The sequence below is a fragment of the Sardina pilchardus genome, chromosome 24 (genome assembly GCF_963854185.1).
Source record: "Sardina pilchardus chromosome 24, fSarPil1.1, whole genome shotgun sequence".
In the NCBI taxonomy this organism is placed as follows: Eukaryota; Metazoa; Chordata; class Actinopteri; order Clupeiformes; family Clupeidae; genus Sardina; species Sardina pilchardus.
The window spans coordinates 8167893-8231321 of record NC_085017.1 but is presented as its reverse complement, the minus strand read 5'-3'; the positions used below and the strand labels follow the sequence as shown (position 1 = coordinate 8231321).

At 41.5% G+C, this 63429-nt stretch overlaps 3 protein-coding genes across 5 annotated transcripts; 2 read left to right on the top strand and 1 right to left on the bottom strand.

Moving 5' to 3' along the window:
• The first annotated feature begins 6995 nt into the window (after positions 1–6995).
• Positions 6996–18847, top strand: trit1 (tRNA isopentenyltransferase 1). Its single transcript, XM_062529974.1, has 11 exons — positions 6996–7151; positions 7941–8081; positions 9516–9614; positions 11033–11184; positions 12088–12230; positions 13647–13758; positions 14210–14322; positions 16107–16184; positions 17599–17708; positions 17816–17933; positions 18238–18847. Exons 1-11 carry the CDS (start codon positions 7014–7016, stop codon positions 18408–18410), a joined length of 1377 nt encoding a protein of 458 aa, XP_062385958.1. The 5' UTR covers positions 6996–7013; the 3' UTR covers positions 18411–18847.
• Positions 18848–25163: 6316 nt separating this feature from the next.
• On the bottom strand, positions 25164–57309 carry fam49al (family with sequence similarity 49 member A, like). 3 transcript variants are annotated; one of them, XM_062529722.1, is made up of 12 exons: positions 56873–57309; positions 49198–49292; positions 40251–40331; positions 36979–37100; positions 36026–36131; positions 33951–34087; positions 33165–33242; positions 32826–32942; positions 31945–32024; positions 29579–29705; positions 28823–28893; positions 25164–26908 (listed from the first exon to the last, which is right to left on the bottom strand). In XM_062529722.1, exons 3-12 carry the CDS (start codon positions 40318–40320, stop codon positions 26845–26847), a joined length of 972 nt encoding a protein of 323 aa, XP_062385706.1. In that variant the 5' UTR covers positions 40321–40331; positions 49198–49292; positions 56873–57309; the 3' UTR covers positions 25164–26844. The 3 variants fall into 3 exon arrangements, with proteins under 3 accessions (XP_062385706.1, XP_062385704.1, XP_062385705.1); XM_062529720.1 differs by lacking the exons at positions 49198–49292; positions 56873–57309 and adding exons at positions 39124–39203; positions 46421–46613; XM_062529721.1 differs by lacking the exons at positions 40251–40331; positions 49198–49292; positions 56873–57309 and adding exons at positions 39124–39203; positions 46421–46613.
• LOC134073131 (uncharacterized protein K02A2.6-like) lies at positions 42605–45481 on the top strand. The gene has a single exon (XM_062530115.1). It carries the CDS (start codon positions 42605–42607, stop codon positions 45479–45481), a length of 2877 nt encoding a protein of 958 aa, XP_062386099.1.
• Positions 57310–63429: the final 6120 nt, after the last annotated feature.

The window sequence follows — 63429 nt, the reverse complement described above, 5'->3', positions numbered from 1 at the left end:
GGCTATGTGTGTTAAGATTTGAAATCACAGTTCTATTATATTGTTACATATCAGTTGACTTACAGATATGCAATGCAAATATGAAGTTGTTCATACAGTATATTGTTGTTGTTTTTTGGCTGCATTATGCTTGTCACTAAATATGTTATTGCACCTCAATTGTGCATCAACATTTGATACCCGAATGCGGTATCATGTGTAATTTTCTTAATAGATTTAGTTTGATTCACTCATTTTTATTCTCACAACATGCAGAGGCAATAAGAGCAAAATCATGTCAGACTCTGTTAGGCCTACTGCAGCATCAAGAAAATCCACATATCCTCATTTTCAGATTCACTCATAATACAGTAACTAATATTTTTTCCCCTGGCCAGTAGCGGAAATGTGGGCAGGGGAGGTTGAGCACTGCTCTCCCATACCCACATCCATGGCTGAAGTGCCCTTGGCCTTGAACAAGGCACCTAACCCCTCACTGCTCCCAGAGTGCCCCTGTAGCAGGCGGCTCACTGCCAAGGGTTAGTGTGCTTCACCACCGTCTGTTCACTGTGTGCTCTGAGTATTTCAGACCAAATTTCCCTCACAGGATCAAAAGTGTATATTTACTTTTGAGTGACTTCGGTCTATCTGGTACTCTCCCCTGAACCCTCTGATCCATAGACGTCAGAATAGCTGAGGACTTTTTGTCATCATTCATATTGTCCCCATTTAAGACTGAAATAAAATGTCACTACAATGAATAGAAAATCTGTTCAACTTGTTTATCATAACTTGACGAGTTTAACATCGCCTACCGAAATTAAGTGCGTCACGTTAGTGTGTGGGTGTTAGGCTACAATGGAGCAATTCCCTGATGACCAGTCAGATCCATGTTAGACATTCATCTAGAATTCTTTCCTATCAATTTTCTGAAACTGCATCATGCCTATAGCCTGGGTATACCCATGCTGTCTTGTGCACGATTCCATTGGCACTAGGCAGCCTAAAATCTATGGACCCCATTTTAACCTCAGCAAAGCTTATATTTTGGTAGGCCTATAGGCTAAACAATTTAGGATAAAGGTCCAAAATTGAGGACACACTGAGGAGTCGGGGTAACATTATAGGCCTACTATTTTAAAAACAAAACAAACGAACAAAAAATTGTGCTGTCTCACATTGGTCAAGAATGACCATTCACTAGGGGGAATGTTTCCTAAATGAAATGCTTATTTCCCTGCACATGAACGCACCACTTTCCTCATACGACGCACGGAACTTGGAAAGCCCTCGCATACTATGGAAAGCCAAAGCTGCCAGAAAACGGGGATATTTCCCCACGTTAGCTCAAGTATATCCGTGAAATACGCCCGAATTCTCAGTCTTTACGCCGCTTTTATCGCCGCTCTAAGAGGCACCGCCGTTAAAAGCGCCGTAATGCGCCGAAAATGCGCCGTTTTTAACGCCGTAGTGATGTTCTAAAGACCCGCGCGTATTTTACGCGCGTCGTGCGCATCATAAACACCGCGCGTAAAATACGGGCGATTTTAATTATGATAATGATATCCATCCTTCTTTTCTGGCAGCCAATGATTTTGAAGTGTTTGCGCCCAATGGCTGATCAAGACAGGTAGACCAAAACAGTTCAGTACAGATCACCAATGTGGCAAAGATGGCTCTAACTTAACTGCATTTGGCTGATATTTTAGGGGGAGAGAGGACAAGCACCCATAAATTAACCTCATTGTTATTTTGAATCCCTATTTCATGCTTCGTTCATCTAAATACTTGGATTTTTTTTTTTTTTTTAACGTTTTTAATTTCCCTTACGGTCTTATAACAGTTGGTCTATATTGCATCTGTGGATCAGATGGTGTAGTGGTTAGAGATCACGCCTAGTATACAGTGTTGCCTTTTGTGAAATGCAGGTTCGAATCCAGCGAAAGTTAGCGACTTTTCTTCTCTTTCCCACATCCACCACGTTGCTACGTTGGTGTGCATTTGTTTGGATAGAAAGCAACTGACTTTGTGTTAACAAACAGAAGTTCGGTTTTGCTGTTGCTGTCATCGTTTTGATGTAATTAATAAATCTTACACTGGCTATCAATGTATGTGTGTACTGGTTGTGTTGTGTGGCACTGGCGCTCTCTACAGCCCGGTAATTTCAAAGCGTAATTGCAGATGGGTGAAGAAACAAATTGCGCTAGCTAACTGCATTGCAGCTTCACATTGGCTGATATTTTAGGGGGAGAGAGGACAAGCACCCATAAATTAACCTCATTGTTATTTTGAATCCTTATTTCATGCTTCGTTCATCTAAATACTTGGATTTTTTTTTTTTTTTTAACGTTTTTAATTTCCCTTACGTTCTTATAACAGTTGGTCTATTTTGTACCTGTGGATCAGATAGTGCTGTGGTTAGAGATCACGCCTAGTATGCAGTGTTGCCTTTTGTGAAATGCAGGTTCGAATCCAGCGAAAGTTAACGACTTTTCTTCTCTTTCCCACATCCACCACGTTGCTACGTTGGTGTGCATTTGTTTGGATAGAAAGCAACTGACTTTGTGTTAACAAACAGAAGTTCGGTTTTGCTGTTGCTGTCATCGTTTTGAGGGAGAGAGGACAAACACCCATGCACCTCACTGTTATATGAATCCCTATTTCATGCTTTGTGCTCTAAATACTATTTTTTTTATATACATATATATATGTGCAAAGACTGATAAGCAGCTTTATTTCCAAAATACAAATGTTTCAGACATGTTAAATTAAGTCATACAAAAGAATAAATCATTCCATGTCACGAGTCAGAAATCATCCAATGTCACAAGTCAAATCATGGATCCGGAGTTTAGAAGGGATTCTGGTTAACCACCCCCTCAGGTGTTCTAACGGTTAGTCTTCATTATTCACAGATCAGCTGGCATAGTTGAGAGTAGGCCTACTTGCCTAAATTAACTTAATTATCATTTTGAATCCCTATTTCATGATTCATGAGGGCATAATCAATCCTGATAGCGACGTGCCCCTCTGGGCTCTCCATTCCGAGGCTAAACAGAGATTTAGTAGACTTTGTGAATAAATGGGCTAATGACGGAAGGTCACAGGAGCCCATTGCAGATTTTTGTTCAGGGGTGTCTCCAGCAACAGGGAAGAAATTCATCTGCCATGCAGGACATTTTCCGAGCTGCTGCTGCTGCTGCTGGCCCTCCACCCCCTCAAACTGCTGCTGCTACTGCTGGCCCTCCACCCCCTCAAACTGCTGCTGCTACTGCTGGCCCTCCACCCCCTCAAACTGCTGCTGCTGCTGCTGCTGGCCCTCCACCCCCTCAAGCTGCTGCTGCTGCTGCTGGCCCTCCACCCCCTCAAGCTGCTGCTGCTGCTGCTGGCCCTCCACCCCCTCAAACTGCTGCTGCTGCTGCTGCTGGCCCTCCACCCCCTCAAGCTGCTGCTGCTGCTGCTGGCCCTCCACCCCCTCAAACTGCTGCTGCTGCTGCTGCTGGCCCTCCACCCCCTCAAGCTGCTACTGCTGGCCCTCCACCCCCTCAAACTGCTGCTGCTGCTGCTGCTGGCCCTCCACCCCCTCAAGCTGCTGCTGCTGGCCCTCCACCCCCTCAAGCTGCTGCTGCTGGCCCTCCACCCCCTCAAGCTGCTGCTGCTGCTGCTGGCCCTCCACCCCCTCAAACTGCTGCTGCTGCTGGCCCTCCACCCCTCAAACTACTGCTGCTGCTGCTGGCCCTCCACCCCTCAAACTACTGCTGCTGCTGCTCTAGATCCTGGTGCTCCTTCTGGCCCTACAGCTCAGGCAGAGGCTGCATTGCTAGTAGACTGGCCAGAGAGGGTAACTGTGCCTCCGGTAGACTTTCCTTTGGAAGGGGCTGTGTTGGAGCACATTCGGGCACAGTTTCATCCTCTCAGTGGCCCCAGGGGAGAACATGGAATACGAGTCATCCGTGACCCTTTCTGGACTCCTTGCCATAGGACAAAAACAATGTGTAAAATACATCTGCTACTCTTCCAAAGAACACCCAACACACTATACCCCACCTGCCGCACACCTGACAGACCCCACTATGGCTTTCGCACTCCCCCACGGACCCCCCATTGACACACCCTGTCTTGACGAATCCAACAGATTATGTCCCATCCCAACACGGACCCCCCGCTGGCCGGTTCTGAAGCAAGTGGGCGTGTGGCAACAGGAAGCCTCCTCAATGCAAGATGTTTAGAGACCACATACAATCGGAGAACTCTACCCAGTCTTGCACAGTCCAGGCGCACTCAGCTGTAGGATAACTTTGCACTGTACCTCACACACCCAACTGTAGGCCTAAGCTTTGTCCTGAATATTTATAACCTGTATATTGTCAAAAAAAATATTGGATTGCATTACCTTTGAGAAACATTGAGAAATTGTCTGTTGCCATTGTTTTGAATCTTGATTTAAAAAAAAGGTAAGGCACAGTCTGACATTCAGTGCATATAAATACCATTTTCACAGCCCTACATATTCTTTAGCCATGAAGGGAAAGAGCAAAAGCACAATGTCAGTGGATTACTATTTAAACAGATAAACAATCAGATACACAAAAACAAAGTAGCAATGTAGTGAATGGGAGAAAGAGAGAAGGAAATGTATTGCATTTTGTGGGATTCGAACTGTATTTCACAAAAGATAAAATAGAGTCTTATCTGGGAGCCCTAACCATCATACTATCAGACACACAATCACTATGAGGAATAACTGTTATAAGAAAATAAGGAAAATTACGTGAAAAAAGAGGTCAATTCAAGTATTTAGATGAACAAAGCATAGCAAATGTGAAGCTACAATGCAGTTAGCTAGCGGAATTTGTTTCTTTCTCAGTAGCTCTGACTAGAGGAGGAGGAGGAGGAGGAGGAGGAGGAGGAGGAGGAGGAGGAGGACCAGTAGCTCTACACAAACTATTTAAACAGATAAACAAAAACAGAGTAGCAACGTAGTGAATGGGAGAAAGAGAGCGGAAAAGTTGTTGAGATTCGCGGGATTCGAACCTGCATTTCACAAAAGACACTAGGCAAGAGCCTTAAACACTACACTATCTGGACCTAGAAAAAAATGAGACTAATTGTTTTAAAAACATAAGGGAAATTACGTTACGTAAAAAAAATAAATTAAAAAAAATCCAGGTATTTAGATGGACGAAGCATGAAATAGGGATTCAAAATAACAATGAGGTTCATTTATGGGTGCTTGTCCTCTCTCCCCCTAAAATGTCAGCCAATGTGAAGCTGCAATGCAGTTAGCTAGCGCAATTTGTTTCTTCACCCATCTGCAATTACGCTTTGAAATTACCGGGCTGTAGAGAGCGCCAGTGCCACACAACACAACCAGTACACACATACATTGATAGCCAGTGTAAGATTTATTAATTACATCAAAACGATGACAGCAACAGCAAAACCGAACTTCTGTTTGTTAACACAAAGTCAGTTGCTTTCTATCCAAACAAATGCACACCAACGTAGCAACGTGGTGGATGTGGGAAAGAGAAGAAAAGTCGTTAACTTTCGCTGGATTCGAACCTGCATTTCACAAAAGGCAACACTGCATACTAGGCGTGATCTCTAACCACAGCACTATCTGATCCACAGGTGCAAAATAGACCAACTGTTATAAGACCGTAAGGGAAATTAAAAACGTTAAAAAAAAAAAAAAAATCCAAGTATTTAGATGAACGAAGCATGAAATAGGGATTCAAAATAACAATGAGGTTAATTTATGGGTGCTTGTCCTCTCTCCCCCTAAAATATCAGCCAAATGCAGTTAAAGGGATATTCCGCCATTTGTGGAATTACGCTCATTTTCCACCTTCCCTCGAGCAAAACAATCGATATTTACCTTGTTCCCGTTCATCCAGCCATTCTGTGAGTCTGGCGATACAACTTTTAGCTTCAGCCTAGCATAGATCATTGAATCGGATTAGACCATTAGCTTCTCGCCTGCTAGCTTCATGTTTAAAAGTGACTAATATTTCTGGTAATTTTCCCATTTAAAACGTGTGTCCTCTCAAGTTAGAAAGTGCAATAAGACCAACTGAAAATGAACCCTGCCGTTTTTCTAGGCTGATTTGACATGGAACTACATTCTCATCTGGCGTAATAATCAAGGCAACTTGCAGCTACTGGCACTACTACTGCTTGATGTCTATGGGGACTATTTTCAGATGCTGCGTACGATATCACTGCGCCTATGGTATGTTTGCAAGTTGCCTTGATTATTACGCCAGATGAGAGTGTAGTTCCATGTCAAATCAGCCTAGAAAAACGCCAGGTTTCATTTTCAGTTGGTCTTATTGCACTTTCTAACTTGAGAGGAGACACGTTTTAAATGGGAAAATTATCAGAAATCTTAGTCACTTTTAAACATGAAGCTAGCAGGCGAGAAGCTAATGGTCTAATCCGATTCAGTGATCTATGCTAGGCTGAAGCTAAAAGTTGTATCGCCAGACTCACAGAATGGCTGGATGAACGGGAACAAGGTAAATATCGATTGTTTTGCTCGAGGGGAGGTGGAAAATGAGCGTATTTCCAAAAATGGCGGAATATCCCTTTAAGTTAGAGCCATCTTTGCCACATTGGTGATCTGTACTGAACTGTTTTGGTCTACCTGTCTTGATCAGCCATTGGGCGCAAACACTTCAAAATCATTGGCTGCCAGAAAAGAAGGATGGATATCATTATCATAATTAAAATCGCCCGTATTTTACGCGCGGTGTTTATGATGCGCACGACGCGCGTAAAATACGCGCGGGTCTTTAGAACATCACTACGGCGTTAAAAACGGCGCATTTTCGGCGCATTACGGCGCTTTTAACGGCGGTGCCTCTTAGAGCGGCGATAAAAGCGGCGTAAAGACTGAGAATTCGGGCGTATTTCACGGATATACTTGAGCTAACGTGGGGAAATATCCCCGTTTTCTGGCAGCTTTGGCTTTCCATAGCTTTCCCCCCATACGCATGCGCTGAACTGTCATGGCGGCCTCCACTCTCGGCATGCAGAACGCTTTCAAGAAAACCTTGATTCCACCCCTTGTTGTGATTCTTGGAGCAACGGGCACTGGAAAATCAAAACTAGCAATTGAAATCGGTAAACGGCTGCATGGCGAGATAATAAGTGCCGATTCTATGCAGGTAAGAAGTGACAAAGGGTGAAAAGATGTAACGTTAATTTGGTGTCGTCAGCACTGCATGATACACTGCATCTGTGTGGTAGCTAATTAGTCTACCTTTTCTACATTTACCTACTTTTCAACTAGGATATCCGACCGCTGCAGTCATGTTAAGTGGTGGTATTAAGTTAAGGTAAATAAAGTAAATAAAATGCTAAGGTATTGCTGTCAAAATACACCACCGGCCCCTGTGTAACATGTATGTAGCCTATGTGTACTGTAGGCTATGATCTCTGAACTTGTCAATGCACATTTACACAACAATGTTGTACCAATGTTGTTGGCTTCATTGCCATGATATTCCTACATCATTGCAGACTCATCAAACGCTGTGCTGTAGACTTGCTACCTTAGTGGATGTGAATGACTTTCAGGGATGGTTAGCTTAGGCTACTACGTTTGTGGGCTGGTAGAAATTGTGGGTGGGCACAAAAATTCCACAAAAAATTATTTTCTCTATCAAGTTAAAACACATAGCCTTATCTAGGCTTTTGTCCTTCTGATCTGTAAAAAAATGTCAGATGCAGCCATGCTTAAATTCTGCTCTCTCCACATGGTATTCATCATTAATGATCCTATTTTTAAAGCAGGCCTACTAATTGGGCTATTGGTTTTCTGTCTTCGCATGTCTGAACGGGCATTGCACTTGTAAACATAAACAATGGTATGATTGACTGACCATATCTGAGCCAATGCTTCCTCTCAGCAAGAAGTGATCCCTGTTTTTCTCCTTCTCTTTTCTACACTCTAGGTCTATAAAGGGCTGGACATTATAACCAATAAAGTTACTGCTGAGGAGCATGCTCAGTGTCCCCATCACATGATCAGCTTCTTGGACCCACTGGTTAACAGCTATACTGTGGTGGACTTCAGAAACCATGCTCTCAAACTCATATCCTTCAAGCACCAGCAGCGGTGTATAAGTATAAGTATATATACTCTTTTGATCCTGTGAGCAGCGCTCAAGCACTTTTTCCTACTGGTCAGGGATCGAACTGGCAACCCTTTGGCTATAAGCTCGAAGTCCTAACCAGTAGGCCACATAATTTTGTTTGAAAACAATGGCTACATACTGTATGTTAATCAACAACCTTTGCTTTTTCCAAGTCGGTGAGAAACAACAACATGGCACCAAGTCATCAAACACTAGGGGTGTCACGATCTTGTTTTGAAGTCGAATATACACTATATTGCCAAAAGTATTGGGTCACCTGCCTTGACCCCCATATGAACTTCAATGTCATATTAAGCCCTATGGATTAAGAATTGGATGTGATTGGTCAACCCTTTGTAGCTATAACAGCTTCAACTCTTCTGGGAAGGCTTTCCACAAGGTTTGGGAGTGTTTATGGGCATTTTTGACCATTCTTTCAGAAGCGTATTTGTTAAGTCACACACTGATGTTGGATGAGGAGACTGGCTCTCAATCTCGACTTTAATTCATCCCAAAGGTGTTCTATTGGGTTGAGGTCAGGACTCTGTGCAGGCCAGTCAAGTTCATCCACATCAAACTCTATCATCCAATTGTCCAAAATTGTCATCCAATAGTCTTCCAATTGTCCAAAATCTCTTGGTTAATGCTGACACATTCAGAGTTCCTTTCACTGGAACTAAGAGGCCAAGCCCAGTTTGGGGATGGCCCCTTCCTGTTCCAACATGACTATGCACCAGTGCACAAATTCTGTCTAACCCTGATCTCTGGGTTGATCAACACTGAGATAGGGAACTCTGAAGGCCTTACTGAAACTAACCCTAATCTTCTTTACTCCGTTTACAGTACGTGGGGGTCCGCCTTTTAAAGGGCCATCCGAAACCAATTACTGTTATAAACCCTTCAATGCCAAATTAACACAAATTATGTAAAGGTAATATAATCTGAAAATAGATGTAAAAGTAATATAATCTAAAAGTGAAGCTGACATTATAATCAATGGTGGAGCAAGAGTCTGCGATAGCTACAGTAACAAGCCAGCGACTAGCAAAAAGCATGCAGTATGGACAACATAGCCTATTCACCATCACACCACCAGGACCGTTCGACCTTGAAGTAAGCTTGTGGCCTGCATGGATAAAAAGATTCGAACGCTTCAGAATGGCTTCAGGTTTGATAGAAAAAGAGGGCGAATACCAGGTGAATTCTCTCATTTCATAGCCTAGTTAGAGGAACAATACAGGCGGAGGTCTGCCCTCTCTGAGTGCTTTTCTAGTTTGTGTGTTGTGGACAAAGGAAGGTATGTAGGGTAAAGGAAGGTATGTAGGGTAAGGGAAGGGCAATGGTGAAGGTGTAAATGGATTCCTGTACTTTGTTAGTTCCTTAATGCTGCACGTAGAAGACCTGCACCAGCGTCAGAAGCTGCCCATAGTCGTGGGAGGAACCAACTACTACATCGAGTCCCTTCTGTGGAAGGTGCTGGTGGACACTAAAGTAAGCACTATGTCTGTGTGTGTGTTACATTGTTACAATACAACTCTTGTGTTGTATTCAGAAAACAACCTGAAGCTAAATTAATTCCATTTAAGATCACTTTCAGTTTCACAGCAAATCAAAGTGACCTACCAGTTTTCACATCCCATTGTCAGCATTTATTTTGGCTTCAGAAATCATTGGGCTAGAAAAGGCCTTTTCACACTGCAGTGACTTTTTTTTTTAGTTCGAATAACTTTATGTAGTTCCTAGAACTCTTGCATGTCCGCACTGCTTGGAACTGTGGGCGAAAGAAGTTCATCTACAGTAGCAGCAGTTCCTATTCTGTATGACCACTTCAACTCCTTCGGGGTAGGGTCTTCATCTCCCTGTGCAAAGGAATCATGTCTGACATACATGTTGATTAGCCAACAGTAGAAATGGTATTTGTTAAAATCATTCAGTTTTTTAACTTCTGTAGCAGTCTTGTTTGTTTCATTAATTCATGTCCATGTAATAATTGGGTTACTACCCTTGATAGTAAACTTCTGGAGAAAAAAAAAAGAGCTGGCAACCTGGGGGTATTCCAAGTACATGGTATACTGACAAACCTGAGTAAGCTAACTCAGAGTAAGTGGTAAATCTCCTAATAGAAGAGCTGGATGGCAAATGTGAGTATTTTCCACTGACAGTTTGAACAAACAAGGGTAATAGGGTAATTATTCACCTAGCATAGTTGCTAATAAGAGAACCAGTCATTCAGCTTCAAGAATAGTCCACCCAAAGACATCTCACGAGAATCGTAAAACATTACCTTGTCAGTAGATGTAGCTCTTTGGAGAGCTATCAGTAGATATAGCTCTATGGAAATAGTTTTTGTCAGTTGTTAATCGTTTGCATCCACGTCAAAAGCATTTTCATTGTGTACTGGGGGAACAAGCCATGACAAGTAAGCGAACACTAGGGGGAGCTCTACAGTGGCCATTTCATTACTTCATGTTCAATAGCTTCTACCCCCTAATGCCAAATGGATGGTAATGTAATCTGACAATAAACATGGTTGAATCATTTGTTGCCGTCACAAGTACACAAGTACACACATGAATAGTTGGCGACATTTTCCTCTTACAGTAGGCTATGCAATGTATGGTAGGTCTACCTTTAGGCTTGTGTTGCAATCTGTCATACAGCATACAGTGTGTGAAAATTGCCCAGACACACTCCCACACAACGGGGTCAGTCAAGTCCATTTGCCTCAATGTACTTGTCCAAAATGAGGAATAGAAATGCTGAAAATAATATGCTGCTACCTACAGTGTAGGAGTGCAAGAGAAATAATGCTGATAAAATATGGGAGCAGGTGGCATAGTCTGTTGTGTACAGAAAATGTTTTACTTTTACAATTCCCCCAATTCTCTCTTTCTTCTCTGTTATGGCAGGGCAGTGAAGATCAAGGACAGAGTTTGAGCTGTCCGGATCCAAAGATGACCTTACAGAAACTGGGGGCTTCTGAGTTGCATCGACGGCTGAATGAGGTGGACCCTGATATGGCAGCCATTTTGCATCCTCATGATACCCGCAAAGTTGCAAGGTTCTAACCTAAGCTTATTAGAAACTTCATTATCAGGGCCTGTATTCAGAAAGTATCTTATCTTAATGCTGAGAATACTCCTAAATCGCATTATACGTTTTTAATTTAACAGTTTTCTCTGAAGCTGTATTCACTAAGCTGCTGACACCAACTTTTATATGGAAAAATGAACTTCTAAGATAAAATAAGAGCTCTGTAGCTATGTTAGTTCTGTTGACGTCTGATTGGCGTATGGTTGATATGAGTGCCTTGAGAGATAAATAAATAAATAGATAAATAAATAAATAAAAACAAAGCAAATAGCAATGGAATAGTAATGGAATACTCTACAGATTGATGCAGTATCTTTGCATCGTTATTGAAACTATTCTGTAGAATAGATAGAAGAGGAACAATTTGATTAGATTTACAATTAAACATTATAACAGTTAAAATCTGTTTTTGTTAATATTTGTATTTAGTTATTGACAATGAATGTTTTTTGTTGTTGGTGGTGGTGTTATTGCATTTTTTACATTGCAAAGTGTTTCCCTCAATGAGTGATTCTACATCTGCAATTTAAATGACTACTGTAGATGTAAGTTGGCAAAGTTGGCATTACACATATACTGTAAGACATGGATTTCAGACATTTCTGAATGTCATTAGGTAAACCAGAAAATACTCCATAAAACCTCAAATGTCATTATGAGAAACAAACATAATGACTGCTTTAGCAGTGTGTGTAAATCAAGCCTGTCACTTAACACTGTAATGCTAATAGGCCTACTTGTGACGCCTCTAAGCCTCCATGGCAACAATTAATGACAATTAGCCCATTATCTGTGTGTGTGTGTGTGTGTGTGTGTGTGTGTGTGTGTGTGTGTGTGTGTGTGTGTGTGTGTGTGTTTATGTGTTTATCAGGAGCTTGCAAGTGTTTGAGGAAACAGGTGTGGCTCACAGCAGACTTCTGAAGCAGCAAAGAGAACAAGAGGGGGGTGACAACCTGGGGGGCCCTCTAAGATTCCCAGAGCCCTGTATCTTCTGGCTGCACGCTGATATGCAGAGTGAGTGTACACAGATATAAACATTCCTTTTCTCTCACCCAAACAGAGCTCAACAGTAGCCACGTTTACATGGACACTTTTATTCCGGAATAAAAATTGTCATATAAACATCTCAGTCGCAAAGAAAATGTCTGATCCGATCAGAATTTTAATCGGAATAAAAGAGGTGGTGTAGTCCGTTCCTAGTCTGAATGAACACCCATTTATACGGCCATTTGGATTGCCTGCTATAATCTTCCCAATGAAAAGTAGGCAACGACAGCTATTCCGATCAAAGATTCTAAAGTGCTTGAAAGCACCTGATCAGAATAGAACGTACCCCATTAAACAGACGGCACTTTTTTTTCATTCGGATTAGGTTAATCGGAATGATAAAAAAAAACTGTCCATGTGAACATGACTAGTAATGACTGCCCACTCAGGAAGTAAAAATCCCACTCATTTTCTCCATTGAGAATTTGATTATAAGTCATAATGTCATAACTGTCTTAACTGACTTAACTGACTTAAAACTAGCTCTGTTTATATGATCTCAACTTTGTTTTAAGAAAAATATGTTTTATTTGGGATTTCACTGGAAAGCACTAGGCACAGTATAAAGTTGGTCATCAAAAGGAAGCATGTTATACTGTTGTTTGATTAAAAAACATTAGAAAATGTCTCATTCACAATGGTTGATGAGATGAGTAGCTCCTTCACTCGGATAATGAAATATATTCACAGTCCAGGAATGATTTTTAGTCACAATTTATACAATAGCTGGTAAGCCTGAATCAATGCCCCAAGCTCTTTTATATACTGATATCCCCAAATGTCAATGGAAGAAAAACTGAATGGGAAATTTTCTTCCGGAGGCTGTGCTATTGGGGAGGTGATTGGTCACTTTTGAGCTTTACCCTGTATATACATAGAATAGAATAGAATAGAATGTCTTTATTGTCATTGCATTTAAGTACAATGACATTCATAGAGCTTTGCCCACAGTTTACTTGGAAAGATTATGCCTTAGCTAATGTTAGGGTTAAGGCATACAGTAGGATAAATCACAGATTATGGGTGGGCCTTTAAACACAGGCACTATCCTAATTTAGCTTCTACTGTATAACAATAGGCAAGTTTAGTTCAATTATCTTGACAAACCATTGACAGGAAAAAGGTAACTTGTGACCAAAAGCAGTGGTGATTGGTTTGTTTCTGTCATATAGTATCCATGTATTGCATGCTGTAGGCAGTGCACTCTTTATCAATCGTGTGATCAAAGGCAATGCAGTGCAGTGCTTGTCTTGGTAAGTATAGTCTTTTGCCCGTGAGGGAAATTTGGTGTCTGCATTTATCCTAATCTGTGAATTAGTGAAAGGCCAATTAGTCAGAAGTGTCTCTGAACCCCACTACTCCTGTTCTACCCTGCAACCACAGCTCTGGATGAACGCTTGGATCAACGGGTAGAGGAGATGCTCTCACAAGGCCTCATCACTGAGCTGCAGCAATTCCACATACGCTTTAATCAACAGATGGTCCAGGAGAACTGGTGTGTATATGCACACCTAAATGTTTCACAGGCCCTTAGGGCCCCGTAGAATAGCTGGAGACAAAGAGCTCCTACAGTGGGCGGCAAACTTGAAATTCCTCACACGTTTCTCACACCTCCTGTTTTCACATTTAAAAAATCATGCTTAAACACTTTTGTTTAAACAGTATTATTATTTTCCATTTTCCATCCACTCTAAATATACACATAAATATGTTTTCAAGGAAGTGCCAACATCTGTTTATGTTGTTTTCCCAACTTGGCACACTGACAACAATATTCTATTGTGATCCTCAGAGCAGTATTGTACACACAAAACTCCACATTGGAAAATAATTGAAATCACATTTTTATATATTTTGTTTTTAATGTTTTATGGTTTTTCCTAAAAAATGCACATCTGCTTTATGTCCTAACATTTCTGCTTTGCATTTAAATAATACTATGTCAGTCAGGACTACCAGCATGGTATCTTCCAGTCCATTGGTTTTAAGGAGTTCCATGAATATCTCACAGCAGACAAGGAGACCAGCCAGGAGGAGCTCAATAGCCTGAAGAAGAAAGGTGAGGTGAGCTTTGATCAGATGGATGTTTGTCATTTTCAGTCATTTTATGTTTGAATAACAATATATGTAAATTTTTAGGGATCGTCAAAGAGCATGTTTATTATGTTGTTTATTATTTATTTATTTTTCAAATGAACCAGTTGTGTTTATTTATTTATTTTAGAAAAACTTACCTCAAACTTTAAGGGAAATCTTCAGGTGTTTTTATACGTTCGACCGGCGTCGCGTCACACAGAGCCAGGTTGTCTGCGCCACGCCCCTTTTTTGGGGAAACAAGCCCTCAGAACAAGCCTGAAACAAGCCAAAGTGAACGGGTGTTGTTCACGGTCATTGATCTATAACGAATAACTTATTATTTATAGATCAGTGGTCGCGGTAGACAGACATGCCGATAAGTTGCTGTGTGGTTGGGTGTACCAACCACAAAGCTAAGAACCCCTAACATTAGGCTACACCAAAAATAAATCAGACCAACGAAAACGGAAATCTAGGCTAACACTTGGCTAACACTAGCAGCTAGGCTATCGGCTACGACAGAAATTATCATATGTTGGAATTATCTAACGAACATACTTTACATCCAAGCCTGTCAGTCAACTACACAACATTACAATTAAAATAAGAGGCCAAAAATACAGGAAAACAATTTAGTTATTTAACTGGAGATTCAATGAGATAAGAGTATGTCTGGGTATGACACTGGCCACTGCTACTGCTAGCAGGCTACTCGGGAGACCGAAGGGACATGTTTTTACTTTGATTGAATTAAGCTTTTGAACGTATTTTTCACGGTCAACGACCGGCAAAGTGGTAATATATTGAGTGGTCCTATTGATTCGTTGTGTTTTCTGTTATCATTTACCCCTACGATTTCGGTACGAATTACGTTTATTGAGCCTAATTTGCATTGGAGTTAATGGGAGACGTAGTTTGTTTCCCCCAAAAAGGGGCGGGAACGTTCGTCGCGAGTCAAGTTCCCGGATGTGCCGGTCTAACGTATCCACGATATTCCGCAGCCAACAATGGGGGTCGCCATGACACCGAGACGGTTTTCTATTTCCGGCGAAGCTGCATTGTATCTGTTTTAACGTGACGGTTTACGGTGCTTAACATGTCATAACGCATATAAAAGTCAACTTTTCTATTTTATATCGGTTATATGTGATGCAGTATATACATGCTGAGGGCAGAATTGTCAACATTTCGAAAGAAATCTAAGTTGAGGCATAACCTAGTTTGCTATGGAGAACGCACATGTTAACAGAATGAACGGAAGTTGAAAACAGTATCGTAACCATCGCAACGATACATATTTCCGGGTTAAGGAAAGAGGTGGATACTGACCACTGATCTATAAAGAATACCTGGATAGAGCATCTACGTCAAAATTCTGAAGCCTACATGGGGGCGGCCATTATGGGACCACTTGCCATAGGAATGCATAGACAGTAAAAGACAGTAAAAGAATGTTGCCGTTCTGCAACAATGGAATTGGAACACATCGCCGCCATTATGGGACCACTCAGGACAGTTCCATTGGCTTCATTGTTGATGGGTCAGCAACAATGAGATAGTCTATCCAGGTATTCTTTATAGATCAGTGATACTGACTGAACTGGCCAACTGGCAGTTCCTCTTCCTGAAAAAAATCACTTTTAACATGTATCTGTCTCCTTTGCTCTTCATTATCTGCTCTTAGTGTTTTTTTATTCTATTATTCTTTTATTCTAGTCATTCACTCTCAGATGGACACTAGTCACCCTTTTTCTCTATGATCCATAGGTGTTGAGACTTTGAAGATGGCGACTCGACGTTATGCTCGGAAACAGAACAAATGGGTTCGAAACCGCTTCCTCCAGAGTGAGTGACCACTGGGTTTCATCCTAAACCCTCACAGTTGATGACTGGTCTTTCTCATTCCCTAAATATGATTCTGGTGTAATGAAGAGAAGTTCTAAATGCAATATTTCCTTGTGTTTCAATATTTCCTGGTGATTTTCATGTACTGGTAATGTTCATTTTGCCCTCTTCTCTGATCATGGAGGATGTTAAAGGGGTTGTACTGTAACGAGTGGGGTAAAGTGCAGAACGTACTGTATGGTGTGTCTAGATATCTTTGATGGATAGATGAAATGTGTATTCCTCCATTTGGCAAGAAGTGTCTGTTGGAGGTCTAGAAGAGGAAGAGAGGTAGAAAGGTGCTGAATTCGGTTACACATGTCCTCGTTCAACAGTAACATTATTAACTGAAGAGTTTAAGTTTAAGGGCCGTATTTTGGCCATCGGAAACGGATGGTCAAAGGCGCAAAGTTTATAGACATTAAAGGCGTAGCCAGTCCACAATCACTCATTTAATGGCGTGATTTTGTGATCAGACACTGGGCGCAAAAGGGTTGTTCTTACGTTTCTTAATCAGTCATGGGTGTGTTTAGGGCGTGACATCCTTTAAACATTGAGAATGGCATCTGTTGTTCCCTTTAACAGTAAGCAGCGCAACTTCAAACATCACATAATTTAAGTCAGCGGCATATTTGAAGGAATCGGCTTGCATGCGAGACCATATGGAACAGGGATTCCACTAAACCTTGCTTTACTAAAAACTGCTTGTGAGTATAGCCTACATGCATCTGCACTCACCTATTATTTGAACTCATACTGTAGGTTAAGTGAGACTAACTTCACCCTGGTCTCATAGTTGACGACAAAACAGTTCTACACATTTAGTTATTTTCACTATTGACTAACAAGGAGGTTACCATTGAAAATACAGCCAGAAAATAGCAACACTTACAGTAACCCAATAATGCTCAAATGACTGAATAAAAATCCTAAGTATATATCCCGGAGAGGAGTTGCTGCTTACAGTGCATCTTGTGACAGTGTGTCTTCAACTGTGCTTTATATGCGCCTTTTGCTATACACCAGTTAGTGGTCAGTGGTGTAAGGATTTTTAGGGGATGTAAGATAGCAAGATAGTAAGATAGGGAGCCATGATGTTTTTTTCCGGTTTTATGGGATTTTTTATAGTGAAGTAAATTGAAAAGCATAGCATTTTACTAGGATACACTAAAGAATAATATTTAGCTAGACTAAAATTGGAAATGGTGTCTGCTTCTCAGATGGTGACAAGATTATTCCATTCTTGCTCGGTAGCAGAAGACTCAATTTTGCCTCAAATTGTGATTTTTGCTGCTTTTGAAATATTTCAATTGGGAAGAATTAAAACATGCTCCACATGTCCACAGCTGTTACTGACCCACCTTCTGGTCTCCAGGGTCAGGTTCTAATGTACCTCCAGTTTATGGCCTCGATGTGACTGATGTGTCTCAATGGGAGGAGACGGTCCTTAACCCTGCTCTGCGTATCCTAGAGCACCTTCAGAAGGTATGTCTGTTTATGAAAGTTTGTGGATTGTTTGTTGATTTTCTTTTTTTAATCTAGCGTTTAGCATAGGGCTCTTCATTCTTTCTGGCACTTCTTCTTTGTTACAGGGAGAGAAGCCTTCGATTGAACCACTGAGGCTGAAAGGGGCAGGACAGAAGAATAAGAGGAGTCACCACACATGTGAGCTGTGTGAAAAGATCATCATTGGAGACCTGGAGTGGAGTGGTAGGCCTATTGCAAACACATGAATAGTAGACACTAGCAGATTGATGCATTGACATGTTTGACAGATTTGTCTTCTTGAGATCTCTTTTCCAGTGAATACTGAGGAATATGTGGTTGTCAACATTGGCCGGGTTTCCCAAAATCGTTGAGAAGCTCTTAAGTCCTAGGAACTTCTTAGGAGCGTTCTTAGAACATTCTTACAACGCTCCTAAGAAGTTCTTAGCACTTAAGAGCTTCTTAACAATTTTGGGAAACCCGGCCATTCAGAGTATTGTTTTTTTTTTTTTTTTCCAAATCTCTCTAGCGCATCTGAAGTCTAAAAACCACCGGTATCATGTCAAGAAGAAACTGAGATCAGAAGCATCCACAGATCAGCAGGTTCACCAGCATGCTCACCAGTCATCAGCAAAGGTTTCTGCTAAAGCAAGGCCAAACCCAGGCCCTGAAGGAGCCCCGGCAGAGGAAGAGACCCCATAGCACTCAAGTGGAAACGAGCAGCTACAATGTGGACACCACAGATGATAATGATCATCTACATTGGCCGCGTTTCCCAGATTCGTTAAGAAGCTCTTAAGTGCTAAGAACTTCTCAGGAGCGTTCTTGGAATGTTCTTAGAGCGCTCCTAAGACGTTCTTAGTACTTAAGAGCTTCTTAACGAATCTGGGGAAACCCAGCCATTGTCTGTGTGGCTGTGGTGTGTGCAGAGTGTTGCCATGTACATTTGTGTCATGACAGTTTTGAGACAAGAGATTTTGCTTGAAGAATAGAACTGTTATTATCTCTGCGTTATGGCAGATGTTACCTTGTTGATTGGGTGACCCATGTGTGGACAAAAACATCTTCTTGAGCATTGCATGTACGTGCCATGTATCTGTAATTGTATTTTTTCCTATTAAACAGTTTTCTAAGTTTTCTATATGTCACCATTATGTGTACCTTTTATATTTATAGTGAATGAGCGTATGACTGCTGTCTCTGTTGGTCTTATGTCACCTGCCTTGGGACTTGATGAAAAGTACTTATTTGTACCAATTCTGGCATATTTACATGGTGTTTTTATATACAGCAATGTACATAAATATGCATGGTCCCTAGCAAATAAACCACTATTTAAAAAAAAACAACTTACAACTTACTAACTTACAACTTACTAACTTACACTGGTAATGGCCGGGTTTCCCAAAATTGTTAAGAAGCTCTTAAGTGCTAAGAACTTCTTAGGAGCGTTGTAAGAATGTTCTAAGAACGCTCCTAAGAAGTTCTTAGGACTTAAAGGGATAGTTCGGATTTTAAGACACGAAGTTGTATGGGTTCCCTGTCAGCAACGTAGTGCATCAGCACTGACTTACCCCCGACAGCGTCCTGTGAGCCGAGATCCAGCCGGTTTTAGATCGTTTTTGATGCTGAAGAAAGTAGTCCGGCAAGTTTCTGGGGTCACGAAAGTAAAGTGTTTTTCTTCTCAAAACCATATGCGTTCAACAGAGTGATATATTTGCACCACAAAAACGTTGTCCAGGAAAAATTCAAACCTCGTTATCACTTACTTATTTTTCGCGATTCCTATCACTGCGCGCTACTGACAGCTGGACAACGTTTTTGTGGTGCAAATATATCACTCTGTTGAACGCATATGGTTTTGAGAAGAAAAACACTTTACTTTCGTGACCCCAGAAACTTGCTGAAGAAAATAGTCCGGCATCAAAAACGATCAAAAACCGGCTGGATCTCGGCTCACAGGACGCTGTCGGGGGTAAGTCAGTGCTGATGCACTACGTTGCTGACAGGGAACCCATACAACTTCGTGTCTTAAAATCCGAACTATCCCTTTAAGAGCTTCTTAACGATTTTGGGAAACCCGGCCAATATAATTAGAATATCATCAGAATATCAAAAGGTTGATGTGTGTCAGTAATTCCATGCAAGAAGTGAAACTTGTATATTATATTCATTCATTGCACACTGAATGACATTTTTTTTTCAGAAATGTTGGCCAAAAGAAAAGTATTAACATGGAAAATACGAGTTTGTACATCAGTCTGTGGCACTGTTCAGGTGTTTTGAGAGCCCAGCTTGCTCCGATAGTGGCCTTAGACTCTTCTGCATTGTTGGGTCTAGCGTATGGCATCTTCCTCTTTGAGTTTGCTGACTAGGGAGGGATACCATGGTCCTTAAAACAAGTACTGGTAGCTTGGCACTGTGTGCAGGTGCCAAGTCCTGTTGGAAAATGAAATCTAACTCCATAATGTTGGTCAGCAGCAGGAAACATGAACTGCTCTAAAACTTCCTGGTAGATGGCTGCGTTGATCCTGGACCTCAGAAAACACAGTGGATCAACACAAGGAATGACACAAGGAATGCGACAGCTGAAACCCATGTCTTGCATACGTCTGTGCGTGGGTGGTTCTTGAAGCACTGACTCCAGCTGCAGTCCACTCTTTGCGAATCTCCTTCACATTTTCACATGAATGAGTTTTGTTTCACAATCCTCTCCAGGGTGTGGTTATCCTTATTGCCTTATCGCCTTCTCCTTCCCTTCACCTCTCTATTAATTTGCTTGGACACAGAGCTCTGTGAACAGCCATTCTCTTTAGCAATGACCTTTTGTGTCTCGCCCTCCTTGTGCAAGGTGACAATGGTCGTCTTTTGGCCATTTGTCAAGTCAGCAGTCTTGCCCATGATTGTGTAGCCTACAGCACTAGACTGAGAGACCATTTAAAGGCTGTTGCAGGTGTTTTGCGTTAAATAGCTGATTAGAGTGTGGCACCAAGGCTGCGTTTACACTGCCAGTTTGAAGTGACCCAAATCCGATTTTTTGCTCTCATGTGGCACGTATCCGATCTGTGCCACGACAGTGTAAACAGAAAAAAAACACATGAATTCCGATCTCCTCAGATCGGATACAGGCCCCTTTCGTATGTGGTTTTAAATCAGATATGGATCGGATTTGTGTGCATGTGTCTACAGTCTAAACAGACAAATCGGATATTCCAGTGCAATGCGTCCCACACGTCATTAATCTGTGACAATTTTGCGCCTGGTGACGTTAGGTTACAATTCCAAGTGGGCGCGCTGGCGGACTCGGAGCGTGTTAAAAGTTGCCCTATTTGATACTTTGATAGACTATTACGTTTCCGTAGACCATGTATTGAGAATAAAACATTTGTCTACAATCGTAGGCCTATAGCCATCCAAATATGAATGGTCTACTGTAAATAGCCTACAACCCAGGCGCGTAGGAACCGCGGGGGTCGGGACACCCCCAATGTTGGACCCCCTCCCGAAAGAAAAACGCTGCAAAGTACAGATGTTGTTGATTACTTAGCTCAATTATATCCTCCTGAGTTACGGCCCCATAACTATAGCTATCGCTGCGCATCGGAGGTCTTTTACATTGTGTTTTAAGAATGTTTCCCGAAACGAAGCCCGTCTCAATAATGCAGCATGGAGCACTTCCTCACCTTGAGTGTCTGAAAGCTGTAGGCTCCTCTCTCAGTCCATATTTAGTGTACGGCCTTCTTTCATTCTTTTCGAAATAGTTAAGAGGGTAGCCTATTGTGGGTGAATACAGTAGTCTACGATAGCCTAAATCTTATGGCTGTCGCTTTTAAATGTAGGCTTATCACTTGCGAAATCGGACGTGGCACATAGCCTAATTATCTGGTTACCTGGATTTAGCAAGTCCATACACTTTATTCATCCTATTATAGGCTATGCTTTTAAAATTAAATGTGTAACAATTTGCCCCTTATTATAATCTACACACTGTCACGACGCACATAAGGTTACGGGCGGATATGAGCAACCGAAGGCCTCGGTTGACTTAAGATAAACGGGCAGAATGCCTGTTTACAAACTACGTCAAACATGCAACATTATCTAACAAATGAAAAAACACAAATGAAAGATGAATAGGCTACTCACAAAATTGTGTCACAAATTAAGCAATGAGTTCGTTCGTGGCCACCTAGCGCGCAACTACGCACTGAGGTGAAGGTCCGACAAATACTAATTAACACAAAGCTTCATAATGCACAAACAAACACCCCCTCAAAGTTCAGTGTCCATACGTCCAAACAATAAACATAAGAAGCCGACAGTCTAAAACGACAACGAGATCTCCCAGACACGAAAAACAATGTTTATCTCACAGTTTGTTGAGTATCGTTCCAACACTGATGCGCAAGGCAATCTCAGCTTTCGTGTATTCCAATGAGAAAAATCCACAAGGAAATGGTCACGGCAATGCAGCATACAGGAATCTTCTAACCACGTTACTTTGTTGAGCTGGCTGCATACATACAATAGCCACAGCGCGCTCTCCCTGCGTCTCCATTTAAACTAAGGGCAAACCCATTCATTGTGCCCAAAACGCGCATCCATCTGTCAGCTGACATAAAATTTACTTAGATATGAAAAGTCAAGAAGAAGAAACATATTTTCATTTAAGCAACGTTTATGCAACCACGTAAAGGGAAGCATTGGGGGAGTCAGTTGTCCTACAGACTACTGTGTGCGTTTTCAGGGAAGAAATGTGTTCTGAACAGCCTATGTGCAGATGTTTAGGTTTTGTTTATCTCTTATGTGACTTATAATTCGCCCCCTTTATTTATTAATATAAAAAAATTGCGCGCGCAACGGAACTCATTCTTGTCCCCCCCAATGCTTAGGTCTACTACGTTCCTACGCGCCTGCCAACCAGAGATATTAAGCAAAAAAGTGCCAAATTCAAACATCGCGATTTGTAGGCTATTAGCCTATTTTTTAAAACTGCAACTGCAGTTCTGTTTGTTAAACTTTTCTTCGTGAAATTTGAATGTGTAGACTTCAATCACATGTCGTTCATTTCGTCAGTCCCTCGATCTGTTTCAAGTTAACATGAGTGCCATTTGATTTATATAGTCACAGCAAATGCAATTAAATGAAAATAAAAAACATGACCTAGACCTGTGCGGGTTAGTTGCATAGACAGTAAAAGAGTTAGTTGTAACACCCGTCACTGGCAAAATTAACTGATTTTATCGCGCATGTTGCGAGCAATTATGATTGCGAGTTATGGATTATTTTTATGTGCCGCGATCACACCCAATGAAAGTTAACACAGCAACTTCAAATATCAGTGTTGGACCAATTGCTTCAGACATGTAAGAAATAAGCAGTTCATCAACTATATTAACAGGTTTTATCAAGTCGATAGGACCAAAATAAGCCTATTTAAAGGTTATTGTGAGCTAGCATAATACCGTATGGTTTGCAATGGCTAATCACTCATACAACTAGCTTTTAACAGTCATACATTTGGACCTTTTTTTGTTGATTATATATGAAAACAGATGTTCTTTGTTTAAGCCAGCAGTGTTTTGTGTTAAAATATGTTATAGGATTCACGATTTTAGCACTGTTACAACCATGACGCTATACTGTTACAACTGTAGCCTACCGCACTTTTTAATGGCTGCGTAGGTTGGAACAAAGGTACATGTCACTGTTAAGTTAAGTTATTAACAAACTGCAACATATTTGTTACATTCTGTTTCAACTTTCATGGAGTAGCTGTATGACTCTGTTCTGGTCAAGTTTCACTGCTCTCAAGGCTATCGTCTTTGTGTAAAGCTAGTTTGAACTGAGAAAATAAAAAAAGTGTTACGATTGTGCTGGTTCTCCCCTACAAGAAACTTTTAGCCCATGCGCATGCGGGCCATTTCAAGTGTCTGGCAAATGTAAACACACATGATCGGATTTGGGTCACTGGCGAAAGTAGATGTAAACATGCAATCAAAAAAATCGGATATGAGCACAAAATCGGAATTGAGCATATCCGATCTGCAGTCTAAACGCAGCCCAAGTGTCTTCAATATTGAACCTTTTCACAATAATCATTTTTTTTTAGATATTGAATTTGGGGGTTTTATTAAGGGGGGTAAACAAAGATAATCGGGCTGATTTTGCCTCGATTTCCCCCCTTCCGTCCAAAGACAGAAAACGGCGGATCATCTTAAACTGTTAAGATGATGTTATGAGACTCTCTTGTAGGGTGTGGCGATAATTGTAAATATTAAATATGTTCAATATTTGTTATTGGAAATGTGGGGTGTTCCGAGGGCAGCGAAGAAAGATTTTTTTTCTTCATGTGTGGGTTCTCTCACAGATAAAAAAAATCGGTTGAGATTTATAAAATCTTTATATGTGTACCCCGCATTCGTTGTAAGTTGTAATCATCAAAATTAAAAGCAATAAACACTTGAAATATATCTGTCTGTGGAATGAATTTAAACATTACAAGTTTCACTTTTTGAATGGAATTACTGAAATAAATCAACTTTTTCCATGATATTCTAATTATATGAACAGCACCTGTATGTGATGAGCCCTCTTTTTTTTAACCAACCTAAGCTTGCATGACTCCGTATAAAGCGAGAACTCCTCAACCTCTTCTAGTCTCATCTCATAACCCTGAGGTCCATTACCAATTCGCTACCACCAGATGGCAAGAATATCAAGTCCTGAAACCAAGGCACTCATCTGATCTCTCACTTGATGTGCTTATGAGGTGCGGTGGTAGGCCTATATGTGTCCCAAAGCTGTTGAAGTGCTTAGTCTGAAAGAGAAAATTACATTCTGGCTATGACTGTGTTGTTGGTTTTCTGAAAAAGAACACAATATGTCACCTTCTCTGTCCTCATGTCGTTCAGTGAAAAGAGAGTAGAAGTTCATGACTGTTAAAACATGTTGTTTGTTTTTGGATACCAATTTTTGTGATGGACCAAAATGCTGATTGCTGATGACTAGTGGTGGTGGTAGTGGTTGTGGTAGTGATGCTACACATTGTCAGTGAACTCAAAGGTCCACTTACAATTGGCTACTGCTCTGATTTTATCCATGCCATCCTCACAATTTCAAAACAGCACTCTACTTTCAATGTAATAACTCCAAAAGGAATGTAATAAATGACAATAAGTTTATTGTTGCACAAAATGTACAAAATAACAAGCAAATGGGCAGCAGCACCCCCCCACCCCCAAGCACACACACTCACACACACACACACACGCGCACACACACACACACACACACACACACACACACGCTCAAACACCTCAACACCTCAGCTGTGTTTGACAGAACATGAAGTTGAAAATCTGAATCTGGAACCCATGGTGCGATCCAGATACATGGTTCTGAGAGTCACATACCCAACACATACCCAATTAACTTCACAGAACAAATAAAAAATGAATTAAAAACACTTTAATTAACAAATTAATTTACACATCTTATGACCTTTTGCAGCATGCCATCTAGAGATTTATACAGAATATGCCTCTTAACATATCCCTGTATAGAAAATATATGACCAAATGAAGTGGGACTAACGACTACAGCCATCCAGAGTACAGTACTGTGTCAAACTCTCCTCATTTTGAAAATCACATAATCTCTTATTTCAAATACCCACATGTCAAATATCATGTAAAAATTGCTTCATACTAAAGGACACATCTCTAGTTAATCATAAGCACATTTGTTTATCTTTAGCAGACCTCTTAGTTGCCTGATGGAAATTTCTTAGTTGCCTGATTTCTCAGCGCTCTCCCTTATTTACACCAAAATGTTACACAACCTCTTGCATGTGTATGGGTGCGTGCGCATATATATGTGTGTGTGTGTGTGTGTGTGTGTGTGTGTGTGTGTGTGTGTGTGTCTGTGTCTGTGTCTGTGTCTGTGTCTGTGTATGTGTCTGTGTGATGAGCATTTCCTCTTCAGTAGATGACGCCTTCCATTCCTTCCATTCACAGTTCTATGGCTAAAGCTGGCAGATGTAGATGTTGATGGAGCCCCCCTCCCCATATAGTTCATGGTTTTCACAGACGTTTGTGTTTATGTGTGCAACTGCATAGGATGACCGAGAGGTTGACTCTGGCCCCTAAACAGCCACAGCTCAGCAGCACACAGTGAAGAAGCCAGGTGAAGCTGCTGCACACTCAGCCTTGTACAGTATCAGCCAAGGCAGGTGTTCACAAAGTCATTACTTTAAATTAGATCATTCTTCAGGCTTGTTTAACCTCAACTGTTTGAGTTAAAAAGAAATATTATTCTTGTGTGTGTGTGTGTGTGTGTGTGTGTGTGTGTGTGTTTGGTGAGTGGGGTGTTGGGGGGAGGGGTAGGGGCGACTGCCGTTCAGGACTCTAATAGAATCTCTAATACAAAGTCTTCACTAATTCTATAATGTGCTCTTTTGAGAAGGTTACAGCGATAAAACAGCAACACAAATTTAACTTCAATTAAGATGATTATGCCTTTCTTTGTCTAAGATTTGGCATGACAAGCTGGTATGCTGTAGAAAATGATAACTGAATTCTGCAGATCCCAGAAGTCTGTTAGAGGTCGCAAGGTCATCCGTAACTAAGGAAGTGTTTAGACCAGGAGACGGAATCTAAAGGGCAAGATGATCTGAACTCAACTCGTCGTGTCTTACTTTCAAGAATTCTTGCAATGAGATTGAAATGGCAAGATGGGGAGTGCAAACGTACTCTGGCATCTGGGTGGATTTCAAACCTTTACTCCTAACCAGAGGCATATAGATAGTTTAGATAAGTCTATTCATTTTCTTCTGGATCCCTTTGTGTCTGCTTTTAGACATTAATATTTTTTTTACATTCTTTTTTTCTCCTCGTTTGTTATACAAAATGAGAGGCATGATGATGAACGCTTGACAATATATATACTTTTTTACTTTTTTTCCAGGTTATTGATATTGAGATGGGTTTTATGTTTTCACGCTTGTAAACAAACAGTTTTCAGAGGTTGGGTCACCCACAAGTAGCATATTCCAGCATTTCTATCTGTTTCTTCTTCCTTCATATGTCGTCTCACTTTTTCTCTCTTCCTAACACACAGCTGCCTTCATCCTCTCTCATTGGAGCAGAGCTCGGATTTGTTTCGAGGTGCTGTCATCATTTAAATGTCGTGTTGTATACCTGTTGGGAGAATCAAACATGGTTAAGCAACACCACTGCACAAACCTTTAACCTGTGGTCAATACCCAGAGATTTAATATCATAGTACACTTATTGCGTCAGTGGCGAAGTCAGAAATTTGTGTTGAGTAGGGTGGGCCACTATTTTCTATATGTCAATTTGTCAAATAACCATAGCCTATGTAACAAGACTCTCCTTTTAAATGGTATTTTAGAACATTACATTGGGGAATTGCACTGCAACACAATTTGTCTTCACTGCGTGTGTGAGTCTGCCAAGGGTATGAGTGGGAGGGAGGCAGATGGAGAAAGCTAGGCCTGTCACCAGCAGCCTGCACATTTGAGATAAGTTAGGGGTACACCACCTCAACAGTGACAGCTTGTTTTAGTATAGGCTAGCTAAATTGTGGATTTTGTGGATAACAGGCTGATACAATCTCTAAGCCTACTTATTGTTACTATCTTTTGTCTTTTGTTGTTACTATTTTGTGTCACTTGCTACACACCTCTTGGCTCATCAGGTTTTGACTTCGATAAATAAGTTCATCCTTTAATTATGACTGAGTAGTGCTATGGACGGGAAGTTCCTATGCATCACAATTATATCTGGATCTCCTTATAAGGGCAAAGATGACACCTTTGGGTTCTTTCTGTAGAAGAACTTCAGAGGTCTATTAACTGCAGGCTGTATGTCTAGCCTGGCGTGGCCAGACTCAAATTCTGATTAGGTCTGGTAACATGTTTTTTTGGTTTGATTATGGGGTGTGTTTCAGCTTAGCCTGAAAGCCAGCCTAAATGTCAGAATTTGAGAATGTTAAATGCCCTAATCGCGACAAGAAGTGATAGCGGAATCTTATCATCTCGCTTCTCTTGTGGTAGCGATTTTGTTGTGAACATAGTCATCTCAAGCGTGCTCAGATGATGTAGATGACTGATATGCTGTTGCTCAGATTCTGTCCATCATTGTATAAAGTCCAAACTACAACTTATTTAAGCATTCATCTCAATCTCAATCTAAAATTTGCTGCCTGCAAATCTAGAACTCAAGATAAACTCTTATTAGTATACTAATAGCTACAAAGACTTTAAGTTGACAGGATTTTGGCTTCCACTTGGATGAGAATGATGAATTTTGGAAAAAGAAAAAAGTGTACACAAATTTGAGCACTTTTTTCTTTTTCCAAAAATTGCTTGACCAATAACAAAGACGGTCTGAAAAGAGCAACATTTTGATCCCAAGAAGTTGGCCTTTTAAGAGAAAATAAAATACATATTTTTGTATTTGGCTGTGCAGACCTTCTATTCATTTTAACAATCTGAACTTCCCACATTACCATTAATTATCATCATTATTTATCAGAAGTTTTGTTGGAACCTATTTTGTATGTGACAGGATACTGTATATTCCTCTCTCCTTTTCAAGCTGTATCTTCAAACACTTTTGATTGGATGGGCCGGCTGTTAGTTTGGACGGCACATGACCACCTTGGCTCTTACAGTATGTAGTGATGCCACTGTTGCACATTGTGTGCTATACTAACATGTCCAGTGTATGTTGTCTATGCCTTTAGAGCCCACTAACATAAGGTGACCAGATGTCCGAGACCAAAACGGGGGACATAATCCGAAAAATGTGGGGGAATAAATGGGGACATTTCAGTTTAACTACCATTCTGACTGAAATACATACAAGTATTATCTTCAAAAAACGGGACATAGGTAGTTGTTTGGTATTTTCCCGGGGACAGGTTACCAAAATCAGGGACTGTCCCCTAAAACCGAGGACGTCTGGTCACCCTACACTAACACAAAGAGGATTTAACTTTGGATGCATTTGAATCCTTATACAATTCAATTCCACAATTTAAACCATAGACAGTATAGTTTATCCACATACATAAAAACATGAAGTTACCTCAGTGCGTTAAGCAGGCCCTCTACACTATTTGAAGGCTGCTCTTTCAACACCTTGATGCACCCCTTCATCTGCAGAGGAAGAGATGTCAGTTTTGATAGCCATGTCTTTTGCTGTTCTAAAGTGAAACACTTCACCATCAACAAATGATGACGTAACAAAAGCCAGTGGGAACATAGTTGTATATCCTTCTAGGGCCTCATTATCCAGAAGCAGTAAGCCAATGCTATTTTCATATTACTATTCTACCATTCATCATACCGTCATTTTACAGTTTTAGAATATTTCACAAAACTCATATCACCTAGTTTCAGCAGCTATACACACTACACAGCCAGATGAGTACTAGTTTAAAGCAGGGAGCACATGTTGACACTACATGCTTACTATATGTGGGACAAGTGTGGAGAAATGTATGAATGAAATATAACATTCATAGAATCAATTGTAGAGAAAGCTCGTAACCATAGGATAGGATAGTTGTTGGGAAACCAGCCCCATTGTCTCAAGAACATATTAATGACTAGCACAAGCACCTAAGGGTTTTAGGCTGTATTATGCAAACTTTTTAGCAAGGAGTCTAAAAACAGGTCAGGAGATTCATTTGCACTCTTTACTTGTGTACTTCATAGTGCATTAGCTTTCATTTCAAGACCCAAACATTCAAATGTGCATGAAAACCATCACTGCTACCCTGCATGTATATATATATACATGTATATATATATATATAAACACTGTTTATATATTACTTACATCAATCTTGGAGGTCTTAGCGAAGGCCCCCACTGGATGGACGTGGTCATAAAGAATGATGACGCCCACCATAACCCGCATGCAGAAGAGCATGGTGTCTGTGTTGGTGAAGCGGCATCGGTACTCACTAAACACACACACACACACACACACACACACACACACACACACACACACACACACACACACACACACACACACACACACACACAGACAGACATGCAAAGTCCAAATTAGACAGAGAAGAGTACACATGTTTGTACATGATACTAGCATTGCTCTGAGCACACTGTCAGATTACCTTTTGAATAGACAGGGTGGGGCAAAAAGTCAAAGTACATTAGTGATAGACAAAGTATGGATGCTGGATTCTTTTAAAATGAGCTTCTAGACCTGTTGTTGTATTCTCTGGTATACAGTAGAGATGAGATTACATTTATCATCATGTGGGGCTTTATAGCTCCACAAATTGATAGCAAGGATATGCACCAAAGAGAGGGAAAGAATGGGTGGGAATCAGGGCTGTACGCTTAGCTTTTTCACTAGGAGCATAGGTGCTCCTAAATGAAAAAAATTAGGAGCACAGAAAAAAATTTAGGAGCACTATGAAATTTCCTTGAAAACCTTATTGCCTTAAGCAGGATACAGATCATTCACAGCAGTGGCAATCCTAATCTCTGCTCAAACCCTGCACACACACAGAAAATGGGTTGTCTGGTTTCTATTTCATATTTTGAATTCAGAATTTGTATACATTTTGTTAACAATTCATAGCATTAAAGGTTCTGCATAATTACTTATAGCTTAAAATTCAAAGTAATTTGAATACTTCATATTGATTACACTAACACAAGTTGTCTTTAATGATATTACAGGGGTGGTGTGTAGGTCTAATTGAGTGCCTGTCACTTTAAGCAGTACCGTAGCCTACGTGGACATAATTAGATTTCATTCGGTTTTAGGAAAATATAAACGCATAGTTCAAGGATAGCCTACATGTTTTCATTCAATAACATGAATGTTATATATTCAAAAATTCAAAATACTTACAACGGGAAAGACAAATATTTCCGGTGTAATAGAAAAGATGAGTGTCCAGCAATGTGAACTTCTATGATTTAGGTAGCCACCGTAGCATAGCCTGGCACGCCCTCCCAGTGACGCAACGCCTTCAGGCTTTTGCTGCTGGTCTGGTCAACTGCTCATTGAGAAGGATTTCTGAGTTCCCGAAATCTGCGGAACTGCCCCCTTTGGTCGAGAACCAATCAACTTTGAGCAGCTCCAACGGCTCTGGGTAGAGGCGTGTTCAAGGCAGCGGAAAGAGTGTTGTTATTGGTTTAAACTCGGCAATCCGCTTTCTGACATCTACCAGTAGCAAACCGAGGCACTTAAAGGAGGCGGGTCAACCAGCGCTGGCAAGAAACCGTGTTAGCACAGGCTGTTGGTCAGACTAAAGTCTCGCAGAGCCTTTGAAAGTCGATGGTAATCAGGCTAACCGTAGCATGGCATTATGAGTTGTCCGTTCACTTTTTTCTTGGTCATCTTTAATTGGCTGGGTGCTTAACTTACTCTACCATCACTTGTCTTGGAGTCTGGTAGCCTTTATATGTTATAGGCTATCCAATGAGTGACAACCAGTGCTGAAAATAAAACGTTACGGTATTCTCCTCCTGATAACGTTAGTGGAATGGATTTAATGTGAATGTAGCCATAAAAAGACGCAGAGTGGCTATGATACAGCGCATATTTGCGATGAATATGTTCCGCCTTTTTAAAGCAGATGTAGCCTACACCGAACCGTGGTTATAGGCTACATCATTTAGACAACTGAATCAGGATACCATCTTTGTTTCATAGAAGTCTACTAGGCCTATGTCAAATGCAGGCTTGGGTGAAGCTGGGAGGAATTTAACGCACGGTTTCCACACCATGTTTAGCTATATCAACCGTGATAATAATAGCCTATTTGAAATGAACACGGTAATTGTTACACTCAACATTATTTATCATTTATAGCATTTTTACCGTTTCACCGGTAATCGCATAGTCACCAACTGATTACGAACAGATTGAAGAAAAAAGAAGACTGGATTTGGTGTGACATTTCTTGCGAGGTTGATGCTGAAAGCATGAGTGTCTAGCCAGGTGCGTAAGAGTTGTCAACTCTGAAATTAGATGCGCGAAAATTGTACTATACTTTCATCCACTTGGTGTGGATTCATTTTAGGAGCAAAATGCGAATGAAAGGGTTGAAATCAGTACTCGCACGTGTGCGAGCATTTTAAATTTTATATTCGCACTAATATATATTTACGCGCAAATGCGACGACCTGCTCGCAGTGTACAGCCCTGGTGGGAATACTCACGGAGTCTCCAACATGACACGGCACACACATGCCATAGTACTAAGGCAATCCGTTGTGTCTTCAATGGGCAGTGTCTTGTTCTGAAACAAAAAGTACACAGTATACTGTGACCATTGTATTTATTTATAACCTCTAAAAAACAATTCTACAAATCAATTCAAATCCACAACTTTTCCCTGGCTGTATCCTAACCCGCTCACTACCACCGTCCCACACTACGCAGTGCTGAAAGTTCCCAAAGCACGCACGGTAGCCTCCAACATTCCCAAATGGAAAAGTTTGGAACAACCAACAGTCTTCCTATAGATCTGGCCAAACTGAGTAATTCGGGGCAAAGGGTCTTGGTCAGACAGGTAACCAAGGATCTCCTCTGTAGACATGAGAGAACCCTTACAGAATGACAACCATCAGTGCAGCTCAGTGCCTGGCTTCTTCCACACATGCCGTTGGGAATTGTGGCCAAATAGTTCAATCTCCGTTTCATCAGACCCGAGGATTTTACTTCTCATGATCTGAGAGTCGTTCATGTGCTTTTTTGGCAAACTCCTGGCAAAAAAAAATTGGCCTCTGTCTGCCACTGATGGTTGTCCTTCTGTAAGCTTCTCTCATCTTCACTAAGAGGATGAATTGAATCCATTTTAAGATGAGTCTGAAACATAACAAAATGTACAAAACTTGAAAGGATCTGAAAAGGTTCTGGGTGTACTATAAATGAGGATAATCTAGGTTGTCATGTGTATACGGTGTGTCTGACATTCCTTGGAGGAACACAGCGACTGAGGGGGTAGCATAATCCTTCATGAGAGGATTTAGATACATGGGAGCAGACTCTGCACCAAGTGCAACAAGCATCAGGAGTCTAACAGGAGACTCAATCTCACCTCTGACACAAACTTGGTTGTAGCATTGCTCAGTGTCTTCAGCATGGGTGTAGCTTCAGCATAAAACAGGGACATTCGATTGGCCATCTCGTTGTTCACCTCGTTCTCAGCCTCCAGCTGTCAGACATACCAAAGGTGTATGAACTGTATAAGCTAGTCATCATCAAATTATCACTGTTGTAGAAAATTGTCTTGGAGCTCAACATGCTGATCTCAAAGATACTTCTGTCAGGGTTAGGGTTTTCTGCAGTGCCCATCAGATCAGATCTCTAGTCTCAAGAACATATCATTCTTATATTCTTATATTATATTCCATTCTATGCCAACTACTCAACACACCTGTTGATTGTTTAGCCGGTTCCTACTGATGGTCCTCCTGTAGTAGCTGAAGTCATTCTGAATGGCAGGATTTGTCATCTGGAAGAGGGATTTGAACATGTAAACGTAAGATTTTTTACAATTAAAACTGTTATCCTCTATGAGTTTTGAAATAAATGCACTATATTGCCAAAAGTATTGGGTCACCTGCCTTGACTAAGATATGAACTTAAGTGACATCCCATTATTAACCTATGTTTAATATGACATCGGTCTACACCGGTCCACTCATTGCAGCTATAACAGCTTCAACTCTTGGAAGGCTTTCCACAAGGTTTAGGAGTGTGTTTATGGGAATTTTTGACCATTCTTCCAGAAGCGCATTTGTGAGGTCACACACTGATGTTGGACGAGGAGACTGTCTCTCAGTCATCCTCAAACTGTTCCCACAAAGTCGGGAGCATTGAATTGTACAAAATCTCTTGATTGCATTGGAACTAAGGGGCCAAACCCAGCTCGGGGATGGTCTCTTCCTGTTCAAACATGACCGTGCACCAATACGCAAAGCAAGGTCCATAAAGACATGGATGACAGAGTTTGGTGTGGATGAACTTGACTGGCCTGCACAGAGTCCTGACCTTGGGATGAATTAGAGCGGAGACTGAGAGCCAGTCTCCTCGTCCAACATCAGTGTGTGACCTCACAAAATGCGTTTCCGGAAGAATGGAAGAATGGAAGAAAGGAAGGGAGGATAGATAAAAAGACGAATGAGAAGGGCCCTCTATATGTGTGTTTCTCTCTGCTCACCTTGAGCTCATCAAAGCTGAGAGTGAAATGGAGGATCTCGGCGAACTGCTTGGCCAGCGCCTGCTCCCGCTCCAGATGCTGCATAGGGGCATACGGCGGACTCGTGAGTGCCTCCAACAAGCTGCGCAACGCATTCTCTGTGTGAACCATGAAAACAGAAGAAGCAACCTCAGTTATCAAGTCACTGCTTTAAACAGCACGCAGGTGTAGGTGTTTCTGACTGTAGAGCTCCCTCTAGAGTCCTGATACTGTATATGTTTTACTCGGCTGTTGTAAATAGCAGACTTCTTACTGACCTATCCCCCCCCCCACTGCGCACAATGAAAATGCTTTTGTTGTGGAGGTGAAGGATTAAAAACAGCTCTCTCCAAAGAGCTATATCTACTGTACTGACAAGGTAATGTTCCACGATTCTCGCGAGGTGTTTTGGGCCGCCGCTCTTGAAGTTGCATGGCTGGTTTTCTCTGTAGAGAGTCTCCACATGTCTGTGCTGTATAGCTATGCTAGGTGAATGATTTGCCTATTACCCGTTCATTTACCATCAAATAGGCTTCGTAAAGATGAAAATCTTGCATTGTGTACCTTTAACACTGTAGGGGCCTAGCACTCCCTTTTACCACAACCTCCATTGCATTATATTGTTCTCCTCTCCTCTGTATATCTACCAACTTCCTAGTTGAGCCTGGAGTGAGATTTGGTATAGGTGAACAACTCTCAACACATTATTTTATCATTAGCCTATTTGTAGAACATTTACCAGGACCTGTTATTTGGCTAACTTTCATTCTCTCTTCTTCCCCTGCCTTCTTTGGAAGGCCCCCTGTCTATTCTCTCCAAACTTTCCAGGATAAAGTGTTCTCATATCTTCCTTATTTTTTATGTTCATGAAAAATATTGCTCCTAGTATTCATTTAAACTAAATATGGCATTCCCTAATCCAGGCCTATAGTTTATTTCTGCATGGGTTTGGTAACACTTTACTTGAAGGTATCTACATTAGAGTGACATGACTCATCATGACACTGTCATGAACACATGAACCCTTATCCTAACTCTAACCCTAACCCTAGCTTGTCATGCATCTTGTTGTATGTTTACTTTAAAGATCACATACTGTACATTGGAGGAAGCTTAGATATATACAGGTGATTAGAGATCGATGATGTCATTTGAGGAATGACACCCCATTGGTTAACGAGGGGTGTATTCGACTAAAAGAGAACACAACAGAAAAACTGACACCCCATTGGACCTGATTGGATGAATGCACTATCTGTCTGTTTTAAATGTGAACTATGCAAAAAAAAATTTAGCTTAATTTGCCTTATCAGCTTCGGAGTCATTGAAATGGTTATTTGACTTATTTCGGGTTGAATGATGGGTGTCTCACTTCCCACTAGCGCCTGTGAGACAAACAGAAAGTTTCGCGGCCTTGTGGTCATGCTCGTGAAAAGACAGACTGACTGAGTAGTGTTGTAAAATATACATGCTAAAGCTGTAGAGAAACCTGCCAGCGTAAACCGAGAAAACAGCATGCAAACTGGCAAAGTTCCTCTTTAACACAAAGATGCTTCCACAGAGAATGTTCATTATACAAATAGAAACTGTGTAACAAGTTGAACAGAGTGATAACCAGCAGTTTCAAAAGTGATGGACCTTGTCTCCAGAATGTACCGACATATTCTGGTACAAGTTAATGTTGCTTTATGATTGAAGTTTCATTTTTGCTGTTGTATTTTGTGATTTGCCATCAGGTTTTGTGGGCCACTATAGATGGGCCTCAATAAGGGTGCAGTAGCTGTTTCTACAGAGCTGCCACTGTTGTCATGGTGACACCTACTAAAATGTCAGCTGCAAGGAAGTGAGGCAAGGTATCTCTTGTTAGCTCATATTAAAAAATCTGATACTAAATATCACTTCTGATACCACCTTCTCTCTCTCTCTCTCTCTCTCTCTTTCTCTCTCTTTGTGTGTGTGTGTGAATGTGTGTTAGTGTGTGTGCATGACTTGAAGAGCATCTGTGTTTTATTAACACTGCACTGATAAGTCACTGAAGAGCAGGGCTCTGTACTTACCTAGACGGAGGGAAAACTCATAGAAGCGTTTCAGTTTAGCGACCAGAGGACAGACCGCATTCCAGGCCTTCTCCTGCAGCTGTAAGTCACCTGGATTCTGAATGGCCTGAGACAGAAAGAGGTGAAGAAACCAACGTTAAAGATACTAGAGAAGAGAGGGGAACACAATAAAGAGTGGAGGGGTAGAAAGAGGGCACGAGAAGGAACTAGAAATGTGCATCTCCGTGGAGGAGCTGCAAGAGTGGGCTTGCTCACCAGGGGACAGTGATGTAAACGCCTGAACAGTCCCCCATTCATTTCAATGGGGAAACGCCTCTGGTGGAGCATGGCGGATCTACAAGGGTCTGAAAACGGGAATACCGGAAAAACGACAACCGGCAGCCATCCGACATGAACAAGCAACCTACACCGGATCGGGCCTGATTTTTTAGTGTTTGAACCGCGTCGATTGCTCAAACGCTCTAGGAGAAGAGGCGTCTTAAAAAAACAGGCAAAGAAGAACAATAGATGGGCTTGCCTTGCAGCAAGCCCACTAATTAAAAATGTGGTACTGATGTGATTCTGCAGAGTAAGTGGGTTTTTAGCTTTTTGGGACTGGGTCATGACCACAGATCCCTGACCTCGCGACAACCTAAGGCCTATCCCTGGTTGAAGATTAAATACGTGGTATTGTATCAAGTCACACATTATATTTTTGGGATAGTATAATTAGTTAAAGATCTGTGTTTGTATCTTGTGTCTTTCAAGCGGTTTTCTTTAGCGTGACAAATTTCAAAATCCCATAGAGGGTTCATTTTGATGTGTTGAATAACACCGTTCTTCTCCTGTAATCTTACTGTCTAACCTCTCCTGGTTTATTGCATATAGTATGAGAGTAACATAAAGTATATAGGATAATGTCTAGCAGTTATGACGTGTAAGAAAGCTCAAATCAAAAAGCTTAATTCCCTTACCTCTCGTATTTCCTGTCCTGCCCCATTGTAGGACTGCAGCTCTGCCAGTATGCCATGGGCCTCCTCCAGAATGGCGCTCACCTGATTCCACACCGCTGTCTCTGCCTCTGTAGGCTGGGCATCTGAGCAGGGGGGGTTCAAAGGTTAGGGTTAAAGGCAAAAACAAATGTAAACGAGGACTGACACCTTAGTCATATTCAACGTTAGTTAAAGCAGTCAGACACAGTAGTGTTGTGTTACAACTGGACACAAAGTCTACACAGTAGACAGTTGTGGCGAACATATTTAGTTAGTCCTCTGAAACAAAAATATCACCCTTGTGGACATTCCTATATACCTTAGGTTAATGTGTGTGTTTTTGTATGAATATGCCTGATCAGTAGCTTGCCTTTGTTCACTAAACATCATCATGTTTGTCATCTTTGACGTGAACATTCAATCACAGTCACGTGCATTCAACAACCGTTGGCTGAGAGTTACAGGGCTAAGATGATATAGATGTGTTTTTTGTTTTGTATTTTGTTTGGTATTTTGTAAACAACAACAATATGTTTGCTGATGAGTTTAATGCACCAATTACAGTGTCTCTTAATTTAAATTGAACTTGGGCTGAGACAAGAGGATTGATATTTTGCAGCTGAGATATAACCCTCCTCTTGTCTTGCCAAAGTCCAATCGACATTCAACTGAAGTTCTAAAAATACTCTTTTTCTACTTAATCCATTCTTAATTGAATGAATTGAAGACATTTTGGTTACACTTCATTTAAACGGTCCCTTATAGACTATTCTCTGTGTCCCTATAGACATCTACAGATGCTGAGATCATATACAAACTGTTGAAATATTTCTATTAAGGTTGAGTTATAGGGTTAGGATTTGTGTTTGTATAATGTGATGTTCAGTGAACAATTAGAAAGACTGATCTTGAAGTTCAACATACTGTACTATATAATTTTGATATCACACTGAACTACAACGTGTGTGGGTATTACAGAACTAACAACATTTCGGAAAACTTTATGTGGGTCATTACTTGACTATGAGGCTCTGAGGCTGCCTAGCATTGCTGACGTTATTCAAGCTGAAATGTCTATGTACAAAGGGAAGAAAAGTGCTGTGGGACAAAAGTGTAATTAGAAGGAATCTGTTAAGAGAAAAGTTGCACTAAAGTTAAGGGTTAAAACATACAACACACACTATAGAAAATAGACACAGGGATTGATACAGAGGGTACACAAAAGGGTGGTACAGTTAATGGAAAACATAACTCCATGGGACCTTGTTTGGTGGCTGAAACTAAATGACCTGTTCCACCCGGACAAATTGTGGCAAACTCTGGCAATTAATTAATTGATGCACTTATTACACTCATTGATGCACTTATTGTGGTTTTAATTTGTTGTTAGAAATGCTCTTAAAAGCTTAAATGTTTTACTATGCTGTAAGTCGCTTTGGTTAAAAAGCGTCAGCAAAATGTAATACAATGTACAGTAATTGCAAGTCTACTGAAGCTTATGTTTTACATTCAGTTTAAAGGCATTGCTTGGCATTTGTCTTCAACATTTAGTTTTTGCACAACAGTGTGCAATGCAATGCATGAGTCTTTAGTTTCTGCTCACAGTTTTTGCACTCAAACTAGAGGCCCATGTGTTGATCCATTTCATCATTTGACAGCAAAAAGCAAAACATGGCCTGGCATTCTTAGGGAGGCAGTGGGCAGGTACAGTAACTGAAGCATTCCATTCGTGGAGCGTCTGCTGACACCGTTAGCTTTCACTGCAATGGAACTGGCTACAGCAGTTCTTGACATCGGCTCATACATTTAACAAAAAAACAATGAGATCAGTCTTCTAAAACTATTTGTAACATGAACGGAGTGCTTCAATTACAGACCTGGTGTAGCCGGGGTGTCCATTTTTGACATCTAATTGTAGGTATTCACTGCTTAGTGATTTTTAGATGTATCAAAGCATTACTGAGATTAGATCTATAATTGTAATATATAAAGCAATTGTCTTATTGTCACCAGAATGCCAGGACATAATATGATGCACAAAAAGACATGGGCAAAGTGAAGGAATGAGAGTCAAATAATAGAATGTGGAGTGTAAAGCAACAAAAAAACAAGATGATGATATCTCACGTTCAAAGTCAAGGAAAACTATGGGACCATGCTCATTCTCAGCACAAGCCAGCACCTTCATGAGGTTTCCCATCACTCCCCTGGAACACAGAGATCGAAGAGGGTTTGGGTGAGGGGTTGTAATGTGCTTTGGATCTGGGACCAAGAGGGCGTGTGTGTGTAAAGGCTAAGAGTGGAGGCTTTTTTCAAAGAAAAGCCTCCATGTCTTGGTGATGGAATATAAGTGTGAGTGTGTGTGTGTTGGATGAAGGAAAGTTGGGGAACAACAGTGCAGGCTTCCTTCGGGTGATGGGTTTAGCAACAGTGGTCTCTTCTCCAACTGTTTGCCTCCCGCTGAAACAGACTGAACATGTCAGAGACCAGCTTCTCTCTAAAACGTTCATAAAATCTGCTACACAGCACAGTCTCAATCGCAGTCTCCTCGTGCTTTCTCATCTCAATTTGATGATTTGTTGACACTGTAAAGACACCACGGCATGCGGAGATTGCCCAGAAAAAAACAGAAGCATTCAACATCCATCAGACAATCTGAATACAACGAATAACACCCTTAACATAAGCGTTTCACCACTCAACAACTCTCCCAATATGCATCAAACACACAAAGAGCGTGATCAGACAGCGTGCTGTTTTTGCTGTGTCTTTTTTCTGATGTTTTTTTTGTGTGTGATCATTTTGCATGTTGTTAATGCATGATGGCCACCTTGTGAATTGTGCGCCTGTTGTGCCTTGCGTTTTTTTTTTCAGATGCACCCTGAGTGCCTCGAATTGAAAAAAAAAGGTTCAACTTTGAGTGGAAAAGTGTCCAACATCATTCATGTTTTTATTAGAAATTAGTTACTAGAAATGAGTGAATGTCCCTTTCATTCTCAGTAGAAAATGCATCATTTTTTAAATGTTTGCCATTAAAATTAAAATAAAACTTTTCAAACATTTCTAGTGAGAAACATTCACTTTTTTTCTTTCAACAGTCACGTCACTGTCAACAAAAATAGACTGCATGATGCACTTCATTTTTCACACTCTACAAACTGCCGCCTGTCTGATCACACCCACAATCACACACACGACACACATAAACAGCGCAACACACAAGAGTACAAGCCACACCCCAAGCAAAGACTTACTTTCAAAGTCCAGGAAAAAGTGTGGACAGTTCTCTAAATCCTTGCCAAGGACCTTAATGAGGTTCCCCATGGCCAGAACACCTGAACAGGAAGACAAGACATACACAGTACAGCTGTATACTTCTCTCTCTTTGTCTTTGTGTTTGGATGTGTATGTTTGTGATGGACAGAGAGAGAGAGAGAGAGAGAGTGTCTGAAGCTAAACTATAGGCTCTGGCTACAAGCATACATCTTAACAGGCAGAAAAGACCCAAACAATACAATGAACTGGAGGTAGCATTGTCAGAGAGAAAGCCACAAATTATCCATCTGTAAGGGATAGCCCATGCAAATGTGGTGATGGGTGCAAGCTGAATTTAGCCATGTTGCAGAGGTGACCAGTATGCTCACTCATGGTTTCAGTGAGTGTGATATACTAACTAATGCATTCTCATTCATGCTAACTGATATTATCATTCTGAAAGATTTTTTTTTTTCGAACCAGAAACCTTAGCAGTATGAATGGCTTTAACAGCATGTAGCCTACAACAACTGCTCACAATGCAGGGATTATTCCGAGCGCAATGTCGCACTACAAGCCAGCAGCGTATGCCCTGCAGAAGACCATCAGAGGCCTAGCGGAAATGAGGAAAATAGAGTACACAGAACTGCAGCAGAAGTGAGGTTGGCAAACAAGCACAAGACTAGCGGAGATACAAGGTGCTAGTTCCTTTGTAGCTAAATCAACCATTTTTCAACCATCTGTTGGAATTGTTTCCGAGGTTAGTCACTTAGAGTTTTAAATGAGCTGTCAAAATAGGCTAGTGGTTGGTAAAAGTGTTTTAATAATTCTTGGTGGTGAATTAACCTGTAGGCCTACTGTGCCTGTTTGGCCATATCTGTCATTGCAATGATCTGGAATTTGGCTTAGCAACATTAACAACATACTACTCAAGAGCCCGTTGGATTTTGCCTTTGTTTTAAGAAATAAATAAAGCAATACACAATTTCAAATGACACATGGATTCATATTAAAAAGTGATTGTTGTGTTCACTTACTATGTAGATCCCACATTATACCACTAGGTGGTGCTGTGAGTATTCTGACTCTAGTAATTAGACAGGAAGTACTGCAGTTCATATGTTCTTGTGACCTGCTTGAGGATGGAGAGATGTGCCATGCTGCTCTGATTAAACATCTTAAACCATCTTAGCGTTTATTCAATTCTTGGACATCCAAACCTTACAAATTGGCGACGAGGCAACCCAGTGAGCAATTTTAAGTGAGGATGGCTTTGAATACTCCATTTCCAGATCTTTTTCTGCCATGCCCGGGAGAGCCGGCAATTCCTTTCAAGTCATGGGTGAGGATGTTTGAGAATTATCTTCTAGTGATAAATGCAACTGGACAATCGTGGCCAGAGGCTAGAAAAAGAGCATTATTACTGCATTGCTTGGGCTCAGAAGGCCAGAGAATTTTTCAAACTTTACCAGACTCTGGAGATGATTTAGCAACTGCCATTACTGCACTAAGGAATCATTTCACTCCTGCTATTAATGTGGTTGCAGAGCGCCACGCTTTCAGAAAAAGAGTTCAAGGAGCCCAGGAAACAATAGTGCAATACATTGCTGCATTAAGACACCTTGCTGCAACATGTGAATTCCCAAATGGAGATGATATGATTCGAGATCAGCTTGTTGAGCATGTGGCTAATCCTCGTATTAGAGAGAGACTGTTACTGAAAGAGAAACTCACATTAATTGAAGCCATTACTATAGCCACTCAAGTTGAATCAGCAACCCAGCAAGCTAAAGCTATCACAGGTGACCAGCACTTACCTGTACAAGTGGTCCAGACCAAAAGTGTAGAGCACAGACGAAGACCACAACACAAGGGCACCACTACAAAGTGGCGCCAAGATTCTACTGCAAGACCAGTTTCAAAACCTACCTCAGCTTCCTCTGCACGTACCTGCTTCCGCTGTGGTTCAGATAGACACCTTGCCAATTCACGTGACTGCCAAGCAGCAAAAGCAACCTGCAGGAATTGTAATAAAAAAGGACACTTTGCACGTGTTTGCCAGTCTATGCAGACTCAGTCAGTGAAAGAGGTTGAAGTGCCTGAATATACGCTTCTGCTTGTGGAAGGAACAGATACTCCTGACAAGATTCAATGTACAGTGGACATTCATGCTGCACAAACTGTGAAGACCGTGAAATTAACAGTGGACACTGGTGCTTCAGTTTCAGTCTTGCCCAGATGTATCTATGATGAACATTTCAAGGAAGTTCCTCTTCAACAGTCTTCTGTTCGTCTGGTGACATATTCACGAACACCTATCAACGTGTTGGGCTGTCTGCAAGCAACCGTTCATATGGATGGTGTTAAAGGTCCAGCCAACTTCTATGTCGTGGACTCAGGAACTGCACTGATGGGCATGGATCTAATATCTGCTCTCCACCTGCGCATTGAGGGCAATACAGTGTACCCACCATCTACATCACTCTCTTCCCCACCATCCACAGTGTCAGTGGGTCATCTGACCATACGTCCAGTCTCAACTATAGGATGTGCTATAGGCTTTATGCATCAGGTGAAGATTTCATCAACTGCCGTTCCTGTGCGTCAAAAGCTGAGACGCCTTCCTTTCTCAGTGAGAGCTGCCGTGTCAGAAGAGCTGAACCGTCTCCTCTCAGCTGGTGTGATTGAGCGCATTGACTCTTCTCCTTGGGTCTCGCCAATAGTGGTCACACAGAAGAAGACGGGAGGAATTCGAATGTGTGTAGACCTTCGCGAGCCCAATAAAGCGATCATCATAGACAGTCACCCTCTTCCTCACATGGAGGAACTGCTCGCCACACTGACAGGAGCTACTTTGTTTTCAACCATAGATCTGGAAAGTGCATATCATCAAGTACCACTTCATCCTGAAAGTCGGGATTTGACAGCCTTCATCACACATGAAGGACTGTTCCGGTTTTGCAGGGTCCCCTACGGCCTTGCATCAGCTCCAGCTGCGTTCCAAAAGCTAATGGCCACAGTGCTGAGAGGCGTGTCAAATGTACAGAACTACCTTGATGACATTATTTGCTACGGGCACACAGCACAAGAGCATGACATTGCTCTTGAAACTGTATTGCAAAGACTAAAAAAGGCAGGTTTACAGCTTAATGAAAAGAAATGTCACTTTCGCCAATCTAGTCTGAAGTTCTTGGGACACCTGGTGACTACTAATGGAATTAAACCTGACACAGAGCATTTGCAAGCAATCACACAGGCCCCTCCTCCCAAAGACGCTGCCAGCCTTCGCTCTTTCCTAGGCATGCTGTCTTGGTATGGGAAATTCATACCAAACTACGCCACCGTTGTAGAGCCGCTCCGCACCTGCCTGCGTCAAGACACCATATTTGAATGGACTGATGAGGCTCAGAAGTGCTTCCTGGCAGTGAAACAGCTATTAATTGACAGCCCTGCATTGGCCTTATTCAACCCAGAGTTTCCGACAATAATTTCAACAGATGCATCAGATTATGGCCTGGGTGCCGTGTTCACACAGCTGCATCCAGACCACATGGAACGCACAGTGGCGTTCGCATCAAGGACATTGACGCCGGCCGAGAGGAAATACTCGACAGTGGAGAAGGAAGCTCTCGCCTGCGTCTGGGCTGTGGAGAAATGGAGGACATATCTGTGGGGCCGTAGGTTCACTCTTCGCACCGACCATCAGGCCCTTACAACTCTCCTCTCTACAAAAGGGGCTGATCGAGCAGGGATGCGTATTGCACGTTGGTCTGCTCGTCTCCTCTGTTTCACATACGATGTCGTATACCGTGCCGGAACATTGAACCATACTGCTGATTGCCTCTCCCGCTTACCACTGCCTGCTGCCTCCCCTCTTACCGCAGACATGGAACCTGAGCTAGTGGCCTTGTTGTCCATGGCCCCTATCTCAGTGACTGCCGGTGAATTTGAAGACGCATCTTCTTCCTGCTCCGAAATTGCTCATCTGCGTCAGCAAATTAGTCAGAAGTGGCCTCCTTCTGTGAAGACTGTGAACCCAGTGCTTCAGCCGTATTTCAAGATCAGGCAGGAACTGAGTGTGAAGGACAACTTGGTGTTTCGAGGGTCACGCCTAGTTGTGCCTGTGTCCTTGCGCAGCACGCTTATTGCCCTGGCACATGAAGGCCATCAAGGCATTGTGCGGACAAAACAGAGACTGCGCGAGCTTTACTGGTTCCCAGGCATGGACACACTGGTTCGCTCAGAGATCTCTGCCTGTGCGCTATGTCAAAGGTCAGACAAGTCAGCAAGAGTCTGTGAGGCACCATTGCAGCCTATACCCTTACCTGAGGGCCCATGGAGTAAGCTGGGAATAGATATTGTTGGACCGTTTGAAACAGCAACTTGGGACTGCAGGTTTGCAATTACCCTCACTGACTACTATTCAAAGTGGCCAGAAGTCGCTTTTGCAGCATCTGTGACGACTGAGACAGTGCTTGGATTTCTTACTAGTCTCTTTAGCCGCTACGGAAACCCTGAATCTGTGGTCACAGATAATGGGCCACAGTTCACTGCTGCTGCTTTCTCTGCTTTCCTGAAAGACCGGGGTATCAACCTTATCCATTCATCTGTATACCATCCGTCCTCCAACGGGGCTGTAGAGAGATTCAATAGAGTCTTTAAAGGCTGTATCCAAACTGCAATCCTCCAGCATAAACCGTGGAAACCTGCAACTATGGAGTTCCTTCAGGCATACCGTTCCACACCTCATGCCATGACCAATGCATCGCCATTTGAACTTCTGCATGGCCGGAAGATGAGAACGAAGCTCAATGTTCTTGCTCCTCCAGCAGAGACAGCTCATGACGATGATGTGCGTTGCAGAGTCTCCCTTCGCCAGTCTCGCATGAAAAAATACTGTGATTCCAGACGGGGAGCTCGCACTCCTTCATTCAAAGAAGGGGATAGAGTGCGAGTACGGAAACCAGTGCATGTTCCAAAGGGACATCAGAAATTCTCTGCACCCATCGGGATCAAGAGACAAGTTGGTCCTAGCACCTACATATTGGATGATGGGAAAACCTGGCATGCTTCCCATCTGGCTTCTGTTCCCATCAATCTACCAGAGCCTCTAGATCAGCCAAAGACTGGTCCCGACGATGCGGGTGAACTGGGAAATGATCCAGAGGCAAGAGACCATCCAGCAAGAGTGCATAAGCCACCAGATTGGCTCAAAGACTATGCAACTTAAGGAATCAACATTACATGTTTGGACTGTGATACTTGATTACAGGAAATTGTTTTACAAACATAGTAATTGTCTATTGTCACTCTTTAAATACTTGGTTGGAACATGTATAGTAGCTTAGTGATAAAAGGTTTTGCTCAAGTTATTAAAAATGTCATGTTAAGTTACATTTTGATTCTGCCTTAGGCCTTGGGACATTATAGCTAAAGTATGTATGCTTCTTCATACTGTCCTGTGAGGGGAAGAAAATATCTTTTAAGTAAAGGGGGGATGTTGTGTTCACTTACTATGTAGATCCCACATTATACCACTAGGTGGTGCTGTGAGTATTCTGACTCTAGTAATTAGACAGGAAGTACTGCAGTTCATATGTTCTTGTGACCTGCTTGAGGATGGAGAGATGTGCCATGCTGCTCTGATTAAACATCTTAAACCATCTTAGCGTTTATTCAATTCTTGGACATCCAAACCTTACAGTGATTTTCTCACACATACTGTATATGCAGTTATTCCCTCCTTATTGAGATACTGCACAGTTGCAGTGAAACCGAACAATCCAGACATAGGCAGGAGTCATGTCTTTAAGACAATACACTGCTATTAAATACACACCAGATACCAATAACATTAACTCTTTCATACACAACAGCTACATGTCTCTGGTAATACATTAGGATCATTAATCCCAATCACAATAGATTGAATAATATGTAAGTATTCCATCATCTTGCGAATGGTAAGTATTTTCAGCAAAAAACAAATTTGTTAAGATCAGTCAACAAATATCAGTTCTGCTGAAACGTCACTGTCTTCTTCAAACATCTCAACTCAACACACCACAGCTAATTACCCTGTTCACTGGACCCAATCCCAATGAAAAAACAGCTCAAATGTACCCAACACAGATCTCTATGGTGCTCTCCCCTTCTCTCTGATTCTTACCCTTCTCTTCTTTTTTCTGCGTGTTCTTTATTGTAGTCTCAAATGTTCTCAAATTCCTTTTTCATTGATGACAGTTTGAATCCAGAGATCTAGGCTAGTATCTTATGCCGCATTAGACTTCTCCGAGGTTAATTTTGACTCCGTTCTAAAACACTTCTCTTTTCAAGACTATATTTTAAAAGGATGTGGTGTGTTTGTGTGTGCTGCTGTGTATTAGTAATGAGTGTGTTTGTGTGTATATGGGGGATGGGTGTGTGTGTGTGTGTGTATGTGTGTGTGTGTAGGTTCAATTTTCGGTAAACCAGCTTCGACAGGCACCAGTTTCAGTTCAGTTTCCTTTATCTGAGAGCAAGATTGTGTGTGTGTGTGTGTGTGTGCGTGCGCACTTGGGTGCATGCATGTGATTGCATGTTTTTGTCTCCTGCTTCCTCAAAAATACCCTTAAAAAAATACCCATATCCTCCATTTTAAGAACTATTTTACCCACCAGTTTCTGTTTTTAGACTAGTGACGACAACATGAGATTTGACATATTGTGACACCATCTTTTTTTGTATTATATTATTTGGAGATTACAAAGAGTCGCAGGTTTAGGGGATGGAAAAGATTTGGGAAGTATAATCAGGGCCTCCGCTACCACCATGTGCATCCGGTGCATAGGACACCAGGGGACAGAGGGCACCACAGTTTAGCCAATAAATAAAAGCAACTTTACTGCAAACTGCTTTTGACTCTTCTTAGAGAATGTTTACAATAAGAGTTTGGTTCCAAAACGCTATATCCACCATTTTGATGAATTTTCATAAATATTAAAAAAATAAATGTAAAAAAAAATCCCCAGTAATTTCTCTAGAAATGTTTTTGGATATTGTTATTTGATTTATCTTTACTCAATCAAAATAACACAACTGGGATTTGATTTTTAAAAACGTGTAGGCCTATATAGCGTTTTGGAATCAAACTCTTTGCACAACAGCATGTTACATGCTACTGGGGTCCTCTCTCAGCCTCCATGCAGCAGATTTAACTTGACCGTTATACTACTCTTCTATTTGGGAACACATCTGAGTGCGCACAAGAGGGAGAGAGAGAGAGTGGCAGGTTCTACCTGGCTTGTTGATATCTCCTTTTTAATATAAGAAACGTTTAAAAGGAAGCCATAAAGGCAACAAAGACGAGGCTAGAGAAGATTGCGGAGTTATCCGGTTTCAACTGACCATTCATAAACTGTGAGAGGACATTTTGATATAGACTGCTCTCACTGTGATTTGGAAAATGGACAAGAATATCAAGAGTGGTCTTTGTCGTTGTGTAATGGAATTAGTCAGCCTTGAAGTCTTCAATAATTAGTTTCCCTTAAACTACGCATTTGCATGAAGCACATGGTATGCAGATTGAAATGGATTCCTCTCAGCTACAGTAAGTGGCTACTAGGATCATAATTCACTTTTAATTGCAAGCAGAGATGGTCTAGTCAGCATCATGTCATTGCATGCTTCTATTTCCAAAGCAATGGTTGTTTTTACCAACTTAATATTATGCAGATCATTGTTAATACTGTGCTATAAATGTCGCACAAACAATGCTAGAGTTTAGAAACTAGCAAAAGATCATTATGAGAACTGTGTAGACACAATGCTCCTAAAGGGGCAGTGAACCATTTGTAAATCAGTTAAAAAGCATCAAGTATTTCTTCAGAATTTATTTATTTATTTTTTAGTTGGGAGGTGGGTTAGGGCCAAATGACCAGCAGCGACACATGAGTGTACTTTTTTGTACATTATTTTCTTCACTTAGCAGGTGGTAACATGGTCATATCATGCTATGTGGTATATTTAGTTGTGCCTCATTTCATCAATGGATCTGCCTTAATTTTATTCTCAGATAGCAGATACTGTAGCTTAATTTAAGAAATAGCATAGATCGATCCAGCTCAACGTGCAATCTGATGATAACATTTCTGTCATGCACATGATCACCATGTCTACTGGGGTATACTTTAAACTTTACAGGCTAAAATTGACATAACCTATGTTGATGAACAACAGAAGAAATACTATGGTTTATTCCCTGGTGCTTGTGGGACCTACTGTTCATGACCTGTATTGTAGCCCTCCTGCCTTATGGCAATGAGTTCTCATTCATTTGCCACGTTCATATAAAGAAAAATAGAAAGATAATTGTATTCTGGTCGAACCAGGAATCTTGCAAACAGCCAGAATGAAGCTGTGTGCATGTGTTTATGTGTGTGTGAGGGAGTAATCTGGTTCAAGTTCAGAAGAGAGATACTGTCCTGAGATTAGGACCTGGCATCACCTCTAACAGCATGCACTATGTTTGATCTACATCATGTGGCCATGGACACCAACGCAGTTTTGTAACAAAGCCAAGGACTACTACATATTCTCTCTCTCTCCCTCTCTCTCTCTCTCTGCAGTGTTAGGCCTGCTCCCATTTCTCACTTTTACCCCTTCCTCTGCTTCTTCTCTTTGCCAGTATAAGGGGTATTTGTAGGCTAATGTAGGCTAGTCCTGCCCGTTGCTGTTTCTACCCTGCATTGATGTCAGCAGAAATGTTGCTGCTGAATCATTTCAAAGCCTCACAATTCACATTGTTTAGCCCTAACACTTCACTATTCCCGTCTAATCGAACACCCCTACAGTACCTCTAAACATGAATGAGCAAAGCAGAGGGGTAGGGTGAATGGAGAAATGGGATTGGGCCATAGTTAGTGTATCAATGGAGAAACGGGAGGTGCACCTATTATTAGGTCTTACCTTTTCTTCAAAGTTTCTTTTTTTTTAAAGTGCACTTTACTGCATCAACCTGGGGCCTGTGTCCTCTCGCCCCTCACTGCATCAGCACTTCCCACCTGAACGAAGAGAAACAAGAGGAAAGATGCCTGTACATGAATCATTTCCAACCATAATTCACTTCGATGCATCAACTTATAATGACAAAATACAGAAAGAGCTGGACACTATTTGAAGGGAAAGAGACCTAAAATAAGATGGACCAATTAAATATTTATTTACCAGACGCCTCTATCCAAAGCGATTAACAGAACATACAGTCAGCCGCTAACGCAGCCAGGCAGCTACAGTGCTCTGGAGGTACGTCTGTGAGCTCCCATGTACATGCCCCCAGAGTGTAGCGCTGTAACTGCCACAGTTTCACACTGAGCTAGAAAAACAAGGTATGCAACCTAAGTAGCAGTGCCAAACAAAAGTTCTCCTGTCAAAGATTTTGCTAAATAGTGAAATTTGAGACATATTAATGCTGGTCATTAATAGGCAAAAATGGGGCATTATGCCATGTCTACCACTTGATAACATACCCAGGCTAATGTGTGTGTGTGTGTGTGTGTGTGTGTGTGTGTGTGTGTGTGTGTGTGTGTGTGTGTGTGTGTGTGTGTGTGTGTGTGTGTGTGTGTGTGTGTGTGTGTGTGTGTGTGTGTGTGTGTGTTCTGTGTGTGTCCTAAGTCTAAGGAGAAGTGAGAACACGAGTTGAGCAGATGCAAGCTGCCCAAGAGGAGGCAAAGAGCCCCTGCTAGTCATTCTTCAACATAGAATACACATAAAAACTAGAAAAACTTCCCTGGGCTGATCCCGTATTTGACCTCACACACATGGTCAGAACGGTCGAATGGTATATCCTCTATTAATCACTTTTGAAGAGAAAGAAAATATCATCAATTTTCTTTCTCTACTCTCCAATTGCTAGCATCAGATGCAACCTCCATGCTGACAGATTATGTAAATCCTTTGTCATTTAAAGGAACACTTCACCGTTTTTTCATATTAAACTACGTTATTCCCCTAATTAACACGAGTTGATACATACCTCTCACGTTTCAATGCGTGCACTCGCTGGCTCTGGCGCGCGGTGCACCTTTGATAGCACTTAGCTAGCCCAATGCATTCATTAGGATCCAAACAGAGATGAAGTTAGAAGCAACCAAACACCTCCATGTTTTCCCTATTAAAATACAGTTACACGAGTAGTCACACGACCAAGTATGGTGAGACAAAATAAAACGTGGTGCATTTCTAAGCAGGTAAGAGGGATAATATTGTGTGGCGCAGTAATATCCTCACTTTTGCACTTTCAGTTTCACATTGGAGTGAGGATATTACTTCGCAGAGTCTAAGTGCTCCCAATATTATTCTGCCATACAATATAGTTATCCCTTTTACCTGCTTAGAAATGCACCACGTTTTATTTGTTTTATTTATTTGTTTGTTTTATTAAGCGAATAACGTATTTAATATGAAAAAATGGTGAAGAGTTCCTTTAACCACAGCAGCCACAATTATATGGACAGTTTTTGTCATTCCGATTGATTTCTTTTTCAACATGGGGTAGGCCTACATTCTATTCCGATCAGGTGCTCTCAAGCGCTTTAGAATCTCTGATCGGAAAAGCCGTTGTTGCCTACCTCTCCTTGGGAAGATACACTGCAGTCAGTCCGAATTACCATATACATAGTTGTTCATTTGGAAAAGGAGCGGACTACACCGCCTCTTTCGTTATGATTACAATTCTGAACAGATCAGGAATTTCAATTCCTATTAAAATGTTTATATGACAATTTTTATTCCGATTTATTCCGGAATAGCCTTGTCCATGTAAACATGGCTACTGAAACTGCCTGGAGTTTGTTATGCTTGAAGGACTTTGACTGGATCTGTGATCTATGGTCAAATGAAAATTCATGATGCGGTCAACGACTGCGCATGATATCAAGCTTGTTTATGTCTTCAAATTTCTTAGCAGATGCTTTTGTCCAGAACGACACTATATTTTGATCAAGGACCGGACAAAACACACCAGAAAGGTAGTTTATCCCCTCCCTTAGTATTTCCAGATAAATTCCATACAGTGTTTTGTGTTTGGGGGGGGGACATGCTCTCATCAATTTGTAGCCTAGCCTACTGTATGCTTCCCGTTTTCAGAGCCTGGGCTGCCTTCAGAGACCAGGGTTTTTATTACAGTGTATTCACAGAATAGGCAGCTAGCGGATCATGTGGAGATGTTCATTGAATGTGACAGAAAAGGTTATGGGGTTGATGTCATGTATGATTGCTGACTGCACCTTTAAGCTTTTTGGCAGCAATGAAGAGGGCTATGAACCTCATGTGGGTGCATGACATGATGAACATGAAATACCTGGGTATTTGAAATCAAAATCGAGTTGCTTCTGCCAAGAAACTACAAAACTTTTACAAATATTATTGGCTCTTAATGTATGTGTGGTGTTTAATCTCCACTGAATCTGTTTAGAATGCATGAGAAAAAACGTAATAATTCAATTGTTGTATTAGGTATTGTGGCAAAATAATGATTGACTTCAAAATGACTTTTTCAATATAGGCTCACTGGTGGAAACGTACCATCTTAGAATCAAAGTGTCTGTGACATAAGCCTTAAAATCAACTAGAACAGCAGCTTGGTCCTCGGTACACATCTTGCATGACTTCTGTTGCTTTTGACACAGTCATCCAACACATCCTACAATCCATAGTCTCAAACATGGCCATTAGCTTGGTTTTTATCCCACCTCACTGGGCAATCGTTCAATGACCCCATTTACATTTGTTTGGAAACAATCACCAAGACACATTGTGACGCGAAGTGGTCCAAGACACATTCCATCACATATCTTTTGTAAACACTAATGCCTTGATGATGTGTCCCAGACAATGGGAGTTCTTATGAATGTCACATTAGCAATAGCAAAATCTAAACGTGCTCAGCAACGTTTATGACTGTCCACACAATACATGTGTCAACCACAATGTGATCAGATCACCCAAACTGTATTTTAAAAGCATATGTGAACAAGTCCAATATGTCAAGGCTAGGACAAACGTCTGCATCTCACTGCTCTGCCACATGGGTGCCGCAAGGCTCAGTGCTGGGGCCCCTTCTCGTTGCCTTGTACACGTGTTGCTGGGCGTACTGTAGCTAAGCACACACTGATGTGACAGCCTTCTTCCATGAGAGCATAGATGTTTTGACATTATAACAAAATGCTTTTCCCCTTCACATTATGATACTATTTCAAGATCATTTAAAAATGTTAATGTTAAAATGTACCCACATAGCATCCTTAAAGGAGAAATCTGGTATTTTACAAACTGTGCCCTATATTGAGATAATTTTAGGCATTATGTGGTGACAAAGGATGTACAGTACATGTACTGATCATTTCATTACTGAATCATATGGACTTTTTTCTTTAAAACTGAATTAATATATTTGTGCTCGGTAAGTCTTGGTCATTTAAAACAGAGTTCAGTTCCAGTGGCTTACAGGGATCCCCTATCGGTGATCATTTGTGTTATAACTAGCTCTGCTCTGTAGCAGGCTAATGATGAAGCTTAATTTAGCGGCATTTCAAATCTCTATCAGACAGAAACTGAATCCTAGAAGACAGTCCTATCAACCTGTCTTTCACATGGTCATATTATTCAATTACCATAAGTTTAAGAGTATTGAAGTTGGCCTATCCTTTGCCATATCAAGGTCATATATTTTACCACAACAATACCTCCTGACTGCCAGAAGTTCAGTTTTGTCCTCTCGACACACCTCCCACACTCCCACACCATGCATACTACTGAGCTGCTTTTGTTCTCTACGGTGGACAATTAGGACTTTTCATTGATATCAAATGTGGAGCTTTGGCAACTTCCTCTTTCTCTGCCTGGATATTTTAAGAAAAAAAGAGGAAGTTCCCAAAACTCCATCCCCTTTCATTTGTTATCAATCAAAAGTCCTGAATCTCCTCTGTAGAGAACAAAAGGATTTAGTAGTATGCATGGTCTGGGAGATCAGTCAGCATGTCCTGATAATATTAACTGTAATAAGAAATACTTGTAAATAGGTCTCAGGAATGAGGTGGATATAAAGCAGCCAGCATTTAATTCAGATCTCTCACTCTGACCTGTAGAACACTGATTCTGCACCTTGCTATCAAAATTCCATGATCCAGCTCTATGTCCTCCTTCACCCACTGCTGTTCTCTGATGAGCATCTGCTATGTCAGCCTTTCATCTCAGAAGTCACCGTCAAGAATCTTTTCTTCTGTTATCCCTCATTGGTGGAATGATTTCCCTGTTGCGAAACAGTTCTGCTCTATTTGTTTCTTATTTGTTTATTTATTTATTTTTGTAATTCCTTCAATGGATTTATTTATTCAGGCTATTCTATTATGTCTATGTCCACACTTTGACTTCCATTATTGCTTTACAGTAGTTTGATATGGCCAATGTACGACAATTTTCAATATAATATGTAGCCTAAAAATGAAATTAAGTGTACATTTCAGTCCCGATGTCCTCGTATGAGGACATGAAAGTTAAACACGTCCTGGTCTGTTTGCAATGATCGAAATGGGGGAAACTTGATGCCATATCATACTACAACTGTTCACAAACATATACAAAAAAAAATAAATGTCATAACGTTCACTGGCACGTTACCATGACGATAGTTCTCACGCGTATGCTGGTAAAGCGTGGAGGTGGATATCGACGCAATATTGCTTTTCCCCAAAACATTGTATTGTGTGTCTGATAACACTAGAGGGTAAAATGAAGTGTCCACATATGAGGACAACAGGTTTTTATTCAGAAAAAGTAAGCACAAGGTAAAGCAGAGCCTAAATGTAATGTCCTCATATGAGGACGCAGGGTCTCAGGAGGCTATTATAGGGATAGGGATCTAGGGGTCTTCAAAAAGACTCTGTTTACCTTTGTGGTTGTTGGTGGAATTGTGATTTACATATACACTGATGGTTAGTGTTATTATTCTGTTCAATTTTGTTTAGTCTAATATTCTGTATAAGTATGAGGTAGAACCAAACAATATACCAGTGATGCTTAGTTCACACCATTTCTTCTTGTTCTCCTCGACCACCATTAATCCCCCCCCCCCCCATCAACCCCTATCCCTACAAAGACTCCAGTAGTCTTTATCAACCCTTTCCATTTGCTCCTACCACTCAGTCAGACATAATGTTTATCACACTAAGTGCACTTACCCACCAACCAAAACAAAGAGGCTTTGAGGCACCCAATAAATATTACACCCTGGCAACATACACACTTTGGCTGCATACCATGAATACATATGGACTACTGCATATAGACCAGCTACAGTAGAGACCCATATAGACCCAGACAAATACATACAACCTGACTTTGGACTGTTCATACAAGCTGATATGCTCCACAAAGCTTTGTGAATAGCGAGCTCAGCCTCAGCTTTCTATAAATGTGGCCAGCGACGTGTATGTGTGTGTGTGTATTTCACTGCCAAGGCAAAATGTCGAAGGAATCATAAATAAAGACACTAGAGAGAGATGAATGTATGTATGCATAGTGTTTAGGTTGAATACGAGAGAGATGGGAAAAAGTGAAACGTTGAGAAGGAGGAATACAGATGAGCATGTTTCTATGGACGAAATGGAAAGATCTGGGGTGAGAAACTTGCATCATCGGCACCAACCAATCAGGAGACTTCTACAAAATATTCAAAGGGAGTGTCCTAGCAACAGACGAGTAAATACATTTTCTGCCTCATCTGCTTGTGTAGGTGAGATGCAAGCGCACCCGTAGACCTATGTCAAAGATTGCCAAACAAATGCAAATCTTTCTGTAAATTCTTTCTTTTGTAAGCATACTCTTGTGGTTTTCAAAGCTTTTGAAATGGATTAGAACATAATTGAGTCTGATGTGGCTGTGTATTATCATCACATATGAAGAGCTTTGCTTTGTAATGCAACATCTCATGTCTCTATAGTGGATCATAAAGATGGACAGTAAAGGTCAACATCCCTATCTGTCCTCAAGCAATCATGCATTCATTTAGTCTCCATTAAAATTATAGTGTATTTGAAATGCTGAAACATATGGGTATAGTTGTACTGTATATAATCTACTCTCATATTTTATCGAGTGCCATGTTTACCATAAATCCATTACACCACAAAACACACACACACACACACACACACACTCTCACACTTTTTGTCCAGATATACACCATTTTCTGTCTATTAAGCATTCTCCTTTTATCATTGGTTCTTCCAAAAGCACATGCACACACATGCTCACAGACAGAGATATAGTATGGATGCTATGTGCATGACATGACCTCTTTATGCCCACATTGTTTTCTCATCAATATCTGTCAGAACCCAAATCATTTGGACTTTACATTTCTCTATTGGACGTTCGAGGTGAGAGGAGGACTCTTCTCCTTTCTCCTTCACATCCTCCCTGTTTTCTCATCTGGTCTCTGCTCGTCTCTCTTTATCTGAATGTGCTCTTTGCTCCTCTCTTCCTGCCTTCTTCTGTCCTCTATCCTTTTCCAGTGACACCAAGTCCCTCCGCTATATGTCTTTCTGAGTAAAAATACAAGGCTATTGTTCTGTGCTCTGTGTGTGTACAGTGAGGATCACATAAACACACACACGCCACAGTATTTTTCAGTAATTAGCCTTACATGGATTTTTCTTCATGCTAGACGTGCCTGTAAATGTCAGTGAAGCAGTAAAATGGTGCTGCCTGTGAAATATTTTGACAGACACACAGTACACATAAACACACAGTACACATAAACACACAGTACCACTCACAGGCTGTACTGACGTTATGAAATCTTTTGTGTTTTAGCCACATAGTACTTCTGGCTCTCATTTTAGCACTAGATTTAGCATTCTCGTGCAATTGGGTGTAAAAACGTCTAAGTGGGTTCTGGTTTACCTGACAACACACACACACACACCGAGAGACATCCATGACCATGTATATCTATGTATGTGTCTATGTGGCTACATTTTACATCGCTACACTACCGCCCACTGCAGTGAAAGAGGACAAGCCCCAGCTGACTGAAAGTAGCACACCCCTTCCCCTTCCCCTGCATCCCTCCGTCCTTCCTTTTCTCCACTCTCTGCATGTTTCCTCTCTTCCTCAGCCTCAGCATCATTCCCCCTCTCTCCCTCGCTCACCGCAGCTTAATGCAGCCCCGGCTCTGTCCTTTTATCAGCTAAGTAGTGTACACCAGTCTTGAGCTGCCGGCTCTGCCACAGCCACTGCACTACTCCAGCGCACCCTCGACACGCTAGACCCTTCTGCACTGAGGACATTGGGCACCATTAGTACATTTACATAATCTTTAGGTCCATCACCACATAACGTATCCACAGTGCTGGTCACAATCTCACGACCATTTCTGTACAATCTGCATCTGAATCTCCTGTTATGTATCAACGTGTTAGCATGCATGGTCTCTTTATGTGTCACATCTTAGATGGTCTAGCCATCATCCGTGGATGTGGAAATGAGGACCAGATAGGGGAGCACTGATTGAGGTAAGAAAGAGGCGCAGACGTACACACAAACAAATGACATCCAGACCCACAGGCTGTGTTGTTCTTACCGGTTGGTTGTGCGGTAGAATCTCTGCAGTCTTCCTTGTCCTCTTCAGGCAAACGGAGCACAGGGTGAAGAAAGGGTGAATTGGGTGGAAAGAGTCCTGTTGTAGGGTAGAAAAACGCTGCTGACAGCCTCCTTTATTCCAGTTCGCAGCCCGTGGACAGATCTGCCTACACACACACGCACGCACACACACACACACACACGCCGCTAGCTCCTTCAGCGTCTCACGCCCTCTGCATGTCTTGTTCTCTCACTGCTCTCTCATTCAGTGCTGTTGTGTGCTCTGGATGGTCTCGGCTCAGAGACAATAAGCAATGAGAAATAGAACGGTTGTTGTCTTTTTCTTCTCTCTGTTCTGTGTGTGATTTTAATCTCTTGCTGTCTCTCTCTCTCTCTCTCTCTGCCTGCCTTTCCTTCAGACCTCCTTCTCTCGCGCTGTTTTTTCCCCCTCCACCTCTCCCTCCCTTTCTCTTTCACTGTCTCTCTTCTCACACAAAGACCCCCAGCAACCCAGTAAAGCCCCCTCCCCCTGGGTTACAACAGACATTTCAGAGTCTGCTCGCAAAGTGGGGGGTGGGCGTGTGTTCTGGGGCATGTTGGAGTGTTTCAGTATGTGGGTGACTGTGTCATTTGAGTGTGTGTGTGTGTGTGTGTGTGTGTGTGTGTGTGTGTGTGTCTCTGCATGTTTATAAACAACTGTGACATTCTTTTCAGTAGGTGCCTGGACTCCCAACATAACATAAACTGGGTTCGCAGCACTTTGCGGTGCTTCTAGCTGGTTGTGGTCATGTTATTGTGAGGGTTAATGAGCCATGCATAACAGGTTTGCAGCATAGAGCAGTACACTTCCTTTGTGTGTTGCTGGAGAGATCTAGCTCACCCTGATCACCCACAAGACCAGCTCACTCTGCATCTCAAGGTCTGGTGGTCGGAAAAATGAGAGCAGGAAAGAGACGACTTGTTCATCACATCTTTTGACTGCCCTGGTTTGGAGTCTGGGCTTTACATGATCCATACCCAACAATCTAGCAGTTATACAATATTTAATATTATAATATATAACAGTTATAATACAGATACAGTTATAATGTGGCTTATAAATAGTCCGAGACCAAAACCGGAGATATAATCCCAAAAATGTGGAAAAAACGTGTACATTTTCAGTTTGACTATCTGGTTGAAATTTTGTTTTGTTGAAGTTTAATCTTCAAAAAAACGGGGACATGTGTAGTTTTTCTATACGAGGACTGTCCCCTGGAACCGGAGATGTCTGGTCAACCTAATAAATAGGAGAACTAGTGACCCCACCATAGTCACTGCCTTTCGACACTACCCAGCGCATTGAAACAATCCCACACTCCAAAGCATGGTGCCTATAGCAAAAAAACAATAAGATCACAGCAGAGACTCAAAACTGTTATAGAGAGTGAGAGAGGTTGTTCTTGGATTGACCACGAGACTTGTTGTTAGTGGACTCCTACAACTCAATTTTCATGTTTTCTTAAAAAAAAAAAAAAAAAAAAAAACCATAGGAAACAGGAAAAATCCCAGGATATTATATATCGCAGCTTAACAAACAATTGGCCATGTGCCTCCAGTTTATGATGAAGTGGGATGCATCATCATTCTACTTACTTACTTACTCATTCCGCGCACAGAAATGTTTGAGTCAGTCCACGTCGTCAAGTGATGCAAATGCCCCCCCCCCCACCCCACAAGGGGCCCTTGGAACCAAAAAGTCTAAACCTCCACCTCAAACAATTCAGAGACAAAACTCAAAAAATGGAAAGCTATAATTCCAAGGCCAAGATCACACTGCTCTTTTAAGATACTCTTCACGTCAGCACCCTCATGAATGTACTAACCCAATAAAAAAAACAAAAACAAATGAAGAAATGCTATTTTGTCATTTTACTGAAACTACTGAGAACGTTCTGGCTGATATCACATCCACTCCCAGTTTTTACAACAAAAAAGGATTTAGGAAAGCAATATTGAATACAACACTATCTATGTTGGTTTGATGTACACCCATCTCAGTTGGATGTATATCTCCAGCCAGAGAAGGGACATAAAAGATTCTGGAGGGCATCAAAAACAGCTGGAGAAGTATGCCATGCCACCGAGCTCCCTGAGCTGAATGCAAAACCCAACCCCAATCCTGGATCCCTGCATGCCAACCCTTATCTTTCATGCATGACCAGATCTAGGGTCATGCTTAGAATATATTGCAATAGAAGGAATGAGTTTAAGGTGGCTACAGTGAAGGGGTCCCCTTTGTAAAATTTGTGAACCCTCACTTCTTGAAATCCGGCCTGGAGGCCATTCTCTGCTCGCCTATCCTGCAGTGATAACGTTAAGAGAGATACATGTAAATGTTGGATGAGTATTTGTCTGCAAAAATGGTGACACACTCTTTGCCCAGATCCTTCGATGGAGATATATGTCTCTCAAGCACCGTGTTGATGGAAGAGAACTCTGAAATATTTATACACAGAAATTATTTCCCTGCAGTTTAGGCTCAGCCACTGCATTATACATTAAGGGGGCCGTATTTTTGGGTCAATTGTCCTGCCTCGCTTGCGTGCTGCATCTTGCAGCTGAGGAGTCCTAAGGTGTGAGTTTGAGTTTGTAGCACATCAAGTTGTTTATGTGGGTTGGCAGAGATGACTGTACAGTAGTTTTGACAGGTGATGTAGCGTGTGTTATTGCTGTTGAGAGTTTGTACGTCTGTATTTCTACTGTATCATATCTGACTGAACCACAGCAGTGTAGGCGTAATGTGCCAAGAAATATCGTACAAGGGGCTAACAATAAGAATGAAAAAGGGAACTTAAACTCATAATTTCCAAAAAGGCATTCCCTGTAACTAGTGCATGATGAAGTATCGAATACCTTTATCTTTTTGTATAGCTTACATCTCTTGAAGATCCTGCACCCAGTCAAAATTAACTGAGGATGTGCGTGGGTATTCAACGTTTTATGATAATGAAGTAGGCTACTTGTAATATAGGCTCCTAGCTCATCTTGAGGACTGGTCTATCAAATACAAGGTCTTTTTCATGGTCCCACACATACTGTATGTCTGTGCTGTGTGGGCTGCAGTGAGTTGGGTGCAGCTACAGTATGTGGCTATGTAAGGCTATATGGCCTTTACCTGCTGCTCTGATGGTCTCTCTCTCTCTCTCTCTCTCTCTCTCTCTCTCTCCACCATCTCAGGTCCTACGTGGCAGCATCTCAAAATAACCTGCTGTGATATTCCTGCTTCCGTGCTAAATTTGACCCGCCGCCCCACAGAGCTGCCCACCAAGCAGCAGTCACCTGCCCCTGGTCTCCCTCACTCACGGATTCTGTGTCTTGCTCTGTGCCCACTTTTCTCTCACTCTCTCGGACTCTTCAGGAGCCTGCTCTCTCTCTCTCTCTCTTTGTCTCTCTATCTCTCTCTCTCTCTCTCTCCCTGTCTCTCTCTCCCACTCTGATGCTATTTTTATTCTTTTTATATCACTCAGTGTTATTACTCACCCTCAGAATCAGTACCATTGCGCTCGCTTTCCTCCTTCCTATATACCATCGGTTGCCATCTCCCGTAGTCACCCCCGCAGTTAGAGTGAATATGGTATAGTCCATCCTCTCTCTCTCTCCTTATATGGGCAAAATGCACCAAGAGTGGTGAGAAGATGGGGCTGCACCAGAGCAGACAGACAGGTAGGGTGTATGGTTATCAGCCAGAGGGAGAGATAATAGAGAGAAAGAGGAGACATTGAGTGAGATACAGAATATGAAAGACGTGTTAATTGCGGTATAGACCTGGCCTTCTACAGTAAGTGTAGCTATTCTCTACATAAATAAAGAGACAAAGATGGTTCTTTCTGAAGGGGCAGTCCTCTGAGAACCCCATGAAAGAAGAGGTTACCAGAGAGTCAGAAGACCAAGGTGAATGAGGTAGAAAGCAGTGGGAAGTACATTTGTGCTAAGCTTCTTGACAATATGGGAATAAATGATGCAACCTTGCTTTTCTCTCGGCATCCCACACATCCAAACACAGAGCACTAGATACTTCTCCTGCAAAACTACTGGCTCATACACTCAGTATCAAGCCAGGTGGCTCAGTGCTGTTGCGGGAGTGTGAGGATGCTACACGACTCCACTCGATCCTCTGTGTGTTTGGGCGGGGGGTTCTTTTGATGCCATTGATATATTCACTAAATGTGAATGTAATTACTGTGTATAAGGCCAACCCAAGCCTCAAGCGGTATAACTGCAGAGCAAGCTAAATGCCCAGAAACGTGCCAGCTATGCTCACCCTGTAGCTGATTGTTACTTTATTTTTATTTATTTATTTATTTTTTAACTTATTATGACCTTATCCAACTGTTTCATGTTGTAATTACCCAAATGTGTGACTTGTGTGTCTATGCTATGCCTGGAAACATATGGACTAAACCATTTGTTTCTGTATAAGGTATTTGTATTCATATGTTCATATTATACTGTAGAGAGTTTGTACTGTAATGTCACTGTGTCTAGGATTTTATCAATAAAAACAGCAGATCTCTTATGACTGCACAAATAAAAAATAACTTTATTTTGAGGGGTTGAACAAAATTATTGCATTAACTGTTTATAAATTACTGCCATTTTTCACGTCAACCCCTTTCTGATTAGTCACAACAGCACTGAAGTGGCACAAACACTATAGGTGCATTCAAATTGGGCAAACAGTGGCCAACATTCGCGATGAACATGTTTTCTCTAAACAGTTTGCAAACGTTCGCCTATGTTTGAGAATTTGAATGCGCCTCTGATTTCCTCTCTTATCTGTATCATGGTGTCTTTGTACCTGTCTCCCAGGGCATCATTTAATCGTCTCATTTACCTGTCTCTACATGCACAAAGCTAAAAGCTCAGCAAATAGAGAGAACAGCTTAGAGGCCTACAGATGCAATCCAGATGGGACCCTCCCAGTTTGCTCTTCACCACGCTCACATGCAGTTCAAAAGAAAAGACATAAGAGATATGGATTTTCATAGAACATTCAGGGATGTATACATCTGAACATATCTCTCTGAACATAGGGGGGGCAGTTGCTCTGTCGCTAGTTTAGAGTTTAACACAGTTTTAAACCTGAGTTTGAGTAGGGAGTTGGAGTTTAAAACCGTGTTAAACTCCAAACTAGCGACAGAGCAATTGCCCCACAGAGACTGTAACTGCATGTCCATATTTACTCAACACATGCTCACAAGACATGCTCGTGGCACACACATACTTCCGGCACTCTCTTTCAGAAGATCATCTCATCTTGTTACAGCAGATGCAACTCATGTTTTGCACCCGAGTGTAAATAGTGGAATGGAGGCATTTTCTTATTTGCACCCAAACCTGAAATCCAACATAGCTGGACCATCTTGGCAGGAGATGGCCAACCTAAATCCTAAATCTAAGAAGTTAGGATTATTAAAACAATATTTTAGATGGTAAAGTGGTGCTAAATTTCCATAAACCTTGTTCAGTGAACGGGTAAAGCCGTCCGTTTGTAAGCAAAATCAAGAAATACGATCTTTTAGTTTGTTTACCGTTACCTTTTTTTCACGCTTAGGACCAGGTTCAGTTCTGTGTTACTTGTGCACCTCTGGTCTGTTAGTGAATCATTTGGAGCGAGATGGTGTATGTCTCCACCTAGTGTGTGCAGTCACTATTTTTCAGACTGGACAGATAGATAGATAGATAGATAGATACTTTATTGATCCCCAAGGGGAAATTCAAGGAGTGGAGAGGCACTAGACTTTTGCCTGATACAAATAATGTTGATTGAATGACAGATTGCCCTGCAACCACTGACATCATTGATGCCACTGATAAATGTAACTAGCTTACTGTTGTATTGGTTTATTCGATTACTGTTGAGTTGTAAAAATGGTTGTATGTTGTGAATAGCCTTTGTGGCTAGTGGGAATGACGTGCGTCAAAGGACGTAATGAAAAACAGCGGTCCACAAATTTTTTTTTTAAGTCCCACACATTGTCTCTTTAATGAAAGGCATCAGCTATTACGGATCCTAACTATAATTTATTTAGGATTCTTTACTAGTTGTTTGAGTAATACAGAATTGTTTTTCTACTTAACAGGTTTTTCTGTGGATTTGTGTTGGTATTGCTTAATTATTCCCACTGTCTAGCAATCAAATACACCAAACCTACAATGACTGAGCATTATCAACAAACCTTACAATGGCTGACCTTTACCAATTACACCAAACCTTACAATGGCTGACCATTATCAGTCGGCAATGGGGAAAATCTTACATTTGTGTAATAAGTGTGATGTGCAGGATATGAGGTTATGAGCTTTATATCACTTCGTCTGTGGTAGATCAGTGCTTTGGGTTAATGTGCTTAATTGTCTGCGAGAAGTGGCAGGTGTCGAGACATTCCCCCATCTGATGCCTCTGCCTGTGCCACCGAAACTGTCTATGTAGAATACCAAATACGCTTGGGGAAACCAAATAAACTGGAGAATTGAGGAGGACATTAATTAAACTAGACGTACTGCAAAGCGGTA

Excerpts from the sequence above, each read along its gene's own strand:
- trit1 (XM_062529974.1), top strand. The coding sequence starts at position 7,014 with ATGCAGAACGCTTTCAAGAAAACCTTGATTCCACCCCTTGTTGTGATT. Across the intron at positions 9,615-11,032 it reads AGGTGCTGGTGGACACTAAA|GGCAGTGAAGATCAAGGACA; the intron begins GTAAGCACTATG and ends CTGTTATGGCAG. Across the intron at positions 13,759-14,209 it reads CAGATGGTCCAGGAGAACTG|TCAGGACTACCAGCATGGTA; the intron begins GTGTGTATATGC and ends ATACTATGTCAG.
- fam49al (XM_062529720.1), bottom strand. The coding sequence starts at position 39,196 with ATGGGAAACCTCATGAAGGTGCTGGCTTGTGCTGAGAATGAGCATGGT. Across the intron at positions 34,088-36,025 it reads TGAGTTTTCCCTCCGTCTAG|AGAATGCGTTGCGCAGCTTG; the intron begins GTAAGTACAGAG and ends TGGTTCACACAG. Across the intron at positions 29,706-31,944 it reads CGTGTCATGTTGGAGACTCC|TGAGTACCGATGCCGCTTCA; the intron begins GTGAGTATTCCC and ends GTGTGTGTTTAG.
- LOC134073131 (XM_062530115.1), top strand. The coding sequence starts at position 42,605 with ATGGATGGTGTTAAAGGTCCAGCCAACTTCTATGTCGTGGACTCAGGA.